The sequence below is a fragment of the Protopterus annectens genome, chromosome 2.part1 (assembly GCF_019279795.1).
Source record: "Protopterus annectens isolate FY-2018-M chromosome 2.part1, PAN1.0, whole genome shotgun sequence".
In the NCBI taxonomy this organism is placed as follows: domain Eukaryota; kingdom Metazoa; phylum Chordata; order Ceratodontiformes; family Protopteridae; genus Protopterus; species Protopterus annectens.
This window is the reverse complement of record NC_056729.1, coordinates 1489852492-1489924580: the sequence shown is the minus strand read 5'-3', so window position 1 is coordinate 1489924580 and position 72089 is coordinate 1489852492.

Below are 72089 nucleotides of genomic sequence, written 5' to 3'. Positions count from 1 at the left end.
AAGGCTTTGAGCAAATGTTTTTAAAATATAAATGAAAAAACATTAAAACAACTTAATTACAATTACAAAGTAATTTTATTGTTTTAACAAAAAGTGGAATATGCCATACCTATGATCACTATCAGTTCTGCATATATCTCCAGTCCCCAAGCAGCAGTCAACAACATTTGAAAATGTCCTTATGTGACTGAAAAAAGCATCATTGTCTTTACCCTAAAAAAATTAGATGGCTTACTGTTAATAAGTCAGTAACTTTTCTCCTTTTGATCCTAATGACCAAAAAGATCTATTTTGATCTAGAAAATTGATGTCCTACATCAAATAGACTAGAAATCAAATCCATTAATTTTTCTGTTATCATAAGCACAGGGAGCATTAACATTTAAAAAATGACCTTACTTCGGTTCATCTTTTTCTGAAAGAACCTTTCCAAAGTAACATCTGCAAAGTGGAACCTGCTTTCATCAGATGAGAAGTAAGTTAATTTTGGGGTAATTCTGCTTTAGGCTACTTAAAATATAACAAGTGGAGAATGGATACAATGTTTTTCTTTATATTTACAGTATGTTTTTTGTTTCTGTTTTAGTCAGCTTGTGTTTGGGCTTGGCAGTATGTCACACAATCAGTAGATCACTGCTTGTATGTGGTTTTTTTCTCATATTTCCATCATACTTTTTTGTCTCTGTATTATTCATCCTCTTTCACTATTACTCAGCTTGACCAAGCTCATAGGTAATGGTTAGGAGAGATTGCTGTGGTGATCTTCACTTCATATTCTGTGTCTTTCTGCATAAATGTGTTAGTTTTATCCCACAGCTTTCACTTTTCATTGATTATTGCAGCTAGTTTGCTCAGCCTTCTCTGTAAAGTTCAGCTTGCCATGCAATTTCTGTAAGTCACTGTCACAATGTAATATCTTAATATGATACCTATATAGTATTAAAGTTCTTGTGACTAATTCATGTGGTGTTTGCCTACACACTACTCTCTTTTTTGTACATGAAATAATTATTTAAGGAAAGGAAGCAATGTCATACACTTGATTTAGACATGTATTTTGTAAGTCTGTGTAATGTTCTACAATTGTACCATGTAAGAAATTATGCATTTATTTTATTTATTTTATACATTTTCCGGTATAAAGTATTATATACAACATAAGTACTCTCCACTGTCTCAATTAAATGTGGTGGGCTAGAGATATGAGATGAATGGCCTAGAAACAAGGCAGACTGAAAATGTCATATGCATGTGATAATGTCATGAGCAGTGGTGCATTTAATGATACTAAACCATGATATTCACCATATATTTTTTTTTGTTGCCAACTTGTTCTCCTTTAGGTAAGTACTCTATGAAACTAGGTCTGGGGTGCCTAGGCAAGCTACATGGTACACATCACACATATTTGAGTGTGAATTTGGCCACATGCAGGCTGGCACAGCCTGGTAGTGATGCATCACCCCATGTTACACAACAGTGCAGCAAGTGCAACTGCACTACAGAAGATATATGCAATGACTGCATAATGAAATGCAAAATACATCTGGTAGGAAAATGGGATCCCACTGACATGCAAGTATAGACAAGCTGAACATAGCCACAATTCATATTAGTATATATGGGGAACTGCACACAAATGTGACATAACTATAAAAGTGCAAAGGATGTTAAAAAATCAAACTTGTAGACAGTGAGAATGCTAGGAGTAGCCTCAGAAGTGCAACTGCACACAAAGAGAATTCCTCATTTTGATGAGAAGTGCAAAGTGTCATGTGTTCATAGGTTCATAGGTAGGTACTAGGCTATTGGCCCAAGGGCCTATGTAAGCCTAGCCAACAAGGTTCCATAGCTTATGCCACCCAATAAAGTTATTTTTCTGTGCCACTGTTGAGCAGAGACACAGAAGTGATCCCCGGGCTTTATTTCCTATTTCCCAACCACTCATCAAGATTTTTCTTGAAGAGTGCTAATGAAGAACTTTGCTTGACATAGATGGGTAGCTTGTTCCAGAGTATAGGAGGTCTCCGGGATAGGAATCTATCCCTCCAGTGTGTCCTGTTTATTGTGGTGACAAGGTTTAGGTCCCTAGAGTGTGTAGCTCAGAGGGATTGGGATTTCTTTAGGTGTAGCATGTCCAACAGCTCTGGGTTTGACATAGCTTTATATGTTAGGCAGAGATCACCTCAGACTAGGTGATATGCTATGGAGTAAAGCTGGAGTTTTTTGAGACTGTCAGTGTAGGGAATTTGTTTGAGGCCAGTAATCCTTTTTGTGAGGTACTTCTGTGGCCTTTCCAGCTGCTGCAGATGTCTTGTGAGGTACATTCCAAAAGGACGTTGTACTCTATAATGGGCCTAATGAGTGAAGAGTAGAGGGGAACAATGACCTCTTTTTCCTGGATGAGAACCGTTTTATGATGAGGTGTGCCCCGTAGAAGGACTTCCTAACTACTGTGGCGATGTGACTATCAAAGGAGAGGCTACTGTCCACCTGGGTCCCAAGGTCGCTTATCACGTAATCGGTGTTAAGTAGACTGCTGCCTATGTGGTAGTTCATGGGTACAGAGTTTTTACCAAAGGGGGTGACACTGCACTTTTTGGCATTGAGCTTGAGGCCATGGCTCTGACACCAGGCAAGTGTTACAAAAAGAAACAGCATTGTCAGGGAGTGACATGCCATAATTTCATCAATCTGACAATAATTGATCACTTTAGTGTAGACTGGAGCCTAATAAATGCCTTGGTTACATTGGTTGCTCACATATAAGAATCTACAGGAATAGTTGTCTACCTATACCTGTGGAGACCAAAATACGTGTGGCTCTTTCTATTGTAGCCACAGGAACCTTTCAGACACCAGCAGTGGAAATGACAGATATTTCACAGGCTTTCTCCTCTAAAATACTCAGCATAATATTTCTTCATGTGGTGGAGTATATAAGTTTTCCTAGCATACCACAGGAAACACTATACTATACATGACTTCTATGACATTGTCTGTTTCCCTGAGGTGTTGGATGCCATAGACTGCACAAATGTAACAATAAAGCCCCCACCTGGCCTACAATCACAAAGTTTTATGAACAGGAGGGGCTACCATTCCATGGACTGCCAGATAATGTATGATGTGTGTGTGATCTCACTTGTCTGCACAGCATCCAGGGCATTTACATTATTCAGATAGATGGCAAACATCTCAACAATATCACCACCTCCTACACTGGGTGATCAGGTTGATCATTTCAGGTACTGAGGTTAATATTAATGTATTTGACTGCATTTATAGTGTGTCCAAATATATTCCCACCCCCCACTTACACACACATATTTTGATACTTTGTTGCTTATGATGCTGGATGCCCAAAATTACCTCCTCAATAGAAAATTTCAAAAACTTCGTCCTACTAGAGGACTTTAATCTCAACCTTCTTGGCCCTAATTAGAACAATATCTTGGAAATCCTTAATGACTTCAAAGTGACACAATTAGTCACTGAACCCACCAGACCAAAGCCTAACTCTTCTCTTCATTCACTTCTTGATCTTATTATTACTAATCCCAACATTATTTCCCAAATTCGCATTCACCCTTTTCCATCAGTGGCCATTGTTCAATCAGCTTCACTATCTCTTACCACATAAACAAAATACCTGCCCCCATATAATTGTGAAACAAAGCCAAATCCAGCATTGTCAAACTAAAGGCAATTCTAGACACATTCGACTGGTCTTCTATTCTCTCTTCTGCTGACCCAACTACTGCAGCCGTCTCCTCATGCAAATTCTCACTAACCTCCAGGACTCATTCTTTCCTAAAATCACATGGCTCTATAAGCCCCCAGAAAATGACTGTCTCATGTGTAAATGCAAATGCCTACTTAGTCTCAGGGACAATGCCTGGCATGCTTGGAAAATCAACCCATCTTCAACCTCCAGGCAATACTAAACTATGAAATCTAGCTAAATAAGCAATCGGACTACATAAAAGTCATCCCTTCTCAAGTGACCTAAAAATCACCTGACTTGTCGTACAAATCTAGCTAACACCTACTCTCCTCATCTCACCTCACATTAGCTGTATTCACCCTCCCCTTCAGTACACTTCCCATCCCTAATTGCATTAATAACCCACTCCTCTCACTTTAACTTCTCGCCTCTCTTCTATATTTCCACTTTCCATTTTAAAGCAATTAAAGCTAAACACGTAGTACCGCTACTTGAAGAACTAAAAACTTGACTCTGCTGTTATGGTTCTCATTCTTATGTAAGGACTTCATAATCCCACCCCTTATTCACATTTATAATCTCTATCTTACTCAAAACATCATGTCTGATATCTGGAATAAAACCGTTGTTAAACCCTTCCCAAAAAAACTAACCCATCCCACATTACCATCTTCGGTCCCATCACCATTCTTGCCATACTTGGTAAAATCATTGAAAAATTAGTTTACCATCAACTCAGCCATTACTTCTGCCAATATATTTTACTATCCTCAAAGCAGCATGGATTTTGGGCAGGTAGGAACAATTCTACAGCACTGTGGATGCTTACTGATAATATCCTCCTGGCTATAGACAAAGGTTTTTAAACTGGAGCCATCTTTACTGACCTCACCAGAGCTTTTGATCTGTTTGACCATAGCATTCTGTTATATCACCTAACTGAATCTGGAATTTGCCCAGATACAGCTCCCTGGTTTAAAAATTATCTTTGCAATAGGTACTTCTCTTTTCAGTTTCAGAACGCCATCTCTGTTTCTACTCCTTTCCTTAAAGGAGTCCCTCAGGGATCCATTCTGATACCCCTTCTTTTTTTCAGTTTTCATTAACAAACTAACACTGGACCTCCTTTGCCTCTCTCTTTCTCTTACTTTATGTTGATAACATGATCTTAATTCACTCAAACCTGATCTCCTTGGCCATACAATAAAAACTACAAGCGGACTTCCTTTTTGTCATCAAATGGCTTAATAATAAAAAGCTAATGCTGAACACTTCCAAAACTAAAGTAATATTGTTTGGTACTAAATGGCAGAAAAATTCTCAATCACTTCTTATTCATGACCACCTTGACAACCCCACTGATCAAGTCATCTACTTCAGATATCTTGGTATTTGGCTTAATCTTGCACTGAACTTTCACCTTCACCTAAAACAAATACATAAGAAAATTAATTCCTTCTTATTTTGGTCCTATAACATGTTCCCCTTTCTCTCCTGACCAACCAGGAAGATAACAGGCAAAGGCATTCTACTTGCCCAGCTTGAGTATGGACTTCCATTGTTTGTAGCAACATCAAAAAAATGCTCCACTATCAAAACTATAAGAAACTCTATATGCCGTTTCATTACCCTCTCCCCTAGAAATGAGTTCCATTGTATCACACCTAGTAAAGCCAATTGCTTACTCATCCAGCAAGGTGCCAACCTACTTCTTGGATCTCAGCCATACAAACTCCTCAGAGAGCACTTCTGTCCCTCCCCAGCCTCCAACCTCTTCAGACAATCTCCCAGTTACAATCTAAGAAGTCTTAACCACTCTGGTCCACTTCTGCAATGTCCCAGAACCAGACTTCATTGCGCTAACCATGTCTTTTCCATCCTAAGTCCCAAAAATATGGCAATCCCTCCCTATTAATCTTAAAGATGTCACATTGTAACCATCATCTCATGCTCAGCTTAAAGATCATCTCAAGTCAGAGTCAGTTTGCAAATACTTTCCGTCTGGACACCTCACCTAACCCCCACTAAAACATCACCTAACCCCCACTAACACATCACCTAATTCCCCAATGACACATCGCCTAACCCCCTACTGACACATCACCTAATTCCCCAATGACACATCACCTAACCCCCTACCGACACATCACCTAATTCCCAAGTGACACATCACCTAACCCCCTACTGACATCACCTAATTCCCCAATGACACATCACCTAACCCCCTACTGACACATCACCTAACCCCCTGCTGACACATCACCTAATCCCCCAATGACACATCACCTAACCCCCTACTGACACATCACCTAATTCCCCAATGACACATCAACTGACCTCCTTCTGACACATCACCTAATTCCCCAATGACACATCACCTAACCCCCTGCTGACACATCACCTAATCCCCCAATGACACATCAGCCAACCACCCACTGATGCCTCACTAATCCCCACTGATACATCACCTAAAGTCCCACTGACACCTCACCTAGCCCAGCACCCTCCCTTTCGTCAGTCTGGCACCTTTGTCTCCCTCACATTATTTCCCTGCATTAATATGCAATATCTCTTCTACCTTGTATATATTGTATGTAGTTAACTTCCGTATGCCCTTGCCTTTGCTATCTTTTACTCTTTGTGTTCTGTCCCTTCACTGTTTAACTCTCTTATTCTGCTTCTTCTTCTCCTTTTCCCCTCCTTACTGTAACCATTCCTTCCTATTGTCCTCTGTACTGTGTATGTTATTATTGTTACTGTTATTGATTCATTGTTATCTGCACACAACATTTTGTTTGTATTTCTAGTACGTCTTCTTAACTTGATTGTTTACTGTCATTTATATTTGTCTGTGCTGAGACTTGAAATACATCCATTTGGATCAGTACTCTACCCTGGTTACCAAATTAAATAAATACATAGATCTCTAGCTTATAATACCTGCATAAAACCCTGAGAGTATGGACAAAATGCAGTATAGCACTGCACATGCACAATGCTGCAATACTGTAGAGGCATGTTTGGCCTGCTCAAAGCCCAATTCCTGTGATTTGATATATCTGGGTGTAGCACATCAGCATAATCCTGCTGTAGTCTGCAAGATGTTTCTAGCATGTTACATGCTACATAATATACATAAAGTCCTATTTCCTTGGCATGGTCAGACCTTGCACACTCACAAACACACACACACACAGCCAACAGAAAAGCTCAGCATCACTGTTTTATGGTGTGGTGGACCAGCAATAACTGGCAGCCACAGAACCAAACAGTACATAGGTTCATTGATGTTTACTAGGCTAACGACCACAAAGGCCTTCTTAATCCTAGCCATGCATCCCAAATCTCTGGAAAGTTCTGATATTCTTGATAACTGTAATATTCCAATTATTATTCACTATACGTTTGGCATAAGTTCATAGGTTAGTACTAGGCTATCTGCCGTTGTGGGCCATTTTAAGCCTAGCCAACTACCCAATGTAAGAATCAAACCCTGCACCTTGTGTCTGTATGGTAAACATCTTAGCCATTATACCAACCTCCCACTACAAACATGGCAGCACAGGTGACATGGCAACATCTAGTCCAGACCTACAGGCCATGATAAACATAGAGTGACAATGTGATGTCACCCTGAACATCCTGCTGCAAGCATAGATTCATAGGTTCATAGGATCATAGGATCATAGAAGGTTACTAGGTTAATGGCCCAGAGACCCTAATAAGCCTGTCCACTAAATTAGTCCATGTTCCCACAAGTCAGCACCCAATGCCCCTGTCCAGCAGAGACACAGGTGGAATCACAGGGGTGTATTTTCTATCTCCCATCCAGTCATCCGGGTTCCTCTTAAAGAGGGATAATGAGGTACACTGCTTGATGTGGACAAGGAGTCTATTCTACAGATGGGGGTGTCTCTGGGAGACAAATCTGTCCCACCAGCAAGTCCTATTGATGTTGCAGACCAAGTTGAGGTTTTGCATGTAGGTCACGCAAGTGGGGTTTGGCTCGTGGTTATGCAGCAATTTCATTAAGGTGGGGTCAGAGATTGCTTGCTCTGTATGCCAGACATAGATTATCTCTGAGGAGTCTGTATGAGATGGAGTAGAGGCATAGGGCTTTTAGCCTATCCATGTAGAATATATTTTTGAAGCTGGTCAGGAACCCCTGTGGTCTCTCCAACTGCTGCATTTACTTTGTGAGGTACATGCCAAAAGGGGTGTTATACTCAATGATGAGTCTGATAAGGGAGGAATACAGGCAAGTTATGACTTCCTTGTTCTCGGAAGAAATATTCTTGCTAATGAGGTGAGCCATGTGGTGTTTAGTTTGAGGCCGTGTTTCTGACACCAGTCATTTGACTGGGTGAGACCCTTTTGTAGTATGTCTACATCACTAGGTCAGTTGATGACAGTGCCTAGCTTGCAGTCATCTGCAAACTTGTTCAGCCATAGACCTCTGGTTTTGGCTTGCACCTTGGAGAAGTATATCCCAAACAGCAGGAGCACCAAGACCAGTCCCTGGAGTATGCCTCTCATTACAGGTCTACTAACGAATCTTTGATCATTTGTGTTCTGGCTCAAGTAGTACTTCTAATCAATGGTTGGGAAGTTAAAATTGCCCAGGATCAGGGTATAGGGTTGAATCTTAATAGATTCAAGGAGGTCCAGGCCGGCAGCATGGGCGCCCTAAGTCAACATTGGGGGCCTGTAGCTAACTATGATTTAAACAGGGGTCTTGTCAGCCATTAACTGCACCTGGAGCATCTCCTGTGTGTCATACTGTTTGACCAGTCGGGAGGTGTGCAGATCTTTAATATATATTGAAACACCACCTCCTTTGGATTTGCTGCCTTCAGTTTAGGGTCTGTGTGTATAATAGTATGAGTAACCAGGTAAGGCTGGGGGGTTGTCAGCAGCTTTGAACCAGGTTTCTGTGACTGCATAAATGTCAGTATCATCCATTATTAAGAATGCATGTCATAAGTGCAGTTTCATGTGGAGACTCCTGGGGTTCAGCAGCATGACCTTTAAATTATGTTTAGATGAGATTCTCATGTTGATAGTTTTAACCTAAAGACATTGCCTATAAAAGGCACTATGGGAGAGGCAAAACCCTTTGCCAGTAGCCTGAAGCCCAAGGGAGGCAGATGCAGGACATCTCTGACATAGCATCATGGTCTGTCAATCATGTCTTCCCAGGCTGACAGGTACTGGATCCCCTTAGAATGACACCAAAAACTAAGCCAATTATTAAAGTCAATCATTTTTTGTTTGTATTGAGACATCATTCTGGGTAATGATAGAATGCTGCTTAAGGCTAGTGACATATCTGACTGGAACACATATTCAGTGAGCTCGATCATGTCTCTCTTCATATAGTCCAGAGAGGTACATCTCAAGCCATTCACACCAACTTGTACTATGACAGAGTCATAGCAGTACTTGTTGAGGGACTTGAGTGCATGGGTGATGTGGTGGATTCTTGCATCTGACAAACAACTTACCATGACTTTCTCCTTATCCAGCCTAGTGAGGGGCACATCTGTGTGTCTCACAATGGAGTCTCCTATGATTAATATATTGGGTTTATGGTTAAGTCTTGTTGGCTGTGATACACAGGCGTGTGGACTATGTGTGGTGTGTGGTGTGGTAGGCTGTAGATTTTGCATGTGTTTTTGTCATGGAGGTCTTTTTTGTTTAGGTATGTTTTTGTTAAAAACCTCCGCATATGTGAGTGTGTGTTGTGTTAGTGTGGGTGATGTTTGAGGTGTGGTGTTTGTACAGACAACCTTCTCAGTGACAGGTATACTGGCTTGTGAGGGAGAGAGCACAGACTTCAATTTTTTTAATGTAATTGCATCTCTCACAAATTGTGTTCCTAGGTGGTGATAAGAGAAGGTTGCCTGTGTACATGAGACATTTGCTACACTGTCTCAGGACGCCCATATCAACCAGATTGGCAGGAGAAACTGTAGGAAACTGTCCATCCATATTTGTCAGAACTGGTGAGGGGGATGAGCTAAGGGAGGTGGTAAAAGTGGAAATATCAAGGTGACCAACAGTCCAAGTTTTTCCATGACAGTCCCGGTTTGGAAGTCTCTGTCCTAGAATCCCAAACATTACCTTTGGGACACAGAAATGTCCTAGTTTAGACCACTCAGTCTGAATGGTGACCTGGCTTCCTGGGGCAGCCAGTCCCACTGCTTTTCCATACTGAGCAGCTCTGGAGACTTTGCAATTTTTTGGGGATGTCATTGGGTATGGGGTAAGGTAAGATGCCTTCACTCTGGCAGGAGCCTTCCATGCTCTGCCACCATCCGTCAGTCACTCCCTCCAGGACTTCTGTCATGGGGTGCTCTGCCTGACCTCCACTCACTCAGGCAAGAGCTTTCCAGGCCCCACACCCATCTGCCTGACACACCCTTCCTTAATTCTGTCAGGGTCGACCCCTACAAGCCTCTCGTTGACCTTACCTTCACCAGCTGCAGCCCCCCATGTCAGGGGCTCTGCCACCTCCATGTCTCCTGCAGGCTGCCAAATCATGCTGGATCACTCATGCCCTCAGATCTTCTCAGGGGAACTTCCTTATGATCCTGTCTGCCCCTCCAGAACTCCCCTTGGCCACTGAGGGGCAGATCCACTCTCATGAAGGCTTCAGAGTCCCCCTGTTTTCCCATCCAGAGCAGCGCTGGGGACTTTGAGATCTTTAAAGGATGCCATCGGTTATGGGATGAAGTTGGATGCCTTTACCCCAGCAGGAGTTCTTCAGGCCCCTCTGCCATCCGCCCTGGTGCTTCCTCAAAGACTTCCATCATGGGGAGCTTTGCCTGATCCCTTTCACCCATACAGGAGCTCTCCAGGCCCTGCTGTTTTCTGCCAGTTACTCCCTTAAGGACTTCCATTGTGGGGAGCTCTGACTGAACCCCCATCCCCACCCAGTGAGGAGCTCACCCAGCCCTGCCACTATCTGCCTCTCTACCCCTTCCAGACTTCCTTCCCAGAGGAGGCATGGTCCATGCCCCTTCACCCAGGTGGCAGCTGTCCTGTCCCAGTCACCACCTCTCTCTCCCTTCCAGACTTCCATCAGGAAGAACCCTCTCCAGGCTTACACTTCTACCCAGGAGAAAGAGAGCTCTTTTCCAGGGTTACATATCGCCTGACTGCTGCCAAATCATGCAGTGTCGCAAGTGCTCTTGGAGCCTCTCAGGGGATCTTCCCAGCCTCATGGAACTCTGCTGGGCAGCAATGCCTCAGACAGTCCCGAATCCAGACTTTGGTGACACTGGTTCTCCCCTTTGCCTTGCACCTAGGTCTTTCAAACTCACAGGGGCGACAGTCCTGGGTCTCTCCCATCTCTGTTCATTTTCAGCATACCTCAGTCTCTCCCCAAGGTGTCAGGTGCCGACAAAAGTGCATCACTTTGAGCCTCCTGATATGTGGTGTCTTGCCTCCTGGGTGGTGCCATTCACAGAGTGGCATCCCTACAATGCTGGGTGAAGGGCAGGAGGCCAACCTGCCAGCCCTGGTGTGAGATAAAATGGCAGTTCTATCTCCACTCCTATGGGGGCCAAGAGAATGGGATTGCAGACCTGGCTTCTCAGGGCAGCCCTCAAGTGTCCCAGTTTAGGTCCTGTAACAAAATGGTCACCTTGTGAAAGATCTGAGATTGGTACTAGTAACTTGTGTTTGTACAGAGGCTGTAAAGAAGCTTTAGTACCTCAGGATCGAGTGAGTGCTGGTAAGGGAAAATTTGAAGCTGGAATACCTTGCAATGGGTTAAATCAGCACAGCAGTAGTACACGATGTGCAAACAAGCGCAGCCCTTTGCAAACACAGGGTTTAAATACCAGAAAAGATGGAAGAATCTAGAAGTTCAGATTACTACCCAATCTTAATAGCCCCTGCACTTTCAACCAATCACTCGGCTAGAGAAGGTCAGGCAGCCCTGTTACTCTCACTAGCAGAGAAGGCAGGCCTCTACCAGCACAAAATAGCTCCCAGGAAACTCAGAAAGCAAAACAACCAGGCCTGGATGCAACAAACCTGTATCCAGACTATGCTAGAACACAGGAAACTCTCAGAAAATGCACAGAAAAGCACAAATAGAGCACTCACAAGCAGAAAATACAACTGTCAGTATGAAAAAAAAACAGTTTACAGTTAAGTAATTCAGTAAAAAATGCAGTTACAGTAATGAAACTACTTAGCAAAGAAAATACAATTAAAGCAGTATAAAACAGTACAAGAATACAGTGAAACAGTAAAAAAAGCATTATAACAGTGCAAAATGTAATAGATTAGCTGTATAGCACAACTATAAGTGGATTATATGGAGATTACTAGGCTAATGGCTTAGGAGCCCTTACAAGCCTAGCCAATATTACCAGATTTTACCCACTATATGGCTCCTAGGGGCAAGAAGATGGCATGGGTTTGTGCCTGTGTCTTGAGTATCGTACAGGTTGCTCCTGTCGATAAGGGACAGAGGCTTTACCACAGGTGTTGATTTGTGACTCCCTATCCATTGGTCCACACTGCATTTGAAGAGGGCCAGGAAAGGGATCTGCTTAACGTGAATAGGAAGCCTGTAACAAAGAAGGGGCAATCTCTGAGACACATATCTGTCCCTCCAACATGTTTGTTTGAGCCAATGACTAAATTTAGATCCCTAGATTGGGTGACTGTTATACTGTTTGACTTGTGGGTGTGCAGCAGCTCTATCGGGGCTGGATTTGTGAGTGCCTTGTAGGTCAGGCATAGGCCACCCTTAATAGTCGGTAGGAGACAGAGTAAAGGGAGAGGGCTTTTAGTCTGTCTGCATCATATTTTCTTTGTGAGGAACCTCTTAGGTCACTCCAGCTGCTGTAAGTGCCTAGTCAAGTACATGCCAAATAGTGCATTGAACTCGATTATTGGTCTAATGAGGGCTGATATCAGGATATGCTGGGGAGTGTGTGGTCATGCCACACTGTACATCAGACATTCCATACAACAGGGATAATGTCCTCCTATGCTGGGACAGGGGTATCACAATATTAGAATGGCTTGAGACAACTCTACTGGCTTCCTCTACAAGAAATGGCAGTCATATTCAAAGAGAGATACAGTCAAATGCATCTGGATATAGAAGAATTTCACAATACAAAAAAATAAGAAAACATACAGGAAATGTACAACAGAGGATTAGTAAAGTAAAAGTTAGAAGAATAGCAACTGAAGACATGCCCCCGGATTTACTAATCTTCCATGCAGGACTAGTCTAATCCTGCATGGAAGTGGCTGCTTAGGAGCAGGACGGCAGCGCACCATGCATATTAATGAAGGCACTCTGCCCTACCTCCTAGGCATACACGGAGCATGTACGAGTGCAGGGTCTATATTACAAACCTGAACGCTTACATTATCGAATCCCTAAATGGAACCCATCCTTATCGCAATGTGGAAAAGAGCAAAACCAGAAACATCGAATCGTCATGGTTAGCCTTCTGCGGTATAGCTCCGTAAGGTAAGTGTATGATAGCTACAGACCTTAGGGTTAGGGTGCGAGTTAAGGTAAGTGCATAGATGGTAATGTATGTTAGATTTAGTGTAGGGTTTTGTTAAGTGTATGTGTGTGGATTGTTTAGTTTGTTTGGGTTTAGCTTTTCAAGGAAAGTGTGCGATAGTTACAGACCTTAGGGTTAGAGTGCGGGTTAAGTTAGTGCATACATAGTGGTATATGTAAGATTTAGTGTAGGGTTAGAAGTAGGGTTTAGTTTAGGGTTAGAAGTAGGGTTTTGGTTAGTGTATGTATGTATGTGGTTTATTTAGCTTGTTTGTGTAGATAGTATGTAGCGGGCGGTTGGGATGGGACAAGTATGATAGTTCAATATTTTGAATTTCGCGGTTTAGGGCGTTCGGTGTTTATGCGGTTCGATGAGGAGGGGTTGATGTTTAGGGATTCGATAAGTTATGCGTTTGAGTTTATAATATAGCCCCACGAGTGCAGGGGGCGTGTCTGAGAGCAGAGCACTCAGAATAAACATGCCCCTGCAAAGTAGAACAGCAGAAAGTGGAAATAAATGAGCGAGGCCGTTCATAGGTCCACATATCCCCAACAGTCACCCATGTGTAAAACTGTAACAAGACATAAAGATGAAAAGAAGAAACCCCCGTATTGTTGTCTAAAGCTCTAAGTACAGCTAATTGTAGGTGCGTGGGTGTGCCCATTGCTCAGCCCCGGTGAAAGCAGCCCAAAAGGCTGAAGAGGAAAACAAGGACAATATATGCAAATGAAGCATGTCAGCAATAGTGTAGTGGGCAGAGCATTCGCCTAACGAGCAGGCATTCCCAGTTTGAGTCCCAGCACAGCACAGTCTATTTTACATAGCAAAGCATGGTATAAGCAATATTTGTAATGCAAATCCCACTAAAGAACATAATTTTTATGAATAGGAGAACTGCAGGAAATGCACATGTAAAGAGTCAGTATCATAATGAATAAGCCAGCAGTAAGCAGGCGTAAGCACAGATAAGCAGTAGTAAGCATATGTCAGCACTAGTAAGCATGTGCAAGTGCATTTGCATGGGGTTAAGTACTGCCGACACAGATTAAGCAAAGGAGAAGCTAACTGGGTGTAAGACACTGTGACCGGAAGTCAGCAGTGCTTACCTCCACGCAAACCCACTTACAACTGCTTGAAAGTGCCTTAAGCATACTGTATCCACCGGCCAGTGTTCTGCCCAGCAACAAAACAAACAGTGTCTGCAAGGCCGTAACCCAGGACCATGCACATCATACACAAAACGATTTACCACTAAGCCATGCCAGATATGCAGAAATCGTATGTTGTCAGAAACATAAGCCCAGTCCAGTCATGCAACAGTACAGAGAATGTATACCTACAGCTAGATGGGCGTGTGTGTGCAAATATATTACTATCTAAACAGATACAACATATCTATAGATGTAGTCACATATATATATATATATATATATATATATATATATATATATATATATATATATATATATATATAAAAACATCCAGAGATATATACATATATATATATACAAATATATGAACAGATATACATGCAAATGCCGACAACAACACATATATATGTCAACATCTATATGTCCACATATACACATCAAATGACATATATGTACGCAGATATTTGTCTCCATAGGTATATACAGACATAGTTAGAAATATGTAAACACATATATATATATCCACAGAGGTACATATGGCCAGACATCTGTAGATACCAATGGTAGATGAGCAGAAACATATATGTCCACATGCAAAGGTAATGGGCCTGAGGGGCCCCAAACAATATATGTCACGTACAAATTTGCATACCCCCGTCCAGCCAAACATGTCCGCACCGCAATACACTACCAAGCTCATTGCATTGTACATCTGTCATTGAACTAGGGAATTAAATTAGCCCTCTGTTATGTTTCACATGTTGACATCACATACCCCTCTACCCCACCCACTAGGTGGGCCGAGCAGTACAGGCTCATCCAACCCAGGCCATCCCCAACCCATACATGCATAACCCACAGTTCCGCATCCCCCCACCCACAGCACACATGCAGCCACCATCCCTACCCCGGTTACCGGCCGGTAGCTACCACACCACCACACATTGCCCCCCTGCCCCCACCCCCCCTTGGGACCCATCCCGTATGATGACCCGACCCAAGTATCCTAGGTGTGGCACACACCGTAGTCCATGCACATAGCCATGGTTACCTATGTAACCCTGGGTGTAGACAAAGGTTGACTACCCAATGTTCAGGTTGCCCCACATGGGACAAATGTATTCCTGGCACTAACAATAGATTTCACGTGTGACTCTGTATACACTAATGGATTTAGTTGCAGGTATCGCAAAGCATACGTGGCACACAAGCTTGGCCGGTATGCACACGAAACACAGTATCCAGCAATACCAGTCAACATTACAGGATATGTAGCTAAATATGTAGAGGTATGTGTGTTTATTTATATACCCATAACTAAATAGATATATACATTTCCCTCTCTGTAGTTCTGTAGTACAAATGCATACATACATAGACAGACATATATATAAATACCCACATATAGATATATACACATGCAGACACCTATACATCCACATGTCGTTAGATATATATATATATACATATATATATATATATATATATATATATATATATATATATATATATATATGTATATATATATACACATCCATATATGTGTGTATACATATATCTATATATATATATATATATATATATATATATATATATATATATATATATATATATATATATATACACACACAAATAGATATATATATATATATTATATATATATATATATATATATATATATATATATATATAAATATATATTTATATATATATATATATATATATATATATATATATGTGTGTGTGTGTGTGTGTGTGTGTGTGTGCAGTGGTGATGCTGAGGTAGCATTGTCACCTCACAGTAAGATGTTGTCCTGTTTGATTCTCAGCTAAAGCGTCTTCTGTGTGGAGACATGCATGAATGGGCGTACCTTCGTTGAAGGTTATGAGTCAGGGCTGGCAACTTGGCATGTAAAAATCTACTGCCAATCATTAGCGGACCGGAGTTCCGCTGTGGCGACCCCTAACCGGGAAAAGCCGAAAGATATAACAACATGTGTGTGTGTGTGTGTGTGTGTGTGTGTGTGTGTGTGTGTGTGTGTGTGTGTGTGTAGATACACACAGATATATAACTAAGATATGATACAGCACTTAAGAATAATATATGTTCAGAGGCCATGCCAATGGAGATGAGGGGCCCAGTCAACAAATGTGTAACACGTAGCAGTAACACCCCAGCCAGACAGGGGAAACATACAAACAAACACACAATGTAAACAATCCACTGCTTCCCAGACCACAGGCAGGATACAACCGGGGGGGGGGGCACAGTGGACCCGCTAAGTCTAATCTTGGAAAACAGACAGGAGGGTCTCTTGCGGGACACCCCAAAAATTGTCTTGTTATAGGAGGATGCCCAAGTGATAACCTTTTAAGGCAGGATGTGTATGTACCTGGACTACAAGGGTGGGAAAGCCTGATGACCCATGGGTTGAAACAATTTACAAGATGGGTCCCGTGAAGTGGAGAGTGGGCAATGTGTAGGGGTGTGTTTAGACCCAACTTGCACCCAGAGTAAGGATGAGTGCTGCAAAGGAGGTGCGGTTGGGGGAACTATGGGTAAGTAATTATGGGTCTAGGCATGCAGGTGTTTACTGGAGTGGTTCTATTCGGACCAACCGCCCCAGGGATGTAAGCAATAGTGTTCATTGGGTAGAACCGCCGCCCAACAAGCAGCCACTCCCACTATGAGTCCCACTGCAGCACAGTCTATTTTACATGGCAAAGTGTGGTATAACCAGATGTATTGTTGCAAATCCCACTAAATAACACCAAAGAACACATGGTCGCAACAACCCACTGTAGGCATGTAAGCTGAACTACTTGGCATCACAAGGTATTATTGTTGTCCCCACCCCCACCCAGGGGTGGGTGTGTCCAAACCTACCTCCAAACGCAGTGTATATACACAGCTGTTGCTGGAGAACAAATTGCCACCTGTGGACCTTCCCGTCAGCCTACCCTGGACATTTCCCCTACTATCTGCCCCTCTGTGTGCCCCATTAACACCACTTACCTATTGACCCCTGTTTCATTACTATTTCTGTTCACAGTCACAGGTAGGTGTCACCCTCTTTCCCAACTATATTGGCAGAATCTGGAACCCCCTACCCACTTGTATTACCTCAGCTGTCCCACATGATACATCTAAATAACACATGAAGGAACACCTCAAGCACAACTGGAGCAGCACATGCTCACCACCTGGTGATTTCCCCCCAACTAACACTCCATACCCCTACACCAACTAGTGAAACTGACACCTCCTGTCCTGACTACATACAAATCCCAACACCCCGCATAACTTCCTTATTGCTCCGCGACCAATGATTCCAACGGCCTACTATACAGTTACAATGTCTTCCCTTCTACCAACCTACCTACTCCTTCACTATTCACTTCTACTCTAACACACAGGTATGGCATAAGTAAACCTAACCTGAATACCTGTGTGACCTATCCAGAACTGTTAAACTGGAATCTCAGTTCACCTTAAACTGACCTATGTCAACAGTCATACCTGACATGTAAACCTGAGCTAAGCATGTATAATACTGACATAGTAATGTGAACTAAGCATGAAGAATGTGGTACATAGCTATGTTAAGTCTGTTACTCTCTATGAATGTGTATACCTCAGTACTACATGTAATGTGTAGCTGGGGATTACTGTGGAGCTTCACTCCCCAGGCCACCACTGACAATGGAGAAGCATCCAGTTGGATTGTCCCGGACAACAAATGTGAGCTAAATACATGAAGTAGTGCGGGGGTATGCTGCAGCAAGTGGGATTATGCCCGTTTGGGTGGTGGTAAGCAATGCTCACACTGGTTAAGCAATGGAAAGGCCAACCCAGTGTAAGACACTGTAACCGGAGGTCAGCAGATCTGAGCCTCGCGCACACCAGCACATACCTGCTTGCACTTCCTCTACAGTGCCTTAGGCCCTCTGTAGCCAACAGTTCTCATCGTGCCCCATTAACAAAGTAATCTGCACTCCCGGGTTCCAACCCCCCCCCCCACCCTGCGCACTATAGTCTGAGTTACCACTAAGGCATGTCAGATACACAATCAGCTGCTGTTATCACAAACATATCATCCTGTACAGTTATTCAACAGTATAGGAAATGTTTGTAGGTATGTAGATTAATACCAGCAACCATGTGCACATCGCTCAGTCACAGTATTCTGAGCAGTCTATGTGTATCAATGAACAGTGCCTGTCCAAACATACTGTGAGAACAGTAGTCTTGCATAATACTGAAGAGAAGAATGAATAACGGTGCACGCCATGGAGGCATGGGGGCATGCTTCATGCACAGAATGTCACAGCTGCGGCGTCGGTTCCCCAGAATTGGGAGATGAGGCTGGCCCAGTGTGTGAGCAAACTACTGCTTCTTGAACCCCTGGCAGGATGCTGCCAGTGGGAGAAACAATGTAGACCAGCAAAGTCTACTCGTGACACAACAACAGGTCCATCCCTGGCAGGATGAACCAAACCCTGTGGGTCACATAGGTGTTTCCACCAGTATTGTAGGAGGATCAAGGGAAGGCTCGAATGTACGTGGACTAAATGGATGAAGAGCCTGATGAAGCTTGGGATGAGACAGTATAATGGAGGAGTACCGACACGTGCAGAGAGGGAAATGTGTGGAGGTATGGTGTGGCTGGACTAGCAACTGGGGAATGGATGGATGCTGTATATGTGGAACTTGGGGCAGGGAGAAGGAAACATGGGTATTAAAATATGGTAGAAATATGCAAATGAAGCAGAGCAGCAATAGTTTAGTAGGTAGAGCATCTGACCAATGAGCAGGCATTCCTGGTTCAGGTCCCACTGTAGCACAGTCTATTTTACATGGCAAAGCACGTTATAAACAATATTTTTGTTGCAAGACCCACTAAATAGCTGAAATATATGAACTGGAGTACTGCAAGATATGCACATGTGACGTACCAGTGTCAGACGTAATAAGGCACTAGTAGGCAGGTTTTTTACTTACTTATTTATTTATTTATTTATTTAAATTTGATGACCGGGGATGTCCACTGGCCTCAGGAGCCCATTTTCAGTGGAGGCCCGGGGAGAAAAGCTCCACATTACATAGTAAACATTAAAATACAGCAGATAAAATTAAGATTCAAAGATACAAATACATTAAGATACAACAGATAATATTCAAGTTTATGGATACAGGTAAATTGTAATACAGAGACAGTACAAGATACAGTGGTTACATATTTATTTATTTATTTATTTATTTTACATTTGTTGACCGGGATGGTCCGACTGGATACATGTCCATTTTCAGCGGAGGCCCGGGGAGAAAAGCTCCACAGAGGAAAAAGTTACACTTTCATTTATATGCAGATAAAGTACACTACCTAATGCAAGTAAATAAAATTCGAGATACACATAAACAGAATTAGAGATACACAAAAATACTTCACAATTGTTTTAGATACATTGTAGTTGATATTCTAGGTTGATATCCCATTACTTATAGAGTCAAGTCAGGCAATGGGGAGCTTGACTTCATAAGTACCAGTGGTGGTGGAATTAGTGGGTGTGAGCTTACAAATTATTTAGACTAAGGGACGAAAAAACACCTAGTCAAACAGGTGGAAAATACTACTAGTTGGGTGTAAGAGAACTAGTCTGGGTTGTTACATGGGCACAGCCAATGTTCTTTAAAAATTGTTTAAGATTATTTTGAATAGATATTGGGATGTAGTAAGTCTTAAGTTATTGGGAGGGAATTCCAGACTTTACCTATAGAGTTGGCAAAGAGGGCTTCTCCGGCAGAGTTGTTGGATTTGATGGTTTGGACCAGGACTCTATGTGAGGCGAAGACAGCTAAGATTAGAGTATGGAGTCAGAAGATTTTGCAAGGAGGGTTTTATCCGGTTGCTTAATAATTTTAAACGCTTCTGTGAGTTGGTTTAGTTTGAGAAGATTGGGTAATTCTAGCCAATCAAGTTTCCTTAGGTTAATGCAGTGATGAGTTCTGTAAGGACCTCCTACTACAAATCTGGTGATGTGATTATAGGCAGCAGAGAGTTTATTGATCTCACTTTTGTTAAGGAATGAAAGCACAGGAGAGGCATACAGTAATGTGGAAAGTAAATGCGTACGGGAGATGGTTAGCTTGGCAGTAGGGGTTAGGAAGTTTTTAATTCTATACAAGGAACCAAGTTTCTTATTTACAGTCTTTATGGTTTGACTGATATGCATATCAAATCTAAGCCTACTATCAATAGTGACTCCTAATAGTTTAGTGTTGGTAACAGGCTCAATCATGGTACCATTAATAGATTGCACGAAGAATGGACAATTATTGGATTGGGCTGTAAGTTGGACTGATGGACTAACTGAGGTGGGAAAAAATACTAGTAACTTGGTTTTTTTTGGATTTAGAATGAGTTTCCGTTCTGAGAGCCACTTTTCAACTATGGTAAAACAGTTTTGGGTTGTTACTTGTAGGTCAGGGAGGGAGATATCAGAGCAAATCAATGTGGAATCATCTGCATACTGGATGCAGGTGACTTTAGGGATGACTGAGTAAAGGTCATTTATGAATACAGAGAAGAGAAGAGGACCAAGTATGGAGCCTTGGGGGACCCCTATGGTATTTGGCAATAGTTGAGAGATCTTATTTTCCCATCGAACTGCCTGTTGTCTTCCAGAGAGGTAAGCTTTGAACCAGTTAAGAGCCGGGTAATCAAGGTATAAGGTTTCAAGAGTGTGAAGCAGTAGTTGGTGGTTGACCATGTCAAAGGCTTTTGACAAGTCAAGAAAGGGGGCTGAGCAAATTTTTGTTATTGCGGTTTTATTGATTGAGTGGTAAATGAGAGTAGGCGGTGGTTGTACTATGGTGGGGTCTGAAACCATGCTGAGATTTGGACAGTAGATTATATAGGGTGAGATGGCTAGAGTTGTTTATGAACACATCTTTCCAAGATTTTGGCTATTGGCGACAGTATTGCTATAGGTCTATAGTTTGATGGGTCAGTAGAGGTGCCACCCTTATGAAGTGGGATGACATGGGCTACTTTCCAAATGGAGGGATAGTGGCCTCAGTTATAGTTGTTAATTAGAATTGAGATGGGATATGCTATGACATCTGCTGCTATTTGTAGGTATTCAGCTGGGAGTCGGTCCGACAGGGTGGTTGGTTTAAGTTTCTTCAGTAGTGATCTAATATAGGAGGTGGGAGCTGGCTGGAGTAAAGAGGGTTAGAGATTCATCATTAACCTTAGTTGGAGGGAGGAAGGATGGGAAGTTGATTAGCCAGGGCCTGAATGGTCTCAGTGAAAAGGAGTTAAAAGTATTAGCGACCTCTTCTGGGTTTTCAATAAGTGTTTCTGGGGTGGGAGTAGTCACTTTCCTGAGTGGAGGAGGTTGTTTAAGCCTGCCCAAAACTTCTTTGGATTGTTCTGGTGTTTCTCTTGGAGGTGACAGAAGTAGTTCTTTTTATCTAGGGTGGAGTCTTTTTGTTGAATTTCTAAGTTCCTGGAATTTAATGCGATCTAGAGGTGCCTTAGTAGTTCGCCATTTGTTCCAGGCCTGATCTCTTAGTTTGATTTTGGATTTGGTTTCACTAGTTAGCCATGGTGCTATCCGTGTCTTGATGGATCGTCTGTTAGGTGCGTGGGAGTCAAGAATGTTGAGGAATGTGTCAGTAAAGTATGTCACACTCTCTTCAAGGGGCAGGGTTTTTAGCTTGGACCAGTTACAGGATCTAAGTTCAGTTAGGAATAGTGCTGGTACAAATTTCTTCTTATTTCTGACAAGTCTATATAAAGGGGATTTATGCTGGTCAATTTGTTTCTTATTACGTAGGTGGCGTGGTGGTCACTGAGATCATTGAGGGTCCCAGTAGTATATTTGTGTGCTTCTTTATTAGTAAGTATCCAATCAATTATACTTTCTTTTGGAGAGCAGTTCCTATTCTTGTAGGGAGACAATATTTTGGGAGAAGCTGTAGATTAATAGGCATGGGGTTGGTCTGTCGGAGCATTGGGCCCAGTCAATGTTAACATCCCCTAGTACAATGGTCTCCTGAGGGTAATTTGGCTATCCAATTTAGTATTATCTCCATAGTTTCTAAATTATTCCTGGGAATGTAAACTACAAAAGATTAATACTTTTTGGTTATTTAAGCATATTTTAGGGCAATTAATTCTGCATTCACTATCTTAGGTGGTTGGATAGGATTCAGGATGATATTAAGGTACTTTTAAACATGACAGCTATGCCCCCACCCCTTTTTTTCCCCCGATCTATCCTGAGAATATTATACCCAGGTGGAAGGATCTCTTCATCCTTTGTGACTGGTTTGAGCCAAGTTTCTGTTAGACACATAATGTGGAGATGCATGGCTAACAAGGCATGAAGATTATGAACCTTGTTGTTAAGGCTTCTAAGGTTAAGATGGAAGATAAGGAGGAGCTAGCTGATCTTTGGGCTAACATTGAAGAGACTGAGTCAGGATGAGTGGATGGGCCTGGGTTCGGATGTATATCACCATCTTTGGTGATACATTTCTTCAAATGATATAGGAGTCTTTGGAGCTTGTATAGTACCTTTAGTCCACGTTTAGATGTTGTTGCCTTTGTGTATGGTTGGGTAAGATATAGGCTTTTTTTGCTTAGGGTATCTATGTAGTATACAGAAGAGGTCTCTTTCAAGGGATGTTGTAGGACATTACAGGTTTGGTCCTTTGGGTAGTGGGATCCCTTGAGTTTTAGGTCTTTGTACATTGACAAGTAGTAAAGTGTGATTAAAAGAGGCAATAGAAATGGAATAACAAGATTCACTACTTTACCCATTTTATAGTGTAGGATTAATCTAACAGGGTGTGTAGGACCTGGAAGTGGTACTGTAATGGAGGCTGTTGGATGGAGTTGAGGGAGGAGATAGGTTAGATGATTGAGTGAGGGCGATTGGCTTAGAGCTAAGAGGGGAGTGGTTTATGGTCAAATAAAAGTAGAGATAGTGGGGGCGGGTGGGATAAGGGGGCAGGGAAGGGAGCGAAGCATAGCATTTGAGTCATATATTGACATGGTTGGTTAAAAGGTTACATAGAATCTGAGTCTTGTTATAGTAGAATGGTAGAACAAGCATAAATGTTAGGGAGGGGGAAAAAGGGAAAGCAAACTATTTACAATATTTACATTATATACACAAGACGACAGTAAAGAATAAGTAAAATCCATGGAGCAAAGGTGTTGGAAATAGGAGTAGTATGGACATACAATTAGTGTAGAGAGTAGAAGGCTAGGTGGGGAAAGTGCAGTTGCACTTCCAATTAGAGAACAAGTAGGAATGGAGTTGGGTTTTGATGTTGTCAGGGTTTTCTGTCATTCGTAATGAAGGAGGGAGAGAATTCCATTTTTTGGCTAAGGAAAGGGACAGAGGGTGCTGTCCGGCAGGTTGCTTTGGTGTGTGGACAGTGATTAGGTTTAGGTGAGCAGATCTAAGTGGCCTGTTAGGGATGTATGGTTGTAGGATGTTGGATAGTGCAGGACATTTAGAGGGGTTAAATAATAGCCTATGGGCAGTAGTAAGTTTGAGGTAGTCTAAAAGGTTGGGAAGTTCTAGCCAGTTTAGCGAGTAGAGGGTAGAGCAATGGTGGGAGGAGTGTTTGGCTTTGATGGCGAATTTTGAAATTTTATTATAACAACTTTCCATTTTGGAGGAGATGGAGGCAGATAAGTTAATTAGTAGAGAGGCACCATACATTAGTGAGGGAAGAAGGTAGGTAGTGGCGAGGGTTTGTCTAGTAGAAGGAGAGAGATAGTGGATGTTTCTGTATAGCAGGCCATGTTTTTGATGTGTTTTCTTGATGTTTAGTTGAATATGGGTGTCAGATTTTAGGTTTTCATCTATAGTGACCCCAAGTAGTTTGGCATAGGGAACAATTTCTATGGTTGAATTATTATGGCTTCTAATTTGGAAAGAGTTTTTGTCAAGAGGGAAGGATTTTGAGAGGGGAGTAGTATTTTGGATTTGTTAGCATTCAGAGATAGGTGGTTTTGGAGCATCCAGTTTTCAGTGGTGGAGAAAGCAGTTTGAGTGTATGATAGAATTTCTGGGAGGTTGGTGGCACAGCAGATTAAAGTGGAGTCATCGGCATATTATATGATTTTAGTATTTGGGATGGCAGAGTGGAAATCATTGATAAAGATGTTAAATGTAGGTTTAAGTACAAATAAGCAGTAGTAAGCATATATAAGAACTAGTAAGTATGTTTAAGTGCGTTTGCGTGAGGGTAAGCATTACCTACACAGAATAAGCAAAGTAGAAGCTAACTGAGTGTTAGAAACTGTAACTGGAGGTTAGCAGTGCTTAGCTCTGCGCAAACTTGTGCACACCCACGTACAACTGCTTTAATGAGCCGTAATCACTCAGTACCCAACTCCCCATGTTCTGCCCAGCAACAAAATTAACAGCTCTTACAAGGCTCGAACCAAGGACCCTGCACAACATAGAAAAAGGGAATTACCACTAAGCTATGACAGATACAAATAAAGTCGACGTCAGAAACATATCATCCAGTCCAGTCATGCAACAGCACAAAGAATGTAAACCTATAGCTAGATGGACATGTGTGTGCAAATATATTACTATCCAGATGGATACAACATATCCATAGATGTAGTCACACACACACACACACACACACACATATATATATATATATATATATATATATATATATATATAAAAAACTATCCATATATATATATATATATATATATATATATATATGCATACATATACAAATATATGAACAGATATACATGACAATGCCAACAACTACACATATATATGACAACATCCATACGTCCACATATACACAGCAAGTTACAAATATGTATGCAGAGAAATGTCCCCATAGGTATATATGGACATAGTTAGAAATATGTAAGCAAATATATACACCCACAGAGGTATATATGGCCAGACATCTGTAGATGGCAATGGTGGATTAACAGACACATACATGTCCACATGCACTGGGACAGGCCTTGACAGGCCCAAAACAATATATGCCATATATGAATTGGCATACCCCCCACCCAGACAAACACATCTCCCTGCAATACACCACCAAGCTCAATGTAATGTACGCGTGTCATTGAAATAGGGATTTAAATTAGCCCTCGGTCATGTTCAACATGTTGACATCACATCCCCCTCTCCCCCACCCACTAGGCGGCCCGAGCAGTACAGGCCCATCCAACCAAGGCCATCCCCGACCCATACATTCATTGCCCACAGTTCTGCTTCCCCCCACCCGCTGCACCCACGCAGCCACCATCTCAACCCTGGTTACCATCCTGTAGCTACCACACCACCACACATAGCCCCCCTCCACACCCCCCTGGGACCCATCCCTTATGTTGTCTTGACCCAGGTATCCTAGGTCTGGCACATGCCGTAGTCTATGCACATATCCATGGGTACCTATGTAACTCTGGGTGTTGAAAAAGTTGTATACCCAATGTTCGGGCTGTCCCACATGGGATGAATGATTACCTGGTACTAACAATAGATTTCATGTGTGACTCTGTGTACACTAACAGATTTAGTTGTAGGTATCGCAAAGCATACATAGCACACAAGGATGGCCGGTATGCACATGAAACACAGTACCCAGCAATAAAAGGCAACATTACAGGATATGTAGAGGTATGTGGGTTTATATATACCCATAACTACATAGAGATATACCTCTCCCTCTCTGTAGTACAAATGTATACATACATAGACAAACATATATATATATATATATATATATATATATATATATATATATATATAAATAATCACATATAGATATATACATATGCAGACACCCATACATCCAGGTGCCGTTAGATATGTATATATATACAGCAATATATATATATATATATATATATATATATATATATATATATATATATATATATATATATATATATATATATATATATATATATATATATATATATATATATATATATATATATATATATATATATATATATATATATATATATACAGATATATATATATATATAGGTTCATAGGTCTATAGGTAGGTACTAGGCTATCGGCCCAAGGGCCTACATAAGCCTAGCCAACAATACGCATATATATATATATATATATATATATATATATATATATATATATAGCTAGGATATGATACAGCAGTTAAGAATTACATATGTTCACAGGCCGTGCCAATGGGGGTGAGGGGCCCAATCAACAAACGTGTAACACATAGCATCAATCCCCCCCCCCAGCTAGACAGGTGAAACATACAAACACACAATAAAAGTAAAAAAAACACTGCTTTCCAGACTACAGGCAGGATACTACCAGTGGGAGAGACCCGCCAAGTCTAATCTTGAAACAAAGACAAGAATCTCCCTTGTGGGACAACCCAAAACTTCTATGGATATTTGGGTTTCCAGACATTACACAGATGTCCTACGGCAGGGCAAACATGTTCTCTGACTACAAGGTTTGGGAAGCCTGATGATCCATGGGGCGAGACAGCATACGTGATGGGTTTCAATAAGTGGGGAGTGGGCAGTGTGTACTGGTGTGTCCAGACCCGTCCTGCACCCGGATTAAGGAAGAGTGCCAAAGAGGAGGTGTGGTTGGGGAACTATGGTTATGTAATTATGGGCCTAGGCGTGCAGGTGTTGGCTGTAACAGTTCTATGTGGTCTGCCCCAGGGATGTAAGCAATAGTTTGCATTGGGCAGACTCAACACCTAATGAGTTGCCATGCCCGGTACGAGTCCCACAGCAGCAATGTCTAGTTTACAGGGCAAAGGGCGGAATAACCAGATGTGTTCTTGCAAGCCCACTAAATGACACCAAAGAACACATGGTCGCAACACCCCACTCTAGGCATGTAAGCCGAACTAATTGGCATCACAAGGTATTATTGCTGTCCTCGCCCCCACCCAGGGGTGTGTGTGTCCAGACCTACCCCCAGTTGCAGGGTATATGCACAGCTGTCATTGTAGAAGAAATGGCCTGCTGTGGACCTTCCCCTTCAGCCATCCTGCACATCCCTGGACATGTCCCCTACTATTAGCCCCTCTGTGTGGCCCAATAACACCACTTACCTATCAACCCCTGTTTCATTCCTAGTAATGTTCACAGTCACAAGTAGGTGACACCCTCCACACAGCTATATTGGCAGAATCTGGAACCCCCCAACCCAGGTGTATTACCACAGCTGTCCCAGATGACACATGTAAATAACACATGAAGGGAAAACTCAAGCACACTTGGATCACCACCTGCTCACCACCTGGCGAAGGCCACCACCTCCCAAGTAACACTCCATACCCCTACACCAACTACTGACACTAACACCTCCTGTCCTGCCTCACATACATATCCCAACACCCTGCAAACCTGCACTACTGCTCCCCCACCAATCAGTCGAATGGCCTACTGTACAGTTAAAATGTCCCCCCTCCACCTACCTGCCTACACCTTCACTATTCACATCTACTCTACAACACAGGTATGGCATAACTAAACCTAACCCAAATACCTGAGTGTAACCTATCCAGAACTGCTAAACTGGAATCCCATTTCACCTTACACTGACCTTCGTGAACAGTCATACCTGACATGTACACTTGACTTAAGCATGTATAACACTGACATGTTCATAAAGTAGTGCAGCGGTATGTGGCAGCAAGCGGGAGTACACCTGTTTGGGCAGCGGTAAGCAATGCCCACACTGGTTAAACAATGTGGAGGCCAACCCAGTGTAAGACGCCATAACCAGAGGTCAGCAAGTCTGAGCCTCACGCACACCAGTGCATACCTGCCTACACTTCCCCCGCAGTGCCTTAGGCACTCTGTAGACCACAGCCCTCATCATGGCCAGTAACAACATAATCAGCACTCCCAGGTTCCCACCCTCCCCCACCCTGCACACTATAGTCCAAGTGAGTTACCACGAAGACATGGCAGATGTACAGTCAGCTGCTGTTATCACAAACATATCATCTGGCACAGTCAGTCAACAGTATAGGAAATGTATGTAAGTATGTACATTAATACCAGCAAATATGTGCACAGTGCTCAATCACAGTATTCCAAGCAGTCTATGAGTATCAATGAACAGTGCCTGTCCACACATACTGTGAGAACACTAGTCTTGTATAATACTGAAGAGAGGAATGGAAAACGGGGCACGCCATGGGGGTGTATTTCATCCACGGAAGCGGGAGATGAGGCTGGTCTGGTGTGTGAGCAAACCGCTGCTTTTCAAACCCCTGGCAGGGTGCTACCAGTTGGAGAAACAGTGTAGACCAGCAAAGTCTACTCGTGACACAACAACAGGTCCGTCCCTGGCGGGACGCACCAGACTTTGTAGGTCGCAATGATGTTTCCACTAGTATCGGAGGAGGATCAAGGGAAGACTCGAACGTATGTGGACTAAACAGATGAAGAGCCTGCAGAAGGTTGCATCGAGACAGTAAAATGGACGAGTACCAAGATGAGCAGAGAAGGAAATGTGTGGAGGTGTGGTATGGCAGGGCTAGCAACTGGAGAATGGATGGATGTTGTGTACGTGGAGCTTGGGGGCCAGGGAGAGGGAACATGGGTATGACATTAAGGTAGAAATATGCAAATTCAGCAGAACTACAATAGTGTGCTGGGCAGAGCATCCACCTAACATGCTCGCATTCCCGGTTCGAGTCCCACTGCAGCACATTTTGTTTTCCATGTGAAATCGGTATATTAACATCATTTTGCTGTATAACCTACTAAATTACATTTATACTTGAACAGGAGTACTACATTACACATAGACCCACTCACTATTCAAAGGACATGAGAGACACACAGGTATGTACACACAGACAACCTTTAATGGTGTATTTTACAATAATGCAGTGGTGGCTCATGCCATAGGACTGCAGCCCTCCCAGCAAAAAGATTCAAGTTTTGGACATTTACATGTGAATAAAAAAACAAAACACATGTATTATTTTTTTTACAACAACTAGCTGTATTCTGCTGTAAGGGAGTCCGACCGACTCACAAATTCCCGGAATTCGAACTTCACATTTTAATTAGCAAACCAACGTTTCTGACCAGATATGAGAGAAGGCATCAGTATGATGCCCAGAAGTCTATGCGGGTTTTAACCACACAGTAAGTAGAAGGGGATTCAGACTACCACATCCGCAGGCACATACATGATGTGAACGGCTGGATTGCTACTGATTGGTTCTTGCTCTCTTCTCAAAAAAGAGAGCGAGAAACAACCAATAGCCTGTAGCTGTAGCACACTACTTACTTGGATTACTTCTGCTACGGACTCGTCACTTGATTATCGTTGGTGAAAGTTTCACAACTTTTCTTGAAATTGGTTCCTTATCTTTGTTTTTTTCGGCTTGCGTCTGACTTTTGCCTTGCTTACGAGCAGCTGCTTTCATCGAATCAAGTTATTAAACACAGGTAGGTGCCGGACTCGGCTTGTCAATGTAATTTTTTTACAGCATTGTCGAAGTATGGAGGAGTGGAGTGGAGTCTAATCTAAAAAACACATGGGCATTCATCTGTTTACTGCAACTGTTTACCCGCATTTCTGTTTTTTTACAATGCATTTCATTTTATCTATTGCCTTCTAAATGATATTTTACTAGAGTTGCTATGAATTTATTTGTCATCATTATCAAGTCTGTCTGTCTTACAACTTGGATTTAAGGCAATGATATTCCCAGCTACTTATCTTGAATTTCAGGTTATTTCCTACAATGCTTCTAATAATTTAAAGTGGTTAAGAATTTTAATGGTTACATTAGGTAGGTCTTTTTTATAACTGTAAAGGTACTTACAATCAAGTCAAATAAATTAATATTTCCACTGTAGCTGTTAATACAGCTTGTGAAACATCTTGGTGTGCCAGCTATATTTTGTCATAAGCATCAGTTCGTAACTACCTGCTGATGTATAGTTTTCCTTTATTAATGTGAACCTTTAATGTTTAACCAAACTATCTGTATTTTAAAAATGATTTTTATGATTGCATCATATTTATTTTTACTTTATTTGCTGGCACTGGCAGTATTACTAGTAAGCTAGTCTGAGTGTACCAGATTGTGGTGAAGCTGACTAGTCTGAGTGTACCAGATTGTGGTGAAGCTGGCAGCTTTAAAGAAGTTAAGAATCAAAAGAAAAATCATGCTCTTCTTAAAGCCAATACTTGCATATGCTTTCTAGGAAACATCACCGAGTGAGCTGAGAAATAATCACCACCTATTGTGTTCAGAAGGAAAATGTTACCCAAATGACACTCGTTACTCCTCTTTAATTAATCTCAGCTGGACTTAAAGGTCAAACACTGTCAAATGCTTTATACTGCTTCCAGGCCATAAAACTAGCATCAATAAGTTCTTAATTTAAGTCCAGACTGCGGCCTCTAGTGTATTGATCAGTCTGCAAACCTGGACCCCTGAGTTACTGCATTTCTAAACTTCTGTGAATTTTAACCAGCAAAGACAGTTTTGTTATTTAAAAAAAACAAAAAAAAAAACAAAATAAAAACAGTTCAACTGGTTTTAAACCTGCAGTCCACAAGACTAGTAACTAACATCAGGCTCTGACAGAATTTCCAATTCCCTGCTAAATACTTCAGGGACATAAAGTAATTTATCATTTTATCCGTGTTTCAGTCAAATAGTAAATGGTACACATGCTAAATATTTGAAATGCTGTTACAGTGTCCATTTGCAAATGTTCTTTTAATTTTCAGACTGTTTAGTAATGAATATAGCCATTTTTGTCACTGTAGAATTTGGATCATAGTTTGTGTACACAGTAGTACACCTCATATTCAGTGAAATATTCTCTACCCAGAAAGATTCATGAATGAACAATTTATTGCATAGCCCATTCACTTTGATGTGCCAGGGATTATTACATTATGATTATGATTACTGACCTCTGTAACTACATGCAGGTAACTGCTTTGCTGTTCTAAGTTTAAAATGAATCCAAGCACTGTCATTAATGTCACAGTAAAAGCTGAAACAGTTACTTCACAGAGGTCTTTGATTCTAGCTTTTGATTTGGGGTTTGTTTAACTGGAGTCACTATGCCTACAGTTATAGCCATTTCCAGTTTTCTAGTTTTTTAAAAGTGTTTCTTTCATGGTTTTATTTTTCACATTGCAAACATGATATTGCAAAGCTGTAACTCCCAGAAACTAGGGGGACATTAAAGATAAATAAAAATTAAATATTTTTATTTCAGCCAATAGCTGCATGCATACAGTTTGGCATACACTCTAGCAAAAGCAATGTAAGTATCTTGGTGCATCACAGTATGGGGAGTGGAAAAATACTGCTCAGAGGCCACACATTACTCTTTTATTGCTTAGATTTGCTCTGTGTATTGGGGGATTCAATGATTGCCCCCAACTCGCAGACATCAGCAAACTTAGTCAGCCAAAGGCTAACTACATTACAGAAGTATGTTCTGAACAGAAGTCTCAGTACAGAGCCCTGTATTACACCATGTCAGTACTAATATTAAAAAACGTGTCCCTTCTTTGACAGGTTCCCAGCTGTACTGTGTGGCTATTTTATATTTTTGCATCACATTTTTAGTCCGTTTTTCATAAAATTGTGGTTTTCTGGCAAATTACTGGCAAATCATTAAAGACTGAAGTTAGAAAATAATGACAGACATTTGAGTTTCAGATTTCATACCCTTCAGAAAATTCATACTAATGCAAGATCTACTATTCTATTATCTTTTTAATTATCTTTCTAAGTTTATAAGAGCAATATTTAAAATTGTCCTTATTTTTTGACCTTTGTCCCACTTCTATTTATGGTTTTGTCCAGATTTCATGCTCTGAGGTTGAGAGATATGACAAATGTGACAGGACCATCACCATCAGCCAGAGACATTTCAAATTGTGACATACTTGTACCTCACTCCTCCATGTAGTGACTCTGGATGTGTCCAAGCAATGCAAGGAACAGTTATGCAGTGTAAGTGTGTAAGTATGCCCCCATCCAAGGTAGGCACAAGTACTACAGTGGCTTTTCATCCATCCTTGATTTTGCAGAATGTTCTGGTTTTCTGTCAAATTTTTATATTGTTAATTTATACTTCTTATTCAGAAAATGCATGTTGTTGCAGCACCTGTTGGTCTGTGTTTAACTAGCAATGCTTTAATGACCATCAGGTAAGCTTGTCTGAGATTGAAAGATGCAAGTAAGCTTTAATAAACATACTGTTAAAGAATTACCGACATTGAAAGCCTTTTTGTTGTTGCCATGCAGAGAATATTTACATAACTAGATAGCGTACAGGCCTTGGGTATTGAAATGCATATGATAGTATTTGTAATAAAGAACAGGATTACAGTATTTTCAGAACCTCATTACATTTGTTGGAAACTTGCAGTTATCTTTGCAGGCTTTACATGTCCACGTAAACTAAACAAAATGCAATCTATCATGCGTGGTCCATAATCTGTGCAGTAATCCTTTAAGCAATTTATCTTGAGCTTGTTTCTTGTTTGCTGTTCATTTTTTTACTTTGATCATGTTTTCCCCATGAAACAAGTAGATAGTTGTTGTTAGGCAGCAGGTCTTTTTTGGATAAGAAACATTTTTACAAGTGGGGATATCGCAGAGATTGCTACTTTCAGCATGTTACTTCGTACTTTTATAAAACTGAATATAAATTATAATTAGAACTGCAGTGCAAGGAGAAGTGGTTTGAGTTGAGTGCTGCTTGTTTTTTTATATTTGATTTTGACTAGCATTCCAGTAATGTATTTAAAAAGCAATTTATTTTTTCAAGCCTCACAACCTTTTTGTTTCAATCTAGATATTAAGTAGCTGATGCATTGAAATATTTTTTTCTTCTACACTTCATTTTGTCTTGATTGGACTCTCATAATGATGGTTTGGCACCCAGGGCGGTGTATTTAATTAAAGTCCCAGTTTTTGCAGTTTTCAGCATAGCTCCACTCTTTCCTAGATGGTCACACCCCTTCTCATTGGCCCCACCCATTCAGCTGTCTCCTGCAGCCTCCCTTTGATTTGAAGTCACCAGCTGCCACTACAATAATGTATAAAAAACAAAAAAGCGAGCTGGCTGCTTTACTTCACAAAAAATTATTTATTGTAAGCGCTTTCGTCGAAGCACATGCCCAAACTTCGTCAGACAACTCAACAACTTAAAAAACTTCATTTTATACTCACATTCAAATTCAATTAAACAATTAAATCATTAATTAGACAATTGGTTAAAACTACTTCATATTTTAAAGTGCCCATGCTTCCAAACAAAGAAGCAGTATGGGAAAAATAATCTAACACATTATTAAAACACGATAATTGATAAAACAATATTGTTCAATCATAAAAATATAAATTCATAAAATCCTAAACACTATAAAATTATAGGTCTGTTTATACTCAATCTAAAAAACTCATAGGCACCTCGAGCGAACTCGTACTATCATCCTCTATATAAATAATGTATTAATTCATACGTTACAAAAATAAATAAATACCTAAATGTATCAATAAAAAATCAGTTAAAAATCAGTTTATGTATGGACATACCCTATACTAGTATAATAACCTTAGTAAAAACTGTTAAATTAATAATACTAAATATGTTTAAAAATGTATATAAAAAATGTATATAAAAAATAGAACCTGCATTTTATCTAAGTGCTTTTAGCTTCAATATGCATTTTATAGAAGCATATTCATTCAAACCAGGGGGTGTATGTGCTGATGTGCGAATTCGCCACATAAGTTTGCATATTTATAGATATATGTTGTATGTTGTTGATACACTAACATAACATACACAGATATTATGGTGTATCAACAACATACAACATATACCTACACATATATGTACATAGATGTATATTTATACACATATATATAGTGGCACTGACAATGGCATGCAGGTGAAATAGTCTGCAACAGGCCAGCAAAGAGAAGTCTCCCCACAGGGAGCATGGCTGCAAACACATAGCACAAAGTGTGGCACATACACATAGCACAAAGCTTGGTACAATGCAACATATGTCCCAATGGTAGATAAGCAGCTGACATAACAATTGCAGTCTGTGAATGGTTTGTTGTAGCTGATATGGTGGGGGGAGACAAATATGTGTATTAAGAACTATGGTAACCCTGCTGTATGGGTGGCTCAGACCTGTTTCCATCTTTATGTCTTCCAGGAAACATGTTGCATAGTCGTCTTCCCACATACAGTGCCGCTGAGACAGAGATCATTATTGACCACCTGGTACAGCACTACATACTGCCATTTGGGTGGACAGCCCATGACCAGCAGGAGAGGGCCGCCCTGTGGAATGAGCTAGTCCACAGGGTCAATGATGTCGGACTGAATAACCGCAGCTATGAGCAGGTCCGGCATCATTGCAGTGACCTGCTTCGCCATGTACGTCGGCATGCAGTTGCCGTAAGAGAGGACCACCTCGCAACAGGGAGGGGCAACCCGCCCATCCACCCCTCACCTGTGTGGAGGAGTTTCTCAGGGGCTGTGAGCATTGGAGCTGACATAACCGACACAGTACTACAGATGCATCAATGGTTTCTACTCCTGCGAGGTATGGTGCACAGTACAAGGCAGGGTGTGGAACAGGTCCACAGTAACACTTTGTACATGGGTGCAGTGTTAATGTGGGGAAGGGCCATCACCTACCAACAAAGCCCATGCCTCACGCACATCTATACTGCCGCTAGCATGATGTCACTATAGTTGCACTGCATGCTGTTGAGCACCATATATAATGCACGTTGACAGAAGGGTAATGGGAGGACTGTGTGTACAAATGTTGTGCAAATCCACATGTAGGAGTGTGGGGTGTGTGTGTGTCTTGATTGTGTTCGTAAGTGCAATCTAGTGGAGTGTGGATGATGCATGTCAGATGTGTGTACGTGTGTGTGTGTGTGTGTGTGTGTGTGTGTGTGTGTGTGTGTGTGTGTGTGTGTGTGTATGTGTGTGTCCATGTATGCACAGGCGATAGTGGGATTGACCACATGGTGGTACTTCCCCTTGGGATTGTGCTGTACATGGACTGAGACATGGGACACCTGGACAACCTGTCAGGTATGTGAACACAGGACAGCTGATAGCACAAAAAGGTCTGTAGCAGGGAGCATGCACTGGGAGGTGCAGTACATACCAGGTATACACATCATATTGCCAGCAGCAAATAGGTAACCAGCTACCCACAAATGCAGCACTACAAATGCAATGGGGAATTATCACAGCACATCAGTGAGTGTATCCAGGTAGTACTGTTGTCCGCATGATGGGTCGCTTGTGCAGCAGATGTGGCATGGACTGAACAAGACTATGAGGCTCTGGTGTGTGACTTATGAAGTGAATGTAGCAGCCCCAACCATATAGGGGCCTTGTACACCATTACTGCCCATACACAGGGTAATACAGGGTGACAGCAGTGAGGCCATGTACAACCTACTCCACCCAAGTCAGGGAGTCAATGGATTAACAGATCAGGTGTTGTAACCACATATGTAGGCATGGAGAGGAATGATATGTTAATGGGCTGTAGTGATGTGTGTATATTAGCAAGTGCCATGCAGGATGGGGAACATATGCAACTGACTGTAGAACTGTCTGAAAACTCAGGGAAAGTGAGGTAGTAAGGTGGCTGTCATTGTGAGTGTGTTTGAGTGTGTGTACTGTTATGCAATGCTGTACAGATCTTAATGTGTGTATTTGTTTCCCCCACAGGTGGCGAGGTGGGTCAGGGTCCCTCCTGCATCCAAACTGAGGTAGGTGTCCCTATAGATACCGATGATGATGATGGTACAGGTGAGGCACAGGTGGGGTTTTCAGAGGCTGACACTGCGCCATGTGTCATCACCTTCCTAGCCACCCCAAGCCCACACATAGTTACAGTGCCCCTACAAACCCCATCACATGTGGCCATAGCAGAGGGATAGTTGGCACTTGGTGGCAATGACCAGGAAAGTGTGGTGTCCATGCCAACTGTGTCGGGTCACAGTCGGCATAGCTGGATGTCTGGAAGGCCACCACATTGGCAGATGTACCGTAGTGCTCATGGGAGGACCGCAGGTCATCATGCTCCTGGCAGAGGTGCCACAACTGGTACCACCAGGAGCATGTTTCAGGCCGTAATGGAGGCACAGGCACATATGGAAATGCACACCAGACAGGGCCTGAGGCTGCAGAGGTCTGCTTTCACAGCTGTAAGTGGCGACCTCCATGAACTCACTGGTGCCTTCCGTGAATATACTGAGGTCATGGATAGATGGTGGGGTGAGATGGCTGGCCTCCTCAACTGTGGTATGTCTGTGCTAGAACGTGTGGTGGGAGTGGTGTGATAGCCGTGTGGACGTAGGCCAGAGACACCAGTAGCTGGTGGTCAATGTGGATGTGCCAGGACACCCAGTAGCTCCTGTAGTGGCAGTACCAGCCCCAGCACACCACAGGGGCTGCTGTCCACACCACACCACAGCAGGCCTCATGCATGTGACCCTGGCCAGTCCCAGGTGGGACATGGTTCCAGCGGACATATGTCATCATCAGGGGAGAGTATCACCTCAAGGTCTGTACCTGCACATGCCCATGGAACCCCTGGCAGGCACAGCCAGCATGTCTGTGGCTGGAGGCAGTGAACTGCACACCCTGCCAGGTATGGTCTGCAGCTGTCCAACATCACCCGTATAGGGCAGCCACATGGCGGAACTGTGTGCATTAATACCCACACACTATGCAACCACACCTAGGGCAACCCCATACCGACACACACCACATCACCACGCCCCAATCAATGAACCACACCCCTGACCCACACACATGGTGACACATGTTTGGACCACCCTCGGCCTCTGGCACGCCTGCAACACACCCTGTGCATATGATGATACCTGTGGCACATCCCTGTCATCAATAACATCAATGCAGGGACAGGCTACTATGGTTCTGATGCACACGGTGACTGTAATGAAGTGCCGCAATGTACCACAGTGTAGAATGTAGTCAGGGGTAATGTGTACTGCATACATGTTAAGTAGTGTAGCCATGCAGCTAAGATGACTTTCACACACCCTGTGCATATGATGATACCTGTGCCACATCCCTGTCATCCATAACATTGATGCAGAGACAGGCTAACATGGTTCTGATGCACATGGTGAATGTGATAGAGTGCCTCAATGTACTGCAGTGTAGAATGTAGTCAGGGGAATGTGTACTGCATACATGTCAGGTAGTGTAGCCATGCAGCTAAGATGACTTTCACACACCCTGTGCATATGATGATACCTGTGCCATATCCCTGTCATCCATAACATCAATGCAGGGACAGGCTAACATGGTTTTGATGCACACGGTGACTGTGATTGAGTGCCGCAATGTACTGCAGTGTAGAATGTAGTCGGGCTAATGTGTACTGCATACATGTCAGGTAGTGTAGCCATGCAGCTATGATGCATCTCAGCTGTTGGTAACACCAATTGCGATCCCCATACTGTCATCCATTTGTGCTGTAGGCATACATGTGTCGGCAGGAGGATGGTCTGCAATCATATTCCACAAGGGTATGTCAGTGTGGTGACACCATGGCCATGACATATGTGGTGTACAGTTGCACACATGCCACAGGTATGTATAACAGTTATTGGCAGTCCAAAATTGACTGGTGGCCTGCTGGTACAGGTATAATCTGCACCCTTATGTCAACCCATCCACATACACACACATCCTTACTTGGCAACACTGTGTCTAGACCCCAACCCAGGTATGTAGAGTTACTGAACTGTGTGGCTGTCATTGCACACACGACACCATCTGTAGGGTGAGGTGTGTACCAGGTCACGTGCTACATGCAGACCATCCACAAACATGTACAATATGGTAATGGGGGATGTAATGTTTGTATATGGAGAATACATAGTGTGTCATACCATCATATACACATTGACTGACACATAACAGATAGATACACATCTTAGAGACCTGGTTGTATAGTTGCTAACTAACTAGTCCATGTGTCCAATGTGCTACAGGTAGGCTGCACACAGCACATGTGTAACTGGGCTGTATCCTGTTATCTTTACCTATATGGGTGATGGTGATATTGGCCACCTGAGAGTGGTACGTGGGCCATATACCAGATGTACCATGGTGTAAAGACAGTGTACACAGCACCCACACCCCCCACTGAATATTGTACACACTAGAACCCTTCTTGATACTCTGACATACCCACTATCACACATTGGCCATGACGCAAAAACAACCCATTGCATATCACAACAGTGGTACCACAGGGATATGCATGTGATGCCCACACCACAGGCATAGTAGGGTGTTGCATTGCATTGCCACACCCATGGGCAACAACAACAATATGAGTACTACTGAGTGGCAATGTGTATTGTAATAGGTGTATGTGGACTCGGAATGGTGTACCCTACAGATATGCACACATGCACACATACACACACGTGGCAGACCTCAATGGGTTTCCCATGCCTACCAACCCATTGGTACAGCACTGTTGTGCTGGTACTGCAAGGCACATGTAGCTGTTACGGAGAGGAGTGTAACAGGCTACATGTTATGTTAATAGGGTTGAGAAGCACCACACACTATACGAGTTGTAGAAATAGGCATCCCCCCAGCCAAACATGTCCACACTACCAAGTGTTGGAGATCCCATAACCAGGCCCAGTGACAACATGGGCACACAATGTTACCTGTACTACATCCCACCTGTATCATGTCAGGCTGGTATTCGTAACATATCATGCAGTACAGTCTGGCTCCCATGGGTAATGTATTATGTAGAAGCCATCAGCATTACCAGGCTTCAGATACACAGACACAGATATGCAGATACAGGTATACATATTTATAAATATATATATGTGTATGTGTGTATATATATATATATATATATATATATATATATATATATATATATATATACATATACATGTGACTACACATACACACCCAGTTATACGTACAGTAAGATACAAAAGTGGAAGATGCACACAATATGGAACATCCACTATGCCTACAGTTGACCCCTGAATGACTGGACAGTATATGTGCCACCCATACAAATGACAATTGTTGCCTGTAACTTACACCCACAGAGAGGTCATAGGTAAAACAAGACCCACAGGTTTGCAGACATGGAAACCTTTAATTGTGTACTATTACAGTTCTACATGCCATGCCATATAGCTGTTCAGACACTAACAACTATATGATGCTACAGTGGACCAGGTACAGTCTGGAAAAGTTCACAACTGTTGCTGTCCTGGCCATGCCATTCACATTGTACAATGGGAAAGACACACTAGGCCACAGGATACCTAACAATCAACAGTATGTAACCCAGGTGTGTAGTTCAGCAGCCTCTATCTACACACTGTACAAACACAGTAGGTGGTATAAACATCATATGACCACATCGGTTGTAACTGCTACATAACATGGCATAACTGACACCATCATGAGCACACCAACACACAGAACAGTTTGTATGTCAGGAGGCAGTAGTCCTGCATTTCCCAGATCCATGTCAGTAATGTGTATATAGGTGAAGTATATGGTACTGTACATCCAGATACCTTACAGCAGCTCAGCTCTGATACCCCCACATTTTGTAGCAGTTTAGGTTATTTCTGGTGCTCCCCTCTAGACTCAATAATATAGGGCCATATACCACTGTTACATACACTGGGCTCTGCAGTGCATGAGGGCACACATGTATTGTGTAGGTGGTGCCCACACATATATGGCCCCAGCCCCACCATATGTGTGGGGGTTACAATGGCAGTGGACTGATGGCAGACATGGCAGTGTGTTATACTCCCAGCCCACTATGGATCAACCACTGACATCATCACATATGTGCAAAGCTTGGTATGTAGGTGATGGACAGAGGTTGGAATACATGCACATATGTGGACAACTGTTGCCATACACTACGCAAGGTGCAGGTGTTACAGGATAGTCTGTAACATACCCTTAGTCAGGGAATTGATGGTAGAGACCGTCATAGATGTAGCCATGTAGCAGTAACACGCAACACACACACTGCCAGTGTATTATCTGACACAAGACATGTGTGGTGGACAGACAAGACATGATAGGCACAGCTCCAGCTGGCATGAGGGTAGGCCCACAGTTGTGTGCTATGCAGATGCACTGCATTCCATGGCAAACTAGTATGTACACCCACACCCTGTAACACCAGTACTGTAAAAAGCATAACACAACTATACTCACAGTCTGTCAGTACTTCCTGATCCTCCTACAAATATGTGGCTGCCCTGAGTGTGCCGGTTCTCCTGTAAGGGGTATTACTACATGCTGTAGGTAGCACTGCTGCCCAGACACAGGACGGATGCCCATCACACAGGAGATGTAATGGGACCATGCACACATGATGTGGGAATCTATAGTAGGTGGTTGCCATGACAGTGTTAATTGGGTGTAGTACACATATCTAATCATATATCTGGCTATCTGGATAGGTATATGTACATATATTCCCATCATATGTCCTGGACATGAAGTGTAGGCCAACCCCAGCCCGTATGTTCCCAATGTCGTAGTTGCAGGAGATGTCAGGTATGTATAGCAGGTATACTAGTAGACTATTGCTACTGTCATTGGGATTGTCTTCACAGAAATGGTGTGTGTGGCAGGTCACATCTGCTCATAACATGTGTGCCATTGGTTACTGAATGACATCCAAAGGACATCAGCGTACAGTACCGCTGCTAGCATGCAATGCCGCTGTGGACTGCAGCAGAGATATTGGCCAATATATGTGGAGGGTCTGACACACTCTGTACAGTCCAGAGGTATACACATAAGCCCTTAGTGCTACACATGTGTACCATGCCTGACAATATGGATGTGGATGGCCATGTAGATGGGTATAACACATAACCAATATATGATGTCCACCATAGGTCATGCATTCACACACCCCTGCCTGGCCTGTAGTGGTATGACCACTGGTACAGTGGTGCCATGGCCACATACTACACAATAGGTATTGGCATACATCTGCACTGCATCCCACTGCCCTGTCTGACATAAATGTCTGTTAGGGGAGGGCTGGCAGCGGGACATCTGGCTAGTATCTGCACATGACATCCCACTGGATAGGTACACTCAGCTGCTAGGCATGTCACAATGCACTGTGCAGGCTGCAGGCAGACTGGCTCAACACTGGCCTACATCTCCCAAGGGGGAATGCACATGTACCTGCATATAAAGCAGGTACATGTGCAGGTACATGTACCTGCATATAAAGCAGGTTCAACAGGTATGTCACAGCACAGATTTAAATACACCTGTGTGACAGTGCATATCCACAACCAATGTGAACAAAGACACAGCCACATATGGTTAGCTAGCATGGTATTACAGTATATGGAGTATGTGTTCAACACCATCCTCATATGTGACACTCACAGACTGACCCTACATATACTGGCCTGCTACACAGTTTGGTCTGGTGGCTGTCTGTGTTATGGAACATGTGTGTTTATGGCCCTACAAACATGTACGCCACTACAGTACCATACAGTAGGGCAGCATGGAACATCTGATAGTAGGGGAACTAGAACAATGTCATCTACCACAGTCTGTACACAGGCTAAGGTACATATCAACACTACACACACTGTCGACATTCACCATAGGTACACAGACCTCAGTACTGTTTGAACATCCACAGAATGTGCAGGTAATGTCATGTAATGTAACCCCTACTGTACTTAATATGTGTAGCAGTCAACTATATCAGTGGCTTGTTCTCAGATATGATGCCACAAAGTATGGTGTACAGCACATATGCACCAATTCATGCACAACGTATGTACAAAGAGTGACAGAGGTGTGGCTGGGAGCACATACACAGGGCCAATATTGACATGTTGCTGTGATAACCACATACATTTACTGTTGTTACAGGGTTGTTGCAACATATGTCCTTTGAGGGATATGATATCTGTGACTACCACAGCTTTCTCCATCTACTGACTGCAATCCTCACACTACTTTCAGCAGTTGACAGCTAGATGCTCTGTGGGTGACACATGCAACCACAAACACAACACTGCCCAGGTTGCAGATGACCCTGTAGATGGAGATTCCCCATAAACATGGAACTGACATGGCAGGTATTGAGACATGTACAACAGCCATATCCACATAAACACTGTTAAAACAACATTACTCCAAATGCAGTATAGCAGCACCTACAGTCTGTAGTTAGGTCAGGCACATCCACCTCCTGTTTGTTGCACTGTTTCCACAGTGTATGTTGTTAGAGGTACACCGCAATCCATCTGAGATGCTGATTGCCACATGACAGATCTAGTTCCTGCTCACAGTGGGTGAAAAGGGACAACACCACCATGATGTTCCTAGGTACTGGAGTGTGTTTTCATACAATTGGCTATGGGAATGTTACCACAGCTGTTTCACATGCAATCAGCTAGGGGAGGGCTGCGATTCATGCAGAGGCCATCAGTTGATCATGAGCATTACTTACATTACACATGCTGCTGCCTAAGCGAAGCAGGTGTAGGTCTCCATGCCTACCTGAGAGGGGGTGGGGGATGCAGACAGTGGCAAATACTTGCCAGGGAGGGGTAGGAGGGTAAAACTGAAGCATGTTTATGTTACACATCTAGCAGCACAGGGTATCAAGCCCCTGACAACTATGTAGTGCTAGCACAGTTCGCTGCAATTATTGGATGCACCACATGGGTTATCTGTTGTGAAGCACTCAGAACATATATGTGATGTTGAGTGACATCTGCAACAGGGATACAGTAGCTGTATGGTAGGTGACATACATGTGCCTGTCTGCATGAACAGGTGCCAGCGTCAACACAGCCACACTCTCACAAGGACAAACACATTGACACACGTGGCAGGACCAGGTGTACAACTCATTGGTTATGGGATTGCTACATCACATCACTGTGTAGGTATCCCATGCACCACACAGGTTATTTGGGGGCTGTACGGGCAAAGGGTATGGGAAGGTGTCTGACATCAGACAGCATGCTGCCTTATGCCCATGGTGGTTATAGGGAGTGCGAATGTGAACATCTGCAGCATGCAACACACACACACAAACACAGGGTGCCAGTACTGACATGCATGGGTGCATGTCTGCACAGATGTGTGGTGTTCGACTGTGCCAGATGACTGTCCAAGGCTAGGTGATGGGTGTACCTTGGCATCAGGCCACATGATGATGATCTGCATTGTGGCTCAGGGATGTAATGTCTGCATTTGCCCACACAGGTGGGTATTGTATCCCCCATCCGGTCACCTGGGTGACTACTGTGAGTGGGCAATGCTGTGCATCATTTGCCATGTCTGTGTTCCTTCATCCATGACATGGATGGCATCTGAGATGTGCACATCTCCTACATGCATGTACAGTGACATGTGGAACTGTACCTGGGGTGTCCGGCCCATGTTGTGAACATAGATTATCATCAGATGTGCCAGTCCTGCCCACCTGTGGTGGGAGCTGGTAATGGCCAGCAGCTTTACCCTGCACCTACATGGAGTGCATGCTAGCAGCATTACTTGGTGTCAGTGGCATCTGTCCATACAAGCATGTTGTCAGGCATGGTATGTCCGTTGTGGGTCACATGTGATGGCACCACAGGTGGTGCAGGTGTCCATTGGGGAGCATGGAGGAGGTGCACTGTATGTACGTATCTGCATATTGGACAGATGGACTGGGTGTCATGCCCTCTGTGGCCCACCACCATCACTCCGTAGTTACTATCAGTGGCCACTATGCAGTGTACTACCCACATATTGGCTCTTACCTAGGCATGTGTGTGTGTGTGTGTGTGTGTGTGTGTGTGTGTGTGTGTGTGTGTGTATGACATATGGGTTGAGAGTGTGCACTGGGTAATACTGGGGTTGCTAACTGTGACTGCCTGACCTTGATGTCACATGTCTGGGTATAGCTCTGTACCCTGGCCTCTCAGCCATATCACATGTGTTATCCCTGTACAGTGGACATTGTGATATATAGTATGGCCACCATATAAGAAATATGTAAAACCTGCTCCACATTGGCCACACAGTCACAACCACCTCTACACAGGATACAGATTACAAACACACACACAAATACACACACACACACACACACACACACACACACACATCTGTCATGCTTGGGAGTAGAACCCCTACCTAACTAGTGTATTACACAACAGCACTACGCAGTCATAGTACGCACCACAGATATTACTGGAGTAGTCCTTGCCCAAAAGTGTATTTCACAATGACTGAGATCAGCAGGATTGCCAAGGTAGGGCATTTGAAATGACTGTGAGAGACTAGCCTAAAATGCATTGCTTCCTACACAGACAGTGACACACACAATACATCCGGAACTGCCACGTGTGGGGATGGAACCCGACTACGCTTCTAATTCACAATACAGCAGTATGCAGTTACAGGACATGTTATGGTGATTACTGGTCTACAACCTTCCCAGAGGTGTATTTCTAGGTGCTTAACATCGGCGGTTTTGCCAAAGGTGGGTATGTGAAATGTGAGTACCCTAAAAGCATTGCTCTCTACACAGTCAGATATGCACGCATACACAAACTGTTGGCAGGTCAGGGGTTAGAACTCCCAACTAACTCCTTAATCACACTATGGCCATATGATGTTATGTGATGTCCTACAGAGATTACTGGGCTACAATCATCCCAGAGGTGTATTTCAAGGTGTGTGACATCAGCAGCCTTGCCAAAGGTGGGTATTTGACTTGTAAGTGGTGTGTGTAACCTAAAAAGACATTGCTTTCTATACAGTCAGTGACAGACAGACACGCATACATATGCACACACAGACTCACACACACAGTTGCCACGTCTGGGGTTTGACCTCCTACCTGACTACATTATCACACTACAGCAGTACGCAGTTATAGCATGCGCTACAGAGATTACTGAGCTACAGCTTTCCCAGGGGAGTATTTCTAGGTGGGTGACATCAACAGCCTTGCCAAAGTTGGGTATGTGAAATGTAAGGGGTGTGTGTACCCTAAAAGCATTGCTCTCTACACAGTCAGACATGCACGCATGCACACACAGTTGGCAGGTTAGGGGCCAGAACTCCCAACTAACTCCTTAATCACACTATGGCCACGCAATGTTATGGGATGTGCTATGGAGATTACTGGGCTATAATTGTCCCAGAGGTGTATTTCAAGGTGCGTGACATCAGCAGCCTTGCCAAAGGTGATAATTTGACTTGTAAGAGGTGTGTGCAGCCTAAAAAGACATTGCTCTCTACACAGTCAGTGACAGACAGACACGCACACACAGACTCACACAGTTGCCACATTTCGAGTTTGACCTCCTACCTGACTACATTATCACACTACAGCAGTATGCAGTTACAGCATGCGCTATAGAGATTACTGGGCTACAGCTGTCACAGGGGAGTATTTCTAGATGGATGACATCAGCAGCCTTGCCAAAGTTGAGTATGTGAAATGTAAGGGGTGTGAGTACACTAAAAGCATTGCTCTCTAGACAGTCAGACATGCACACATACACACATGCACACACACACACACACACACACACACACACACACACAGCAGGTTGGAGGCTAGAACTCCCAACTAACTCCTTAATAACACTATGGCCATACAATGTTAAGGGATGTGCTGTGGAGATTGCTGGGCTATGATCGTCCCAGAGGTGTATTTCAAGATGCGTGACATCAGCAGCCTTGCCAAAGGTGGGTATTTGACTTGTAAGTGGTGTGAGTAGCCTAAAAAGGCATTCCTCTCTACACAGTCAGTGACAGATGGACACGCACACATATGCACATACAGACTCACACATGCACAACTACCACATCTGGGGTTTGACCTCCTACCTGACTACATTATCACACTACAGCAGTAGGCAGTTACAGCATGCACTACAGAGATTACTCAGCTACAGCTTTCCGAGGGGAGTATTTTTAGGTGGGTGACATCAGCAGCCTTGCCAAAGTTGGGTATGTGAAATGTAATGGGTGTGAGTACACTAAAAGCATTGCTCTCTACACAGTCAGGCATGCAGGCATACACTTAGCAGGTCAGGGACTAGAATTCCCAACTAACTCCTTAATCCCACTATGGCCATACGATGTTACGGGATGTGCTACAGAGATTACTGGGCTACAATTGTCCCAGAAGTGTATTTCAAGGTGCATGACATCAGCAGCCTTGCCAAAGGTGGGTATTTGATGTGTAAGGGGTGTGAGTAGCCTAACAAGCATTGCTCTCTACACAGTCAGTGAGAGACAGACACACACATGAACAGTGAGATACACTCACACACACAGTTGCCATGTCTGGGGTTAGAACTCTTATCTAATTAGTCTGTCACACTACAGCAGTATGCAGTTACAGGATGCGCCGTGGAGATTACTGGCCTACAACTCTCCCAAAGATGTATTTCCTATTGGATAACCTCAGCAGGCTTGTCAGGGTACCGCTATGAGGTGGCCGGTATGTGCATGGCCCATACACCATTCATGTAGGGGTGACACGCCACAAGCAGCCACACATGGGGTCATATGTCACAGCCATGTTGCACAGCTGGCACGTGGACCACATAGTCTGTGGTACTGACAGGTACTGGTCACTAGTAACTGCAGTGTGTGACATCTGCACCTGATGTGTTTGGGGCCCTTTGGCTGTGTGCTGGGTGGGACAGGCGTGGATGGCTCCTTGTCATAGTCACCCTTTTCCACACATCTATAGTCATCTACCTTTGGCTTATTATGGTGTGTTGCCCTTACATATATGTCTGTATTCCTATCCACTGTGTGTGCAAGGCATGAGTGGTGCATACTGACATGTGTGCAATAACAATTGCAACCACTGAATGTGTCTGGTCCACTAATGTTTGCATACATGGCCTTTATGTGTTTAAGTGTGTGAGCATGCCCTGTATGACCTTTCAGTATGTTTATGACTGACATTGCCTTCATTTCTCTCTGTGTGTGAGCATGCCCAGTAAGGCCATCTGTTTTGCATGTGGTTTGTACTGCACAGCTGACCTTTGTGTTGTACACCAATAGGTAGCATGCTGTGTCTGCAGGGTATCCACCGATCATTTGGCATTGACTGTTGCAACATGTCTGCATAGCAGGGGGTACACCTGACTATTTCCATGTTTCTACACAGGATTGGGGGGGGCGCACCTGACTGTTACTATATTTCTATGTGGGGGGCACACCTGACAGTTGTACACATTTGCTAGGACTGTACTGGTATGTCCTGTAGTCCATTTCAGTCAGTAGTCTTACCTATTGTGGCTGGCTAAGCCATACTACCATTATCTTTTGATTGCATACACATTAGTTTCTGACTTCCTAGCCATCACAACTGACATCCCACTACCTGGCCTGCTGTAGTCTGTCCATGTAGGCCTGGGTGGGGTTTACCCATACCCCTCTTTCAGAGGCGATAGTACGGCATTTGTTTGTGTTTGTCTACACCTGTCCTGCTGGCTGTGACTGTTGTTGGGTATGTGACCTCCCTCCTGACTGGCATGTGTGAGTCCCTTATCTTGTGGGTGTCCCAGTATTGAGGGTGGTGCTGCAGGGCTGCCTATATCAGATGCACATAGTACACTGCCTACGCATGGTTAGGCACAGGTAGTGTAATGTTTGGCATCCTTTTTACTGTATGTGAGAGTCAGAGAGAGGTGCTCTTCCCTGGGTCCCTCCCGTGTCAGTGTATGTGCTATGCGTTGCCTCTTTGCCAGAGCCAGGGTATACTGGGCACGCCTCCTACTGCCTACTGGGGCAGGCTCAGGTTGTTCCTCCTTCGAGTCACTCTGTGCCTGTGCAGGCCTTGGCCATTGGTGGGGGGCTATATAGTCCTGCCCCTTGCTGCTCCTGCTGCAGCTGTTTCCATAGGATCATATTGTGTAGCATGGCACATACAAGGACGATTTGGGTACATGTAGTTAGTGAGTACTGCAAGGCTCCACTGGATGTGTCCAGGCACCAGAACCATGACTTGAGCATCCCAAACACATGCTCTAGTATGATTCTTGCTTGTGCGTGTGCCTCATTATGGAGTTCTTGTTCGGGTGTTGGTGTGTTTCTGATGGGTGTCATCAGCCACGGCTCCAGTGCGTATCCAGCACCCCCCACTAGGTGACCATGTGGGATGTCCCCATTGGCAAATTTCTGGTACAGCTGCATCAGATGCCAGATGTGAGAATCGTGATAACTTCCAGGCAGCCAGCACACACATTCAGTATTATGCCCTGGAAATCACACATGACCTGGCAGTTGATGGAGGGGAAGCCCTTGTGGTTGATGTAGACCCTACCCTGCTCATCGGGTGGTGCTTTGATGCATATGTGCGTGCAGTCTATTACACCCACTACCGCAGGGTATTCTGCTATTTGCTGGAAGAGATGCATACTGCTGGCCAATGTCTCACGGGTGAGGGGGAAATATACGTGTTCACCAACATGTGCTGCCATGGCATCCAGGAACTGGTGGAGTACCCTGAATGCTGATGCCTGTGAGATTCCCATCATATCCCCAGTTGGCCTTTGGAAGGTACCTGTAGCTAGTATTCTTAGGCCTACACATACCTTCGTTTCCACTGGGATGGGGTCCCCTCTGTTAGTTCTGTGTGTCAGGCATGGCCGGCACAGCTCAACAATCTGCTGTAGGAGGTCCCTGTCCACCCTATAGCGCTCCACTATCTCCAGCTCATGTAGCCCTTGGTAGGCTAGCCTGGGTCTCTACACTCTTCTCTGTCTCCTTACTGTGGGTTGGTCAGCAGCATTCCCATCCTCACCACCCTCAGCCTCTTCCACAAGTTGTATGATAGCTATTGCAGCCCCTAACATTTTGCTGTTGTGAGTGTTAAAAGTTCCCCGCTTGTTTACACTGGTGGTGTAGGGTGTGGAAAAAAACAGAGGGGTAGGTGTTTGCATAGTCTATAGTGGTGTTCTGGGCTGGTCTGGTCTGCTGCCTGTGTAATCGGCTGGTTCCGATATGTTTCACCTGGCAGCAAACCTAGTACCCCTTGATTAACTTCCTACTGCTGCTTTCCCTTCCCATTTCCTTCTGATTCATCCCAGGGGCACGTCACGCAATCGGTGTACTCCAATGTGCACGCTGCTGCTATTTCCTGGGTTCACTTCCTTTATCTTCCTGTAGATCCCATTGCGTGGCACCACACCCACTTACACTTTGTCATACATGCTGGGCAGGTTTAGACACACCCCCTGTCTTTGCTGTGCTAAGCTAAATGCAACCCCGAGTCACAGGGCTCCAGTCCGCTGGCAGTATGCCTGACACTCCCACACATGATGTCACCTACCTCCTAGTCTTGCACTCAGCTGTTCATACTCTTACACTGTTGGGACCTGCCTCACATGCTGGGGAAAATGAGGATTCACTATCCTTCCCCTCATTTGCATAGAATTGCATGCTAATACATAGTTACATGTGTCAAACTGTGCCTCCCCGTTAGCAACCACTACTCACTGGCCAGGTTGTCTTTTGCCTGCCATTGACTTGCATGGCAGAATACTGATTTTAGTTAGACTGCTTTTTTTAGGTTTATTTTCTTATTTCCCCACCAATCCCATTTGCGTGCCGCTGCCCTATGCTTCAACGGCTGTGATCAGCAGACATATCATAAAAGTTGTATTTTGTACATTTGGCATTATTTGCAATGTAAATGGCCTTCTACTTGGCCATTGGCATGCATCCTCATGCAATTTGGAGCTTTCATAGCTCCGTTTTGGAGTTTGCAGTACCGTACTCGGTTACTAACCAAGTACATTTCTGCATATTATGCTAGTCCTGCACACCCTAATTCCTGCTTCCTGGATGGCAGATTTTACCTCATTTGCATGGTTTTCACCTGCAAATGGGGTGATTTGCATGGGGGGCTGGGAACATGCAGCACTAGTGCTACAGCGCTTGCGCACGTCAAACGTGCATGTACGTGGATCGCTCAGCTGCCATATTGGCAAATTTTCCGCTTACACTAATCAGGCATGGCATGCAAGCTTTTGAGAATCCAGGGGTCAGTTTATCTGCCAGGTGAAGGATTTGGTGCAGAAAATCCAACACAGGTAATGTCACAGCATGATGGAACAATGAGTCCCAGATTAAGGAGCAGTAAGTGGAACAGAAGGTATCTGACGAAGTGTGGACATAGGAAAGAAAAACACATCCGGTATGATGCAATATTTATGTAAAAGAAAAAAGCAAAACCAGTCAATATAAAAAGCAGCACCAAAGATATTTGAAGAGAGATACAGGCAAATGCACCCAGATAGGGAAATTTTCTAAGTATAAAAAATAAGAAAACAGAGAGGAAAGGTAGAAAAGAAGATTAATAAGGAAGAAGTTAAACAAATAGAAACTGAAGCTGTGGATATTTTGAAAAGTAAAGGATTTAGTTTAGAAAATCCAGAGCTAGTGATGCTATATGATGGAGCAATGAGTCTCCAAATTAAAAAGAAACGGGTAGAGAGGGAGGCATCTGAAGACTTGCCACTTGGTGATGCTCTGGTGCATTATGTAGGAGACCAGTACAAAAGTTCAGTTGAAGTTGCACAGCCAGAGAAAGAGCAGGAAACAATGGCAATGCTGATGCTGTCAATGCTGACAAGAGATGGGCCAATGGGTTCCTGCAGGAAGTAACAGCAGAAGAAACAGGATGCATCTGAAAAGGATAGAACATTCTGTAAAATACTCACAGGAAGTGGAGAGAAAAGAAATTGCTCTGAGTCTAGAAGAAAATAATCTTAAGGGAAGAGTTGCTTGATTTAATATGGATGATAGACATATTAAGACTGATGAAAGACAGATTACAGAAAATAAAGTAAATAAGACTCAGAATGTTAGACATTTGGTAAAACAGATGAACACAATAATTGGGACTGTTAAGTTAAATTGTTGTGATATAACAGAAATAAATATGATATATTATTGTGCAGCTAAGTTAATAACAGATAAAGTCTTACCACAAAAACACAGAGCAATAAGGGAAAGGAAGGGAAGAAATAAAATGTCACAATGGAAGCGCTGAATAGAGAAAACTATGAAGCAACTAAGACAAGAAGTATCACTTTTAGAAAAATATAGAAGACGGAACAGTTAGAAAGATAAACTTGGTAAAAGTAATGCACAATATCAGAACAGAATGGGATCTATCATGTACTTTTGCAAATAATAAACTGAAAATACTGGTAGTGGAAGAAAAAACATAGAAGATATGCAGATAAATCCATCCATCCATCCATCCATCCATCCATCCATCCATCCATCCATCCATCCATCCATCCAACCATCCATCCACAACCCCTTTTTCCCATTTTTGCACATGGAGTCGGGGTGTCACTTCAACAGTGGCAATCTTCTAGAGCCAAGATTTACACCACTGAGTGGCTAGCCCTGCCACAGTTGTTCTTCCACACCACAAACTTGCAAACATACTCACACCTATGGCCAAATTAGAGTGTCCAATACACTTACTAAATTTCTTTGGAATGTGGGAGGAAACGGAATACCCAGAGGAAACCCACACAAACACAGGGAGGATATGTAGACTACACACACAAAAGGCTCCATAACCAAAAATTGAACTGTGGAACCTCTTGCTGTGAGGGGACAATGCTATCCACTGTGCCACTGGAAAAATACAAAATAAGTAATTCATTGATGACCCCAAAAACATTTTATACAAAACTTGGAAACAAAGCAAAAAGAATAAAAACACCACCAAAAAAGGAGAAAAAGTCACATTTTGGAAAACTATGTATGAAGACCCTGTGAAGCATAATAAAAATTCTGAACAGAGAGAAAAATTAAAAGAAACAGTAAGGAGTTCTAATGTAGAGCACATAAAATGGGATTAAGTAATGGCTAGGGAAACTGAAATAAAACTAAGAAAGCTCCTAATTGGAAAACCCCAAGCCCAGATGAAGTACCTAACTTTTGGCTACAAGTATTAAGATCTTTGCACAAAGATTTATCCTTGAGTAAAAATTACTTATATGCATATCCTGAATAGACGACAACCTGGTTAGCAAAAAGAAAAAAATGATTCTCCTCCTTAAGAGTGAGCCTACAAGCCACCCTAAAATTATAGACCAATAACTTGTTTTCCAGCACTGTACCAACTATATACTAAAACTGATGCTGACAGAGTTTATAGTCATTTAGAAAAAACTTAGCTATGGTAATAAAACAAAGGGGTAACAAAAGAAAATTATGTGAAACAAAGGATGATTTGTTGGTATATAAAACTATAATAGGGAGTTGTAAAAAAGGAAAGAATGTAAGTGTGACACCTGTGCACTGGCCGAGTAATCAAGGAGTCTCAATCCTCTCCACTAGCACCAGTGAAGGGCATCCACATTGAGAGGATAACAAGTACACATACAGTAAACACAATTTCCCTTAAGGGAACACAGAGATCACAGTCAGTCTGGGAGTGCTTTCTCCCTTTCTCTCCAGATCCCCAATAAGACTCCCACTGGCACAGCTATAGGGTCCAGATCACAGCCAAGTAGTCAAGCCAAAACCTCCAGTACCCTCTCTGTCCAACCAGTGCTTCGTGTCCCTGCCCAAGTAGCTGACACACACACACACACACACACACACACACACACACACACACATACACACAGACACACACACACACACACACACACACACACAAACACACACACACTTTGAGATTTGCTTTATATACAAACACACAGACACTCCTAGGGAAGGCTGGCACAGGTTCACTAGCTATGCACCCTTCTGCCTAGACTATACGGTAGTACCACCTGCCACCAGCCACCTTTATCAGCTGCTATAAAGGCCCTTACCAAAGGGTGTCCAATTCCACTGTGCAATGTTACTGTTATCCAATTGGTAAGTGTGACTGAGACTTGAAGGCTATTTAGGAGTGGCCTAAACAGTATCACCAAATACATGCAAGTACTCTAAGAGCTTAAATTATCTCTGCACAAAATAACCACAGTTAAAAGGTTTAAATATATTTTATAATAAATAAAAACACAAGACAATACTCATTAATGCAGCACGGAGACAATAGAGAGTTCATAAATCACAGAAAATACATTAAAACAACACTGAAGGATAGTCTCACATAAATATAGAAAACAGCTAGACTAATCTCACTATATTCCTATCTGTCTCTAAGAGAAATCACTGTTCTAAATAAACTACTTACAGAGCAAGGCACAGTGCTGGTGAGTTGTTAGCTTCAGAAAAATTCTATTTTTACTTTCTGAGCTAGCCCTTAAATTGATAATACACATTACTGCTGAGTCATTTCAGATTACATCATTCTTGACATTTCTCTGATTTAGTTCCCAGGCTAACAGTGACTCAAAATGTTTACATTTCTTTGTGATCTTGCACCTGCCAGGAATCCACAGCAATAAAAGACACTTTACATGTGAAACCTAGCAATTATCTCTGTCTAAAAACATTAGAAAGAATTCGCTAGCTCAGGCATCCTGTCTCCTAGCTTGATATCACACATTCATAAAATTCTCTGCTTATTAGCTTTCTTCCAGCAGGGTTTATTGTGATTAAATTTTTGAAGCTCAGCACATACACAGTTTTCTTACATTTGTCAAACAAGCCTGTGGATCATATTAATATTTAGAATGACCCAGAATTATTATAACTATCTAGCTAGGCTGGCAGCCTTCACAATTCTTCCTCCCCAGAGAACTCAAGCTAGTTTTTCAAGTGTCCCTTGATGAAAGTTGCTTGAGAGGGTGAGTCTATCTGGTTATACCTTACCCCATTCCCTGTCCTGAGAGCCCATCTGTGTTGGCATTGCTAATCCCACTGCAGTGCTGCACTGACATGTCATATGCTTGCAACCGTAGGCTCCATCTTAGCAACTTGGCATTTTGCTGGCTGGCTCGATGTAACCATGTTAGGGGATTGTGATCTGTAACTACAGTGAATTTTCTTCTATACAGATAAGGCTGAAGTTTCTGCAGTGCCCACACTATGGCTAGACATTCCTTTTCTACAGCTGCATAGCATACTTCCCTGGGTTGGAGCCTATGACTGAGATAAACCACTGGGTGCTTTTCTCCCTCTGTAGAAATCTGGCTAAGTACAGCCCCCACCCCATGGTTCAAAGCATCCACCCGCCCAACAAATTCTTTGCTGTAATCTGGACTGGCTAACACAGGAGGTCCTCCCAAAGCTTCCTTAAGCTTCTGGAATGCCTGCTCACATGCTGTGATCCACACTACCTTATCTGGCCTGTTTTTCCTTGTCATATCTGTGAGGGGAGCAGCTATGGTACTATAACTGGGGACGAACTTTCTGTAGTACCCTGCTGTTCCTAAGAATGCCCTCACCTGCTTTTTGGTAACAGGTGCAGGCCATGTCTGAGTGGCTTTCACTTTGGCAGGTTCTGGCGTGATCTTACCACTCCCCACTCTATGTCCCAGATAGGAGACCTCTGCCATACCTATCTGATATTTGCTCAGTTTAATGGTCAACCCTGCCCTCTGTAGTCTTCCTAGCACCTCCCTGACATGCGGAAGGTGCTCTTGCCAGGAATAGCTGTAGCTGTCAATATCATCTAGGTAAGCAAGAGCAAAATTTCCTGCTCCTGCTAGGATATGATCTACCAGCCTCTGGAAAATCACTGGAGCATTTTCACCCCAAAGGGGATCCTTGTGAACTCATACAAGCCAAACAAAGTCACAAAGGCTGACCTCTCTCTAGTACTGGGAGTCAAGGGCACCTGCCCTTGGTAATATCAATGCTGGTAAGATACTTAGCCCCACTCAGCTGTTGTAGGGCTTCATCTGTCCTAGGCATGGGGTAAGCATCTGACTCTGTGTGACTATTTAATTTCCTGTAGTCCACACAGAACCTGGTGCTGCCATCCTTCTTTGGCACCAGCACCACTGGGGAAGCCCAGGGACTGCTGGACTTCTGAATTACCCCTAATGCCAACATTTCCTGTATCTCCTCCCTCAGAGTCTGTTTGACTCTCTCAGGCACCCTATAAGAGGGCTGCCTAATAGGCCTTTGGGATCCTGTATCCACTTGGTGCTGCACCAGGTGTGTGCACCCTGGTTTCCCAGTGAACATATCCCCAAACTCCTGTAACACTGCTCAGATTTCTCAAACCTGGGTAGGAGACAGCTGCTGGGACATTGCTACCCCTTCCACTGAGGTGTTTGTCCTAGCCTCACTGAGGAGATCAGTCACCGGATCTCCCTCAGACTCCTCCTGCAATCCACTGCAAATACTCAGCACAAGGGCCTCCCTATCATGGTAAAAGTCCATCATATTAACATGGTACAATTTGTGCCCCTGCTCCTGCTTAGCAGTTCCACCATGTAGTTAACATCACTAACCTTTCTTATCACCTTATAGGGTCCCTCCCAGTCTGCCTGCAGCTTGTTGTGTCTGACTGGAATGAGAACCATTACTTGTTGCCCTACAGCATACTCTGCAGCTCGAGCATTCCTGTCATACCAGACATTTTTCCTGCTGTTGGGCTTCTGCCAGGCTCTTCTGGGCCAAGCTCAGGAGTTCCCTGAGCCTTGTCCTGAGGTTTAGCACATATGCCACAACAGACTCCTTGTGGCATTCACATTCACCTTCCCACTCATCACGAATTAAAAATCTAGAGATCCCCTCACCCTATGCCCATACAGCAACTCAAAAGGTGAAAAACACGTGGATTCCTATGAACCTCCCTGTAAGCAAACAAGAGATGGGGCAAATATTTGTCCCACTCCCTCTTAAACTGGTCTGCAAATGCCCGTAGCATGAACTTGAGTGTAGAGTTTAACCTCTCAACAAAACCATTAGTCTGTGGATGATAGAGCGTGGTCTTTAGGTGCTTCACCCCACAATAAGTCTGCAGACAAGCCAGCAGGTCTGACATGAAATTGGAAACTCTGTCAGTCAGTATTTCTTTTGGGAAACCTACCCTGCTGAAAATCTCTAACAAAACATTTGCCACCTTTTCTGGCTCAATGAAGGACAAAGCCACTGCCGCAGGGTATCTTGTAGCATAATCTACTACCACTAGGATATACTTTTTCCATGTGAAACTTGGGGTACTCAGAGGCCCCACAATATCTATAGCTACCTTCCGAAATGGCTCCTCAATCACAGGCAAATGCATCAAATGAGCTTTCACCTTGTTTCCTGCTTTGCCTACCTTTTGGCACTGCTCACAGGTCCTGCAGTACCCTGTTACATCTCTGGAAATTCCAGGCCAATACAAGTTCTGCATAATACTTCTCTTTGTACATTTTATGTTCATATGACCTGCAAAGGGAATATCATGGGCTATGGCTAGAAGTCCCAGACAGTAGGCTCTAGGCACCACCAACTGCTGTGTCCTCTTGCTTTCTAGCCCTCCCTCAGGGGTCCACTCTTTGTACAGTAATCCTTTGTCCCAGTATACAGATTCCCCCTTCCCTTGAGAATTAGGTGTCTCACTAGCTACCTACCTTAGGCCTTGTAATGTAGGGTCTGAGAGCTGAGCCTGTCTCAACTCCCTCTTTGTAACCCTTCCCAACTCCCCTTCCACAGGAAGCCTGGTATCCTCTGACAACGGTGCCTCACTGTCAGCCTGGGTACTACTTCTCACCTCTATTTTTGCAGTCACTCTGTCCAAGAGAACATCAGTACTCACAAGCAGCTGTGGCTCACTTTCAATCTCACTGCTACAGTGTAGCTCCCTCCCTAAAGTAACCACCTCACCAGTCCTGGCTACAAGTATGCTGTCTGTCTGGGTCTCCCCCAGGCTACCAGACCCACATGCTTGTCTCCAAGCCTGACTGTGTGTAACTGCATAAACACATGGTACTGCCCCATCAAAATTCTTCCTTATCAGGACATCTGCAGGATGGTAGTTTGATCCCCCTGTTGTCTCAAGACAACCTACTATTGGCATTTTGTCATTCCCACTTACTGGCTCCCTCACCTTTTGTTCCTCACCTTGCCTCCGTGGACATCTATATGCTACATGGCCCTACTGGTTGCATTCAAAACATTTAGCCCTAGATCCTGGATATGTACCTGGACTAGTAGCTTCTTGTGTTACAGGCAGATTCTGTTGAGGCAGTTTGGGCTGCCCACCATGGGTTTCTTTAGGCCCATGAGCAGCACTGGGTGTCCCTTTCCTGTGCAGGGATGCCCTGCTTGCTAGGTATAAATCTCCCTTCTTCCCCAACTCACCTACAGTAAGGCATTGTCTATCAGCTAACCAGATCCTCATGTCCTCAGGCAAAGTGCTAAGGGCTTGTTCCCTCACCAAAAGGTCTGCCAGCCCTTGAAAAGTGGTGACCTGACATCCACTCACCAACCTATGAAAATAAGTGCTTAGTTCTGCGACATATTCACACACATTTTCATCTGCCTTGTGTCTATGCTCACAAAACCTTATCCTATAAGCTTCAGGTGTTAGCTTAAAAAATTCTAGCAAACAATTTTTTACAGCATTATAATTTAAAAAAATCATTGTCAGACAGTGTGGAGAAGACAGTTACAGCTTTACCATAAGGTACAGGGGTCAGGAACCATAACCAGAGCTGTTGGTCAACATCATACTGTTTACATACCCTCTCAAACATATGAATGAAACTAACAAAATTACCCCCCTCTGTAAACTATGGAAGACATTTACTGACTTTTTTGCTTCTGGGGTTCAGTTACTCCCTTCCCCATTACCTCCATGACTCTGGTGAAGAGTCAGCATCTCCTTTTCATGCTGCCTCTGCTTCTCCTCAGCTTCCAGGCATAGCAGTTTCTCATTCTCCTCAGCCTGCAGATGTTACAGTTTCTCATTTTCCTCACTCTCCAGATGCTTCAGTTTCTCTGCTGCTTCTATTTCCAAATGATTGACCTCCAACTCAGGTCTCTTTAGCTCCAGATGGATTTTTAAGTCCTCTGTAGAAAGGCTGAGCTGTCCATTCTCTGAATGTTGTACATCTCCATGGCCAGTCTGATTGTCCTCCTGGTTACTATTCTCTGATGCAGCTGTGACCAAAGCTACAATCATGTCTGCTTTAGTCAGATTCCCATGCACCAGTCCTTTAGCCTGGCACATTTCGGCCAACTGGCGCCTTGTCAGCTTGCCATAGTCCTCTGCTGACATGCTTGCCTGCTTTCCCTGACTAAGCTAACAAAAGAAATAAAACAATTGTGATCTGAACTCTGAATATTCACCGCGTAGCTGATTTAGAGTACAAAAACACCTTCAGTGATCACTGTACACAAGCTACAGGAATTCACAATCTACACCACTACAAGCCAATTAATATGTGATGTGGCTAACTCACCACTATCAAACAATTAATATTTGATGTGGATATCCCACCACTGCCAAACAGTTAATATGTGATGCCTGTGCACTGGCCCAATAATCAAGGAGCCTCAATCCTCACCACTAGCACTAATGAGGGGCGTCCACATTGAGAGGATAACAAGTACACACACAGTAAAGTACAATTTCCCTTAAGAGCACACAGAACTTACAGTCAGTCTGGGGTTGGTTTCTCCCTTTATCTACAGATCACTAATAAGACTCCCCACTGGTACAGCTATAGGGTTCAGATCTCAGCTGAGTAGTCAAGCCAAAACCTCCAGTACCCTCTCTGTCTAACCAGTGCTTCGTGTCCCTGCACAAGTAGCTGACACATCATACATGCACACACTTTGAGATTTACTTTATATACAAACACACAGACACTCCTGGGGAAGGTTGGCACAGGTTCACTAGCTATGCAACCTTCTGCCTAGACTATACAGTAGTACCACCTGCCACCAACCACCTTTATCAGCTACTCTAAAGGCCCTTACCAAAGGGTGTCCACTTCTACTGTGCAATGTAACTGTTATCCAATTAGTAAGTGTGACTGAGACTTGAAGGCTATTTAGGAGTGGCCTATACAGTATCACCAAGTACATGCAAGTACTCTATGAGCTTAAATTATCTCTATACAAAACAGCTACAGTTAAAAGGTTAAAATATATTTAATAATAAATAATAAAAATACAATACTCATTAATTCAACAAAGTGATAATAGAGAGTTCAGAAATCACAGGAAATAATTTAAAACAATATCATAGGATAGTCTCACATAAATATAGAAAACAGCTAGACTAATCTGTCTATATTCCTTTCTATGTTTAAGAGAAATCACTGTTCTAAATAAACTACTTACAGACCAAGGCACAGTGCTGGAGAGTTGTCAGCTTCAGAACAAAATACAAAATGCTATTCTTACTTTCTGAGATAGCCCTTAAATTGATAGTACACATTACTGCTGAGTCATTTCAGATTTCATCATTCTTGACACTTGTCTGATTTAGTTCCCAGGCTAACAGCGACTCAACATTTTTACATTTCTTTGTGATCTTGCACCTGCCAGGAAGTCACAGCAATAAAAGACACTTTACATCTGTAACTTAGCAATTATCTCTATCTTAAAACAATAGAAAGAATTCCCTAGGCCAGACATCCTGTCTCCTACCTTGAAATAACACACTCGTAAAATTCTCTGTTTATCAGCTTTCTTCCAGCAGGGTGCACTGTGGTTACATTTTTGAAGCTCAGCACATACACAGTTTTCTTACATTTGTCAAACAAGCCTGTGGATCATATTAATATTTACAATGACATAAAATTATTTACAAAATTCTATCTAGCTAGGCTGGCAACCTTCACGGTAAGTATGGCATGCATAGATTGCAAAAAAAGTATTTGACAGCATCCCACATTTATGGATAAAGGAATACTTAAATATGTGTAAGATACACCCTGCATTGATCAATTATTTTAGAATGACCAAGAAATAGAGGCAAAACACTTTACAACAAAGCCATGACAAAGGTCAAATTATTACCTTATGGATAAAAATTCAAGGTTGTATATTCCAGGGTGATTCTTTGCCACTGCTGCTTTTTGTCTTGCCTTTAACATACTAAGCTGTTTACTTAAGAGATTAAGCCATGGTTAAAAATTGACTTCCAGAAAACAACCTTGTTTAAAGATTTTCAACTACTTTTTTTATGGATGACTTAAAACTGTATAGTTTATCAGATAAGGAGTTCAAGGCACAACTTTCTTAAATGATGTACTCATCTTTCCTCACTTGTCTAGAGGAAAACAGTTTTTAGTACTTAATAAATAAGCACCTATCCAGGCATGTCTAAGGGTCAGCTCCTGGTGTTTTCTCCAGTCTACCTGATGAATCTGGGCATCTTGAGGCAATGCAGCAATTGCCTCATGTACACAGACAACCCTCTCCTCCTACCACCCAACACTGCAACCTGTGAGAGATGCACTTATAAAACCAAACTGGAAGCAAAGCTCTCTTCACCCAAGACTGGACTAGACAGTCAAGAGGAGAAGGTAACCACTTACACCACACCACACTCATCACATAGTCCCTCAAAACCTACACCACCAAAACACACACATAGAAACACAAACATGCTACATTTGCAGAGGCTCTCAAAAATCTATCCAAGCAACAGGGACCTCCAAAACAGAAATCCAAGCAACCTTCACCCCGCAACACAACCCAAATGACACATAGCCCACAAACTCAGTGTGCCACTCAACCACAGCCCATAAGGCATAACAACGTGCCCAACACTCTAATCATAGGTGACGCTATAGTCAGGCACACTGATGTTCCACTCACCAGGCTAAACAAGAAGAAAGTTACTGTCAGCTGCCAGTCAGGTGCCAGGATTCACCACATAACGCACGCACTCAGGTCACTCCACAGCAAGTACAAATATGACTCTGTCATTGTCCATGTTGGTGTGAATGACCTGAGATGTACCTCCCTGGACTACATGAAAAGAGACATGGAGGAGCTTTCTGATCTTGTAGCCCAGGCAGGTATGACCCTAGCCCTGAGTAGCATCTTGCCATCACCCAGAATGATACCACAGTACAAGGACAAAATAACTGACTTCAACAATTGGCTAAGCTTCTGGTGTCATTGTAAGGGGATCCAGTATCTGTCTGCCTGGGATGACATGATCGACAAACCACGATGCTTTGCCAGAGATGGCCTGCACCTGTCGCCTTTGGGATTCCAGATACTGTCTAAGGCTCTTGCCACCCCTATACTGCCTTTTTTAGGCACGATTCAAATGACAGATTCACCACTGTAACAAGTGCAAGCAAAATCAGAGGGTAATTCTACTTAATGATAGAAGTCTAAACTTCAAAATGCACTCAATCGAGGCACTCCTTAAAACGGAGAACATCGACATCTGTGCAGTGACAGAGACCTGGTTCAAGGCTCCAGAGAGCACCCCTGCATTACCAGCCTATAATTCATACCACACCTTTCGGCCACCTAACCTGGACCGAAGCACTAAAGGCGGAGGAGTGTCCATATTCATTAAGGATATCCACACCTTCAGGCTAGTTGCTCAGCATAATGCATCTGAGATTATCCAAGTGCAACTAACTCTGGGCAAGACCGCAATGCAAATTGTAGCTTGCTACAGATCCCCCACCATGCCTCAGGATTCCCACTCCTCATTTCTTGATACACTGGAAAATATTAGGGTACAACATAGCACCCTAATAATGGGCGATTTCAACTACCCCACCATTAACTGGGAAAACTACTCATGTACCAACTCTTGTGCTCAACATTTTCTGGAATTCATAAATTCCAATGCCTTGGATCACCTTATCCACACCCCCAGCAGGGGCAGCAATATCCTAGACCTGGTCATTACCAACATGGGCAACCGGTGTTCCACACCAGAGGTCAATTCCTCGTTGGTCAGATCCAACTACAAGCAAATTACCCTAGACATCCACATCCCACCCCCACCCCCCCATTAGGGAAACCACCGTAAAAAATTTCTCCAAAGCCAACTTCACACTTTTTAAGACAGAAGTGGCAAACATCATGACACCCATGCTGACGGACAATAGAGATACGACTGCTGAATCCTATACAATTACACTTTATAAGCACTTACACGAGTGCATGGATCATGCAGTCCCTAACAGAACCAAGATGCTATCCTCCCAAGAAAGGAAGCCAATCTAGTGGCCCCCTGCTATAAACAAACTCTACAACAGAAGAAAGAAACTGTTGCAAAAAAAGAGTAAAATCCCATGATTGGATGGACTCCGTGGTCAGCCTCAGTAAGAAGCTGAGATCCCTCATAAAATCCTCCAAAGCTAGTTACGAAAACAAAATCACCACTGATTCTAAAGACAACCCCAAAGCATTCTATTGCTATGTCAAGATCCCTCATAAAACCCTTCAAAGCTAATTATGAAAACAAAATCGCCACTGATTCTAAAGACAACCACAAAGCATTCTATAGCTATGCCAAGAATCTCAATGGCAACACTCAGATCTGCTCTGAGTTACAGCACAATGGCACTAAATATACAGAACCAACTGATATTGCCAACATCCTGGCAGATAGGTTCAGTGCTAACTTTACCCCTCCTTCATTCCCTAAAGGACCCACCTCTATACTGGAAGAATGTAAAGTACCTGTAATCATGGCTGCACAGGTAAAAAACACACTCTCCAAAGTCAAGAACACAGCATCCATGGGACCTGACAACATCCCAGGCTGCGTTCTACATGAACTACAGAATGAACTGGCACCCCACCTAAGTACCATGTTCAATCATAGCCTCACCTCAGGCTTTGTGCCCACTGAATGGCGCACAGCAACAGTTATCCCACTCCACAAAGGGGGAGCCACCATGGACCCTGGGAACTACACCCCATTAGCCTGATGAGCCTGGTCTGCAAGGCTATGAAGTGTATCATCATGGAACTTATAAACAATGACATTGGTAATCTCCAAACTCTGGACCCTACCCAGTTCGGGTTTGTAAAAGGCAGATCATGTCTGCTAAACCTGATAGACTTCTTTGAAGTGGTCACCAAAGCTGTAGATGAGGGTAAGGTGGTACACACAGCCTATCTAGATCTCACCAAGACTTTCTACACCATCCCCCCACTCTGGAATTGTAGACAAACTCACTAAACTAGGTATAAATCCCTATGTCACAAGATGGGTTGCCAACTGGCACACTGACAGAACCCACACTGTGAAAGTAGCAGACACTAAATCCAACTTCAGACCAGTGATAAGTGGAGTACCACTGGGTTCAGTCCTAGGTCCTCTCCTGTTTGGTATCTACTTCGCTGAAGTACAGGCTAACACAGAAGGTCTTTGGCTAACAAAGTTCGCATGCATATGACTGCAAACTAGGAGCCATAATCAAAACTCCTAATGATGTGGACATCCTACAAAAGAGCCTCACTGAGACAGATGCCTGGTGTCAAAGCCATGGCCTCAAGCTCATTGCCAAAAAATGCATTGTCATCCCTTTTGGTAAAATCTCTGTACCCATGAGCTACCACATAGGTGATAGTCTACTTAAAACCGAAAGTGTGATAGAGACCTTGGGACACAGGTGGACAGTAGTCTCTCCTTTGATAATCACATCACCAGAGTAGTCAGGAAATCCTTCTATGTGGCACACCTCATCACAAAAGGTTTTTCATCCAGGAAAAAAGAGGTCATTGCTCCCCTCTACTCATCACTCATTAGACCCATTATAGAGTACAATGCCTCTTTTGGTATGTACCTCACAAGACATCTACAACAACTGGAAAGGCCACAGAAATACCTCACAAAGAGGATTACTGGCCTCAAACAGATGCCCTACGCAGGCCGTCTCAAAAAACTCCAGCTTTACTCTCTAGCATATCGCCTACTCAGAGGTGATCTCTGCCTAACATACAAAGCTATGTCAAACCCAGAGCTGTTGGACATACTCTGGGTAACAAAATCCCAATCCCTTTGAGCTACACGCTCTAGGGACCTAAACCTTGTCACCACAATAAATAGAACATGCTGGAGGGATAGATTCCTGTCCCAGAGACTTCCCATACTCTGGAACAAGCTATCTGTCTGTATCAAACAAAGCTCCTCATTAGCACTCTTCAAGAAAAATCTTGATGATTGGATGGGAAATATGAAATTTACCCCGGGGATCACCTCTGTGGCTCTGCTCAACAGGGGCACAGGAAAATAATTTTCTTGGGTGGTGAAAGTCAGGGTACTGTTTGGTTAGGCTTATATAGGCCCTAGGGCCAATAGCTTAGTACCTACATATGAACCTATAAACCTATGATGTGAAAATGTCATCTGGGTTTGATAAATGTGCAAACACAACATTTAAAGTAGGAAAGCTGCAGCTCCAAGGAAATATCAATCTGGGACAGGAATGTGATCTAAAGGAACATGAGCAGGAGGGAGTGTATAAATATTTGGGAAATAATGAAGGACTGGCAATAAAACATGAATAAATGCTAATAAAACTCAGTAAAGCATACTTTAGAAAACTAAAACGAATACTGAAAACTGCCTTGACTTATAGGAATAAAGTTCAAGCTATAAACCAATTTTCTCTTCCCGTTCTAACTTATACTTTTAGGATGATTGACTGGCCCCAAAAGTCATTGGATCAGCTAGACAGGAAAACAAGTGAAATGCTTATTAAATGATATATAAAAATCAGTGTATACCAATATTATATATTCCTCGTGCTGAAGGAAATATGGGTTTCCTTAAAACTGATTAGATATACAGATCTGCAGTCATGGGACAGCATATATATCTGCTGCTATCACGAAACTCAAATGCAATGAAAGTTTTAAAACATGAGGAGAACATGTCTAAGATGACTTCTTTGTTTAGTTTAACAGAAGCATATCGATATCAAGTGGGAATGAAAATCAAACCAGTAGACAAAAAACAGACAGCAATTGAATGTGCTAAAAGACAAAAGAAAGAATATGAAGAAGGATCAGATGAGAAGGAAAGAAATGTGAAACGGCATAAATATTGTGGCAAGAACAAAGATTTCCTGAAATAATCTTATGTTGATCAGGATTTGACACAGAAATTATCAAGGAAAGGTGAACTGAAACCAACAGCTGAAAGGTTAATAATGGTGGCCCAGGATAATAGACTACATACACATTGGTTTAAAAAGTCCATTGAAAATGTGGGAGAAACAGACAAAAGCAGGTTCTGTAAAAACAAACTGGAAACAGTCGCACGTCTTGTTACTGAGTGTGATACACACATAGCAGAGGCCCTATATACAGAAAAACACAATAATGTGACAAAACTGCTGTACTGGGGATTGTGCAAACACTACAATATAGAAGTAGCTAAGGAGCATTGTAGACATCGACCAGAAAGCATAACAGAGAATGATGAAGTATACGTGACATAGGATCAATTATTACCAGCAGTTCAAAAAATACAGAAGAGAAAACCAGATATAGTAGTCCACGAAAGAAAGACAAAAGTAGCATTGATCACTAAAATTGCTTCACACAGTGATTACAATGTCTTATGTAAAAAGAGAAACAAAGTCATAACATGTCAGGATTTGCAGACAGAAATTAAAGCAAAGTAGAAGAAAGATAACAGGAGCAATGGGTCTGATAAAAAAATAACTTACAGTCATACTTAGATATTCTACCAATACATGTAGCCCTATATGAGTTATAGAAGGAGACAATTGTGTGCACATTGTGGGTGCTGAGAAGAGGGCTTCTGGCTAACATTAAAGACAGAAAAATACGAATTTTATGAACTTTAATCATACCTTGATTTAGTAATGGGTCCATTCCTATCATAGCATTATAAACTCAAAAGACTTGGAGAAATTAAAAGTGGGACTTGGTGGAATGGGTTACAGTCATCATAGTGTGCACTAGCTAGGTAGCTAGGGATGCAATAACACATACCTATCTCCACACCCTGGTGGGGTGAACATGTTATATGAGGCAGAGACAGGGTTCTCAAGGTGACCTTTACTCTGTGTGTAGGATAATCTCCTCCTGTGGTGGGTGTGGGTATCACTATATAAAATTGGCTTGAAACAGCTCTGCTGCCTTCCTCTACAAGGAATTGAGGTCACCCTGGCAGGGATTATGTGTGACTGCAGAACCATCATGTGGATGGAGTTCACTCATGAGGTATCTTGCCAGTGGAGGCTGAGTTTTATTGCTGTCCACAATGAAGGTTGACAGAAAGTCATACATCCCTAGCCGCAGGTAAGGACAGTGTACCCTTTAAAGGTTTCCCCTACATGGCCACCACAAGCACATACCCTACCCTGACATCAGACTACACTACCATAGAGGACAGTGATAGCGGCACTGGAAATCCTCCATGTGGAAGTAGAGATGGTAGCAGTGTTGCTACCATAGACCTCATATGACCAATCAGTAGTGTCTCCTGGTTTTCTCCTTGTGGATATGCTGGCAGATATGGGTGTCATCCTCTTGAATGCCACACAACACAACAGTCGACTCCATTCTATACCAGGTTTCAGCAGATTGTGCCTAATACTGGGTGATTTTAACTACCCTGCCATTAACTGGGAAAACTACTCATGTCCCAACACCTTTGCTCAACGGTTCTTGGAATTCATAAATTCCAATGCCCTGGATCAACTAATCCATAGTCCCACCAGGGGCTCCAATATCCTAGATCTGGTCATTACCAACATGGGAAATCAATGCTCCATACCTATGGTCACCCCCTCGTTAGTCAGGTCTGACCATAAGCTAATCACCCTTAACATCCACATCCCACCCCCCCCCCCCAGTAAAGAAACCACCATAAAAAACTTCTCCAAAGCCAACTTTATGCTACTCAAGTCAGAAGTGACAAACTTCATGACACCCATGCAGACGGGAACTGAAAGTTCAACTGCTGAATCCTACACTAAGGCACTGTACGAGCACATCCACTCATGCATGAATCATGCCATCCCAAATAGAACCAAAATGCTCTCATCCAAAAAAAGGAAGCCAATCTGGTGGTCCCCTGCCATAAACAAACTTTACAACAAAAGGAAGAAACTTTTGCAGAATAGAGGAAAATCCCAGATTGCAAAAAACTCCCTTACTAGCCTCAGTAAGAAAATGAGATGCCTCATAAAATCCTCCAAAGCTAGTTACGAAAATAAAATTGCCAAAGATTCCAAAGACAACCACAAAGCATTCTATAACTATGTCAAGAATCTAAATGGCAATGCTCAGATCTGCTCTGAGCTAAAACAGAATGGCATTAAATATACTGATCTGAAGGATATTGCCAATATCCTGGCAGATCGATTCAGTGCCAACTTCACCCCCCTCTCACCCCCTAAATGGCCCATCTCAATACCGGAAGATTGCCAAATTCCAGTAATAACGGCCACACAGGTACAAAACGCACTCTTTAAAGCCAAGAATACAGCATCCATGGGACCAGATGACATCCCGGGCTGTGTACTACATGAACTACAATATGAACTGGCACCTCACCTAAGTGTCATGTTTAATCATAGCCTCACCTCAGGTTTCATGCCCACTGAGTGGCGCAGAGCTACAGTTATCCCAATCCACAAGGAGGGATCCACCTTGGATCCCAGAAACTACCATCCCATCAGTCTGACAAGCCTTATCTGCAAGGCCATGGAGCGTATTATCATGGAACTTATAAACAAAGACATTGGCAACCTTCAAACACTGGACCCCACCCAGTTTGGGTTTGTGAAGGGCCGATCTTGTCTCCTGAACCTGATTGACTTCTTTGAATCAGTCTCCAGAGCCATGGACAAGGGTAAGGTGGTCCACACAGCCTATCTAGACCTTGCCAAGGCCTTTGACACCATCCTCCACTCTGGAATCATAGATAAACTTACTAAGTTGGGCATTAATCCCTATGTCACCCAATGGGTTGCTAAATGGCTTACTGATAGAACCCACACTGTAAAAGTAGCCAACTCCAAATCCAGCTCCAGACAAGTGACAAGTGGAGTACCTCAGGGTTCAGTCCTGGGGCCGCTCTTGTTTGGCATATACTTCTCTGAAGTACAGGTCAACACTAAGGGACTCTGGCTAACAAAGTTTGCAGATGACTGCAAACTGGGAGCCATTATTGAATCCCCAAATGATGTAGATACTCTACAAAAGGGCCTTACAGAAACAGATGCTTGGTGCCAGAGCCATAGGCTCAAGCTCAATGCCAAGAAATGTATTGTTATCCCCTTTGGGAAAAAACATGTATCCATGAATTACCATATAGGTGGCAGTATACTAAACACAGAAAGTGTGATAAGAGACTTAGGGACACAGGTGGACAGTGGTCTCACCTTCGATAACCACATCGCCACAACAGTCAGGAAATCCTTCTATGTGGCACACCTCATCACGAAGGGCTTTTCATCCAGAAAAAAGGAGGTCATTGTCCCACTGTACTCATCCCTCATTAGACCCATTATAGAATACAACGCCCCATTTGGTATGTACCTTTCAAGACATCTGCAACAACTGGAAAGGCCTCAGAAATACCTCACTAAAAGAATCACAGGCCTAAAGCAGATGTCCTACGCTGACCGCCTTAAAAAACTCCAGCTATACTCTGTCGCATATCGTCTACTCAGAGGCGATCTCTGCTTAACATACAAAGCCATGTCAAACCCAGAGCTGTTGGACATGCTACACTTAAAGAAATCCCAATCCCTCAGAGCTACACGCTCCAGGGATCTAAACCTTGTCATCACAATAAACAAAACATGCTGGAGGGATAGGTTCCTGACCCAGAGACTCCCCAGACTCTGGAATAGATTGCCCATACATGTCAAGCAGAGTGCCTCTTTGGACCTCTTCAAGAGGAACCTTGATGATTGGATGGGAGAAAGGAAATTCACCCTAGGGATCACATCAGTCACCCTGCTAGACAGGGGTCCAGGAAATTAAATAATGTGGGAAGAAATAGCCAGGGAATTGTTATGGCTAGGCTTGTATAGGCCCTAGGGCTGATAGCCTAGTACCAACCTATGAACCTATGATGGTCTGGCACATCTGCTAGCTAATCATGAGTGCTAGGCACATGCTTGAGGTCATCTGTGACACATAACAGCATGAGGCACCCTATGAGGCTGTATAGTGGAAGGCATACTCATATCAGATGCAGTGCATTCATTTGCCACCACAACTATATAATGAGTGTCATTGGTGCTCAGAGCCATGGGTTACCCTTCACCACCAGGAATGCTAAACATGCATATTGTTCATCCATAGGTTCATAGGTATATACTAGACTAACAACCACTAGGACCCTTATAAGTCTAGCCATGCAACCCAAATGTGAAACACAAATTTAATTCATATAGGAGGTGATTTATTTACTGCCTGTGTCCATCAGACACATAGGTGCCATACCAGGAGTGACTTTCAGATTACCCATCCAATGGTCCAAGTTGGATTTAAACACAGGTAGGGAGGAACTGTGCTTCACAAGGATGGGGAGCCTGTTGCAGAGAAAGTTAATTTTCTGAGGAAAAATCTCTCTCTCACCAACATGTCCTATTTCTGTCACAAGCAAAATGTAGGTCTTTTAATTCTGATGCTACTTGTTTTGTGGATGTGCAAAATATTTTTCAAAACATTGTCCAGAGTTGCCTTGTATGCCAGGTAAATATCACCTCTCAGAAGTCTGTATGACACTGAGTAAATAGAACAGAGTTTTGTGGCTATCAGTGTAAGACATTGTGTTTACTCCCTGTATTCTTTTGGTAAGAAACCTTTGTGGAGGTTCCAGTTGCTCCATGTATCTGGTCAGGTACATACCAAAGGGGGCATTTTACTCTATGGTGGGTCTGATGAGGGCTGAGAACAGTGGTATGATGATCTCTCTAGAGATAGATGCCATGCCCTTGTTTATAAGTTGAGCAACATAAAAGGATTTTCAGTCAGTTAGCTAGAGACCTTTGACATTGGCTTTGACATCCTAGAGGTAGATGCCAAAGAGGAGATGAGAGGGCATAGCACAAATCCCAGGAATTTCTTTGGATATAGAATTGAGGCTGTATAGGATTCATAGTCTATAGAGGGATAATTAAAGTCTCCCAGGGGTAGTGTATTACGTTGGATGGTAAGTGTCTCCATTAGGTCCAAGTATGTATTGTGACTTTCTTGGGACATGGAGGGTGAACTATAGCTGGCTAAGAAATGGTATGGAATTTTGTCTGTGGTGACCTGCATGAGGAGGAACTGCAGCATTTCATCCTGTTTGAAAATCCTAGAGGTATGCTTGTTATTGATGTATATCAATCAATATATATTATATATTATTATATTTGTTTATTATATATTTATTTATTTTACATTTGTTGACCGGGATAGTCTGACTGGATACATGTCCATTTTCACCGGAGGCCCTGGGAGAAACACTCCAAACTTACAAACAGATAAAGACAAGCAAGTTACAGTATATGTACAAACATATTATATTAACATGCAAGTTACAGTCTCACATTTCAAGCATATGAAAAATACAGTTTATATTCAAAAATATATACAAATATGTTACAGTTTCTCTTATTAGACCTATAGGTGCAGCTTATATACAGAGTATCTGCAAGGATGTTACAGTTTCTCTTTTCAAACCTTTTAATGTAAGAGGTTAGTCCAGCATTTATGTTTATGTTATGCTTCTTGGCCTCCCAAAATATGAATGTTGATGGACAGTGCAGTGGTACAGTGGTTAGCTTTATCGCCCCATAGCAAGAGGTTCACTGGTTTGATTCTTGGCTGGGGTGCCTTCTGTGTGGAGTCTGCATGACGTTCATGTGGTTCTTCTCCCACATTCCAAACACATGTGTCTGGAGCTTTTCTCTCTGGGCCTCTGCTGAAAATTGGCTCTGTCCCATTTGGACCTTCCTGGTAAACAAATTTTAAATATACTGAGACACCTCCACTTTTAGCCCTTGTCTGTGCAACTACTGATCTAAAAGTGTGAAAGGCATTTAAACCTTGCTCTGCTGGATACTCTCTGAAGTTTGAAACCATATTTCAGTAACTGCATATATGTCTATATTCTCAAGTGTGAAGAGGGCTTTTTTTTATTTAGGCTCCTGGCATTGAGCAGTAACACCTTTAGGGTCAGTTGAGTTGATTTTGCTATGCCAGTAGGTTTGTCAATTTGGCATTGCATAAAAAAATGCTGAAGGAGTGGATAAAGTTTAAAAGCCTAGAGGGTAAAGGTGCAGACCATCCTTGGCAGAGCAATGTGGTATGTTGATCATATCCTCCCAAGCTGACAAATATTTGATCCCCTTAGAATGACACCAGAAAGACAGCCAGATTTTGAAATCAATCATATTTTGCTCATATAGTGGCATCATCATCATGGTAATATGCTGCTCAGTGTTAGGCTTATACTAGTCTAAAACACATAGTCTGAAAGCTCCATAATGTTTCTCTTCATCTAGTCCAGGGAGGTACATCTCAGGTCATTTACCCCTACATGCACTGAGATGGAATCATCTGGTATCTGTGGCTTAATGACTTGAGTGAGTGTGTGATTTGGTGGATCCTGGCTCCAGATAAGCAGCTAACAGTTATCTTCTCCTTGTTCAGCCTGGTTAGA